Below are 59,780 nucleotides of genomic sequence, written 5' to 3'. Positions count from 1 at the left end.
TGAATCGTGTAAATCTACGTTTTGAGCATTGAATTAGACAATCTACAAGTCTCCAACTTAAACTTTAAAGCCAAACAATATCTACATACTTCTGTCATATCACCTATGTCCATATATTCGATCTCTTTTCACTGTTCTTTTATTTCACCAAGTAATAATTTCCATTTGTTAGCGCTAATGCAATCTTATCTGTCAGTTTTTTAAGACTTTAAAATTTTAGTACTTTCATAATCTCTAACCTGCTCTGCATGTGTATCACGGCAACGTTTTTGAGCTGCTTTTATGTCGTTCTACTTTGTCTTCTTCTACTGTGTCTTTTATTTCCTCCCCTGCTTGGACCTGTTAGGTTTTCAATTCATCCCTTGGCACAAAGTCTTGTCTCGCAGGACTTGAAATGATCTCTCTGAAAATGTCTTGTCTTGTCTCTCTGAAAAAGTCTCGTCTCGTCCCAAGATTTTTTTCATATAATAGAGAGATATAAAACGTAAAGCAATAGATTTCAGTATTTACCCACCTTTAATGATACCCCTAAGCCATCAGTGGTGCAGCCAATTAGTTTTAGAAATCACCTAATTAATTCAATGGAGATCACCTGTCTAGGGTTCAGTTTATTGTGGCATAAATGAGATGTTAAGAGCCAACTTGTGGTGAGTCTGTATTGTGGCCTGAAAAATTTGAAGCAACTCCTTAGAAAGTTGATGCACAAGTCAGGGGATGTATACAAGAACAATCCAAGTCATTGAATTTTCCCTGGAATACAGTTGAATCAAGCTCTAAGGAGTATGGCGCAGTTGTAAGTCTGCCTAAAGCAGGTTGTCCACAGAAACTGAGTGATTGATCAAAGAGATGAGTGTGGGAGGCCATCAAGAGACCTATGATAACTCGGAAGGGGTTGTAAGCTACAATGGAAAACTGGCAAAACTGTGCAAACAAAACAACTGTTGGATGTTTCATCAGTCGCAGCTTTATGAGAGAGTGGCAAAGAGAAAGCCACTGTTATAAGAAAATGTGCCGAGAGTTTGGCAGAAGACATGTGGGAGACTCTGAAGTCAGCTGGAAGAAGGTTCTATGGTCTGATTAGACCAAAATTGAGCTTTTGACCATTGGACTAAATGCCAAACTCTGCACATTATCAAAAACTCGGTGAAGCGTGGTTGTGACAGCATCATGGTATGGGGATACTTCTCTGCATCAAGCCCTAGAAGGCTTGGAAGGATAAAAGGTAAAATAAATGCAGCAAAATATAAGAAAATACTTGAGTTGTCTACAAGAAATCTGCAGTTTGGGAGCTTTCTAGAAAGACAACGACCAGAAGCATAAAGCCAAAGTTACACAGTAATAGCTTAAAAATGGTGATAATGTCCTGAAGTGACAGAGTCAGAGTCCAGATCTCCATCCAGCTGTCAAAAAAAGGGGGAGCTTGCAGTAATTTGGGAATGTGAAACTACTGTCTCACAGTCGGGTAAACACACCCTGCAATTTCTAGTCATGTAAAATGACACGCTGTGACGATGACATCAGCAGCTGCATCGTCATGTCTGACATTTCCTCTGACTAGAAACATCAGATAATGCCTCTACAGGTTATTGACCTAAAATGAGATGAGGAGCAAGACGGGTAGCCAAATCCATTTCATCAAGTGAGCAAAGATTTAATGAGCTCCCCAGTTAATTGTTGTTTTTTTGTCTGGCAGTCCATTTCAATGCATAGAAAGAGGGTTTGCCAAGAAAGGTGCTGTGATCCTTTGGGAAAGTGAGAAGTCTAAAACTGACAAAAAACTGGAGTAAGTGCCACAGACTAAATCAGTTAGATATTCCAATTCCGAGTACAGTCATGCGCCGATTTACGGCCAACCCAGTTGAGGCCATTCGTACTTATAGTCAACGTTCTCTCTTAATTTTGTTTTTTTTTTAACTGACGAGCCAGTGTAAATAATAAAAGAGTTTAGACTTTCCTTTTGTACACTACATGAGTTTCCATCCATGATGTATCGATCGATTACCACAAAGAAATAACAAATGAACGACAAGTAGTACCTGTGATGTATGGAACACTGCAAAGCACTAACACGTGATCGACGAGCGTGGGGTGTTCTCCTTGTATTATCATTTCATCACTGTCATGCACCATCACATGAACAAGGAGCAGTTCCCTGGTGGATTTTCTGGAGCACATTTGCTTGTCACTTCCGAACTGCTGCGCGGGAGGGTGATTGAGCGGCAGTTCAAAAGTGCTGCACATGTGACCTTCCACTTCCTCCTTTGTTCTTCCTGCATCAGGTAATAAAAGAACCATATGCCCATTGCTTTAAAGAATCTCAGCCACGATTATTATTATTATTAGTTATTTACTCCCGCAAGCTAAATACATGCTGAGGAAGCAAAAAAAAAAAAGAAAATATAGCATGCTCATGCACAATTTTCTGGGATGCTTCTATTCAAATTTTTTCTCCCTAGTAAGTCAAATACGTGCCTGATGAAAATCTTAACATAAAACAAATTGGCAAACAGACATTAAAAATGTTTAAGTTCTGCAAAAATAATAAACGGGTGAAAGTTACATAATGTTTTACAAAGGCTGCTAACTTCAGCCAATACACATTATCAGAGTATATGAACAAACAGCAATACCTGAGAGAGCAAAAAAAAAAATAAGGCATTGTAACATAAAATGAGACTCTTGCACAATTTCCTGGGGTGCTTCTATTCAAACCTTTTCTCTAAAAGAGAGGAGACGCAATACAGTGCTAAATAAATATATTAATTTTTAAACAAAAAAATAAATGGACCTCTACAAAGCCCATCCTACCTCTAGCAACCCAAATAAGCACCTGCTGAAATAAGAACATGAGTAAACACAAATGCACCACAACCGAGATCCAGCAACACATGCGTTCCCAGTGATTATGTACACATTATATAAAAGTGGTGTAACAATGTTGGGGAAATACAAAAAAAAAAAAATTGACCTAAGCATCAGTACGCTTTGTGACAAAGGAACCAAGTTACCCGAACTATTCTCTAACATTTCAGTAATTATTTACTGCTCTGATGCTGATCTTTCTGATCATAAAATAGGTCAGTATGATAGGAACTGATGAGAAGAATTCAGTATTAATTGCACAATTGCAGTATTCGAGGGCTCCTCTAGAGTGCCTCTTTTTCTTGCACCATTTCGCTCAAAAACTAATCAGCACATCGTCATCTCATAACAGTCTTAATTTTCGAGTTTGATATTTTTCCGTCCAGCTCTTTTAGCTCTAGACTGTACTCAAGAAACTGACACACACACAGACAGACACACACACATCATCGAGATATTGATGTCTTTGGTATCGGGGACCCTAAAATGTTGAGATATGCTGAAAACCAGAGATGAAAATTTTTGATGAATCTAAAGCTTTCCCTTCTCTCCCATAGACGATAGGTAATTGTGGGCGAGGGCACAAAGCAAAAACAAACCCAAAAGTACAAATATAACACTGAAAACCAGATTAACCCAGTTACACACAGCACACTTTAAAAAGGCCGTCGAGACTCCAATATCGGTTTTGTGGTTCTCTGTACAGGCCCTTAAAATCCGCTGCATACCGGTGACCCACATCAGAGCCACAACTGCAATGACCTGTATACTTTTGTGACTGACATACTGCCAATGTGACATGCAGTGAAATGGCTGTTTTTGTCAAAAATAAAGATGCGACAATTGAGGGATTAATAGGCAGACTGTGCTGTCTTCTTCTCAGGCTTCTGGTTATAAAGATTGTCAATATCAGAAAGAAAGCATATAATCTCTATATATAATCTTCATTTGGATCTTGATCTTTGTTTGTCCATGAATGAATTAGAAGAAGAAGCACTAGATGGCAGTAGAGAGACAGCTAAAACATAGCCATTGCATTAAGAATCTCCCCCAGGCTTATACTACTGAAGACTGTAGTACTCCAGTCACACCTCAAAACACAGACATTCAAACTAAACAAATTGTCGTGCTTTAAATTAACTAATCTCTATATATAATCTTCATTTGGATCTTGATCTTTGTTTGTCCGCGAATTCATGTTCAACCGACACGGTATCCTTCAATAAGGGTGCGCACAAAAAGGTGAGCTTCAAAAGGGCGACCTCAATTGGGCGCATCGAATAAAGGGAAACGCAACAAAATTATTACAGAAAATTTATTACCCAAAGGCAATGATTGAACGTATAAAAAGGCGAAAGCAAGAATATCAAAACATCCAAGTAATTAATGCATGAACTTCTAAGCGAGACGAACATTTTCCAATCCTATATTCAATGCATTTCCAGATGTGTTTCCCATTGATAGTTTTCTCCTTTCTGAATGTGTAGCCTTCGACTATGAGTAGATCTGCACCTTTGTTGCTCTTCACATATTCCAGAGCCATTTGAATTAAATTATCTACGAATGCGTTTATTCGCCGCGCTCAATTGAGATCGTCCTTTTGAAGCTCGCCTTTTTGTGCGCGCCCTTATTAAATAGAACATATAAGTCGGACACACTTCTGTGATTTTCCATCAGTCGGCGTTTGGAGTTCAAGAAAGAAGCATTGGTTCTTCCTTACTCTTTGGACTGCCACAAAGCAACCTGTGAGATTGGAGAAAGGTTGAGAAGAGATCGTGAGAGGAAACGACAGCATCATGAAAACGAGACGGACTGTGAACGGACAGAAGCAGAAATGCTCCTCCACCACCACATAATTACTATTTGGACAGTGATTCCGAGTAGGCCGTTCCTATCGAATCAATGTCCAAGGGTTTTGTTTTGTAATTTTGTTTCCCTTATAAAAAATCATAATGCTGTGCGACGAAGGGCCCAGTTCACGACTGGCAGCCGGGTTTAAACAGGGAGCCCTTCACAGACAACTTTAACACGCACAATGTAGTTGGGCGCACATGACTAGTTTCTAATATTTATTTTATGTTTAAAAAATATAGCAAAAGCCTCACAAGTTTCACTATGGAATGGGGGAATTCAATTGAGTGAGCAGGGTTTATAAGACAATCAACAGCTGAGAATAAAACTCAGATTACCAGCTTTACCATTTATAATTTTAGAGAACAAGGACTGCCACTCAAGGTGTACTGCATTGTTATATTCAATTAGTTGTAGTTATCAGTATTTCTACATTAACTAATATGCAAAAATGGTCTGATATACTGACATCCATGACCTGCCTCAGATTAAATCAGTCCTCAGGTTCTTAAAGGTCTGTGCTGACCAACTTTGTAGTGTCCTCTGTCACCTGTTCACTCTGTCCCTAAGGCTTCAGAAAGTGCCACTGCTGTGGAAAACATCCGGCATTGTTCCTGTTCCAAAGAAGGCAGGTGCCTGTTCACCTAATGACTACAGTGAGTTATGTCTCACATCAAGAAGACCTTTGAGAGACTGGTCCTGGAATGTATGAGTCCTCCTATGGTAAACCACCTGGACCCTCTGCAGTTTGGCAAAAGATTGTAGCGGAAAATGCAATTATATTTTTGTTCCTCAAGGCTTATTCTCACCTGGACAAAGCTGGCAGCTTTATGGTGATTATGAGGATCATGCTGTTGAATCTCTCCATTTCCTTCAACACTATCCAGCCATCTGCTTTTGAAATCACTAAATCCAACTTGTGTCCTCCCTTATGTGTGGGCTGGCAGACATGCTGACTGAGATCAAAGGAGTCCTGTAAGTTCAGGAATTCTCTTGCTTTCGGGTCACACTGGTTGTCCACGTGAAAATTGAAGTCACCTACAAATAGGAACCTCTCGTAGTTAGTTATTGTTATAGATACCAAGTCTGAGAATTCCTCCAAAAAAGACATATTTTGGAGGTCTATACAGTCAATACACTCCTTCAATAACCACGGCAAGATACTGAAAATATGTGAAAGTGCCAAAACCAGCATCTTTACACTTTAATCAGCTTGAGTAAATTCTTGCTAAACCGTCGCCCTTTTTACCTTCACAAACTGAATGAACAAAACTGTAATTCAGAGGTGCTGCTTCAATTAACATCATCAGAACTGAGCCACGTTCCACATAGTGAGAGAAAATTGATTTTCCTGTTATTAATAAGAATGTTAATGTAAAAAGTCTTACTGGTTAACACTTTAATATTTAGTGAAGCCATATTTAAGGTCTTGGAAGAACAGAGCTGAATCGGAGTGACAGCGTGAAATGATAATTAAGTTACTTGTGTTCATGCTGCTTTGTGGGGATTTTTTATTTAATCTATAATCTCTTGTTATAGTTCTAATGCAGTGCACATCTATAGGTGAAATTCAATCAAGTTATTTGCATTTATGCCTCTTTGTCTGGGCTTTTTAATTAGACTATGGTTATTTATAGTGCTAAAACGGTAAACATCTAAAGGAGAACTCATTACAGAATTATCACACCCTAACACCACATTATAAAAAACACTAGGACTAAAATTACATAGTCAAGAAAGATAGATTACCTTTGAGATATTGTTGGAAAGGACCCAGGTGCCAAATCTGGTTGGATGCAGACCATCTCATCTGTAGAAACGCAGTCTCTCCCAGAAATGGTCCCAGTTGTCTACAAAACCAATGTTTTATCTCTTGCTGAAGCCTCTCAACCAGTTGTTCAAGCCCAACAGTCGACTGTAGGATTCATCTGAAATTCTAGCCAAAGGCAAAGGACCTGAAATGATGATTCTCAGAGCCAGGGTCCTCTCATTTATGGCTTGAATTAGTGTTGCGAAGTCTATCTTTAGAACCTCTGACTTTTGATATTGAATGTGGTTTACACTTCTTTGGAGTACAATGGTCCCAACAGCCCTGTCCTTCTACTTCTCAGTGACTGTCTAAGCTCTTTTTGTAATATATCGTACACGTGCACCGGAAAACCAAGAAACAAAAGTTTTATGTTTAGGGCATAAAATACTGAAGTGGCATACAATTGAATCCCCAATAACAAGTACATTACCAAAGTCTGCCAGCGTGGTGGGGAAGTGGAGAGGGTCAAAACAGTTCTGGATGAAGACGCATGCCTGAGATGATAGAAGTGATCTAGCCTTGAGCCCCCGCCTGCGTTGCTGAAACAGACAGATTCCATTGTTGTCATCATCATCATCTTGAGCAGGAGCCAGGGTTAAACACACTTGGCCCAGTGAGCGAGCTTCAGGGCACAGGGTTAATATTGCCAAGTCAAGTAGCGTCAAGCTCATCTGCTGAGGAGGTCTCTTGTAGCAGGTGAGCTTTCTGTGCCCTAAGGTATATCTGTCTAGCAAGGAGGTTCTGAATCTGAACTCAAGGTCATGGAGTTCATTGACAACATGCTGTAGCACACAGTCGGCCATCTTCCACTTCCACTTCATGTTCTAGGTGAGAGACAGAAAGAGAGAGGTTAATTTTATTTGATATATTTTCTCTCCTACTGCCACCTTCTTTCAATGACCAGTCTCCTCAATCCTTCCCTATTAACATCAACAACTCCTACCAAATCAATGGTCAGTGACAGGTCCACCTCGAACCATTAGTGTGGACTGTCCATAACTGAAGACCAAGTAAGAAGACAACAGGATAATCCGTGGGACCAGAGGTAATCAGTCCTCAAGTTCTTAAGGCCTGTGCTGTCCAACTTTGTGGTGTCCTCTGTCACCTGTTCAGTCTATCTCTTAAGGTTTCAGAAAGTGGCTCTGCTGTGGAAAACATTCTGCATTGTTCCTGTTCCAGAGAAGACAGGTGCCTCTTCACCTAACTACTATAGACCAGTAGCGCTTACATCTTACATCATGACCATTGAGAGGGTGGTCCTAAACTATGTGTCCAATTGTGGCAGACCACCTGGAGTCACTGCAGTTTGAGTATCGGACAAAAATTGGAATAGAGGATGCAATTATCTATCTGCTCGACAATGATGTCTCCAGTGCCTTCAGTACCATCCAGTCATCCCTGTTAACGAGGTAAACTCAGAGATGTGAGATTTAATTATGTGTCTCTGATGTGGATGTGAACAACACTGTCTACTTTTGTCTTCTGTACAGGTCATGGCACTTGCAGAAATTCTCAGATGATTCAATAAGGGGGATGGTACAGAGGAGAGGAGACAGGTGGAGAAGTTTATTTCTTGCTGCAAAGAATATTTTCTGCATCTTAACATAAGCAAAACCAAGGAAATAGTTATTGACTTTTGTCGCACCAAAGAGCCTCCTTGTTCAGTCTCTATTCAGGGAGTGGATGTAGAGATGGTGAATTCCTATATGTACTTGACAGGTTGGACTGGTCTTAGAACACAGAAGAACTGTTTAAGAAAAGGCAGTGCAGGCTCTTCTTCCTTAGGAGATTGCACTCCTTTAATATTAGTAGTGACATCTTTCACATCTTCTACAATTCTGTGAAGGTCTATTATCTATCTATCTATCTATCTCTATTATATAGTGCATCTATCTATCTATCTATCTATCTATCTATCTATCTATCTATATAGTGCCTTTCATCTATCTATCTATCTAGTGCCTTTCATCTATCTATCTATCTATCTATCTATCTATCTATCTATCTATCTATCTATCTATCTATCTATCTATCTATCTATCTATCTATCTGTTGTGACTAACGACCGGGGACCTTGTCCCACCAAGATGCCTGAGGATGGGAAGGATTGGTGAAGGGGCAGTATCTTCCCCAGGACGCAAGAGGGCAGCCGCCCTGGATTGCATGGGGGCTACGGAGCTTGGAAGCTCAACCCTGTGGGGGACCGTGGCCACTGCCATGGGGCGCCTGATTGGTTCCAGAGCCATGGAGTGCCGCACTTCTGCCACACCAGGAAGTGCTACCGGAACAGGGACCAGGTACACCAGGTACACTTCTGGGTGCCCATGCAGCACTACCACCACACCAGGAACATACACCTCTGTGTTTTCCACTCCACAGCTTACTTCACTATTACTTTATTTTATAGCACTCTGAGGAGGATTATGTGCTTGAAGAATCAACACAGGGCACAATTCAAAGAAAATAGTGTGTAAAGGAGACAAAACGATGTGAAAGTGTTGGGGCAAAACCCTGGTTCTCCTATATAATTGAAATAAGAAAGCAAGGAAAAACACTCAACAAGTTGTCTTTTCAGATGAGAACTCGGAACTGGACTCAAAATGGCCAAACTTCCGATCATTTGGGTTCAAAGCAGGAAGGGGTGGGTCCAGGAGGGCGAATAACAGACGTAACATCTTCTGTTCTGCAGAGGGAGCAAGAGAGAAGGCATCAGAATACAGCGCTAACCCCTGGATCAGCGGGTAATTACCATTACCAGAGCTGTCTCACATGCACGTGGGTAACAATAGATTAAACATAACATAAATCAATTTACTAGCCATAGCAGCATGTCTTGCTGTCCATGGAAAAAGGCTGGAACATCAGACGGGTGCACAACACTTAAGAGAAGCATGAGATCATGTATAGATACATCCAACATGGCTGCCTCCACTCAAGCATAGACATTCGGTACAGCATAGAAGGTTAAACATCTGTTAACACGGGTTAGAGCACTGGTACACTGATAGCACTTGCTTCTTTGGAATATAACCCACAGATTGGTCTAGAACAGGGGTCACCAACTCCGGTCCTGGAAGACCACTGTGGCTGCAGGTTTTCATTCTAACCCTTTCCTTAATTAGTGACCTGTTTTTGCTGCTAATTAACTTCTTTTGAACTATTTTTACTTGACTTGCTCTTGAAGACTCATACCCCTTAAATGTTTCTTTTTCCTTAATTAGCTGTCAAACAATAATGAGATACTAGCAAATCCTTCATATAATCTATATATATAATTCACTAAGCCACCGCCAGAGCAAGCAAGACACCCATGAAAGCACGCAGGATGGAGCCATGCCCACCAACTCTAAGACCATTGGATACGACAACAACTCGCAGAGCCACGCCCACCAACTCGGACGTGATGACACAGAAAAAACAGCGTCATTTATGTTCGTCTGTGCTAGAGTCCACATGCACCTCTGAGCCATGTTGACCGTTCATAGAGGCATGTTTCTCACGGATGTGAATCGCTATATGCAGCGTGTAAAACAGTTTGCGAGGGGTATCCCAGGGGATCCTTAAAACAATCCTTTAAAACTGAGGTTAAAACACAATGAAGGAAGCAGTCTTTAAAAACCAGTAAGCCCTGTGCCTCTTTTTCATTAGCGTCTCACCTGCTTCAGGCCCTGCAACAGTCGAGACGCTATCTCTGCAGCTGACCTTCTCTGTGCCTGACTCCACTACTGTCAGTCGCCTGATTAAAAATGGCCTTTTGAAGGTGAGCTATGGACCTGCTATACCACAGGAACACATTGCCTTCGAGCCTGCTCTTGCTCACTCTAACGTACCGGCTTTCTCTCTCTCCTCACTCACTCGCACACTGCACAGGGAAGAAACGCCCGCAGCACGACTCCACCCGGAAACCGTTTCAGCCACACTTCCACACCCCTCGCTACGCTGTGAGCGCGATGATTATTTATTTAATAATGGCCTTTTGAAGGGGAGCTGTGGACCCGCTATACCATAGGAACACCTGTGACATTGCCTTCACGTTGTTTTCCTTTTATTTCTGATCCCGTCGAGCAGATCAGACACCCAGGCAAACAACACTGAACAATCAATAGCTGCAACTACTTTGCCCGCCCCAACTCCTCACCTGAGTCAGTTTCGTCTCTGTTCAGCAGTGTTTGCCAAACTCGGTCCTGGTGAACCCCTATGGCTGCAGGGTTTTGTTCCAACCGGATTCCTAATCATTATCTATCTATCTATCTATCTATCTATCTATCTAATGCCGGTGAAACTCATCCGGGATAAGTTGGTTTTTCAAACGCGGCCGTGTAGCAGATAAGTCTACCTGGATGTAATAATCCGAGATGAATGCGCGCAACTGCGCTGAGTGAAAAGCCAATATATATTGAGTCTAGAAAACATGATCAGCAAGTCTTTGATAGGCTGCAACAAAATGATGAAAGAATGGGCGCATTTTTTTCACAGAAGCTGTGTGTGTGGGTGGGTTGGTGTTAAGGTTAGTTAATTAGTTACTTGAAGGATTTCAAGATTTAATATGCACAAGCGGTAACACTGCAAAAGCAGCCCAAACCATAAAAGACGGCTGGCAAAAAGTGGCCGACAAATTACATGCGTGTGCATTGTACTTACTGAAAGCAGCGTTATGGATTTTGCAAATGTTCATTTTTTTCCTCTGCTTAAAAAACATTTAAAAAGCGGCGTGATTATGCGGCGTATACTACGCCGCGGGTTGGAATGCAGTGTGTAAAACAGTTTGTTTGTCGCGGATAATTTGTCTTTTACTATTACATGAAGACAATTTCCTGTTAATACTTTATTACATTGATATAGCAGTGTTCTCAGTATTCAAAGCGCTATCCACACAGGGAGGAACCGGGAAGCAAACCCACAATCTTCCACAGTCTCCTTACTGCAAAGCAGCAGCACTACCATTGCACTACAAGGCAGTTAAAGAATGCACTGGGCTCGATTTTGTTTTCACTTCTGTTTACAGAGATCGGGTCATAGATAGCATTGTTGCAATGTTACTTTTCTTGGTGGCTTATTACATTACAGATGTTTCACATGTTAATTTTTCCCTGTGCTTAAAAGACATTAAAAAAGTGTTTCTCAACTGTGACTCTGGAACATCTCCGTACGCAAGCTATGTTAAGCGCCAACAACGAAGACTCGCTACACCTTAATGAACAAGTACTGACACTTATCCCTACCGATGAAGTAACTTTCACCATCGTGGCCTTCTTCGTCACAGACGATCCCGCTTTCAGTCACGGACAATTATATGTTGCTCTCTCCAGAGGTCTGTCTTTTCATTCACTCACAGTCGTATCCTCAAACCCACGCTATTTGGACAACTGTGTCGTTCAGGAAGTGTTCACCCATCAATACATAATTATGTGGCGTATGCTACGCCGCGGGTTGGTTAGTTGAAGATAAACAGTAACTTCTTTACCTCTAAAACAGAGGGCTGGCATGTTACTGCTGAGCCGAGAAAACACTTATTGTGTAATTATTGCAGGAATTTGACACAAATAAATTATTACCCTCTTAGTTAACTTTGTAGAGGAAATTCTGCCACCAGTTACAATTAATTACAGCCAACAAAGTCAAAACCCAGTGGTTCAAAGTCCCATTATAGAAGACACCTGAAGGCTGTGGTGTTGATGTCATTTGAAAGCATAAAAGACAACCATGGCATCGGACAGTGGTGATTGGTTGTATGTTGTTCAGATGTGCAAATAAGAATTGACTTGCTGCTACTACTACTACTACTGCTACTACTGGATTTATAAGGTGAAATCAAAAGAACATGTCAGGGTGTTGAGGTGCCAAGGCAGAAGCCCCATTTCACTGAGGGAGTAAGTAAAAGTAAAAATAGGTTCAAAAAGAACATGACTGTAGTCTGCAAAATAGCAGCGTCTTACACAGAGCTCTGCCCTCTTCAGGATTCGGGTCCAAAATGAACGCCAACTTCCAGCAGGATGCTGGTATATACAGGGGCTGGACAGGAGGGGGCAGAGCTGCATGCTGAGGGGCAGGAGTGATGTCACAGATCGCCGGAAAGTTCTTCCTCCAGTCTAGGGAGAAGGAAGCAGGTGTTGTTAAAAACTGTGTCACACCATTGTCCTTCCCTGTCATTTCTCACCTGACCAAAGATGTTGACGTGGGTCACCAGGCTGGCATTTGAAGCCATGTTAATGGGAAAATGAGAGAGCAGCACCAAACAGTATTCCGTTGTGCCATACTTGATCAAAAACTTGACATATTACATTTTGCATTTGGGAGAAGAGCAATGTGTTCTCCAGCCTTACTGGATTTTTTTGTTGTTGTTGTTTTTTTCTGTCCTTCTGACCTTTTTCTTTGTGACATACTGTATAATATTATTGCCTAATCTTTTTTATGTGTTGTAAACTTCCTTACATTTAATTTTGTAAAGAACTTTGAGCTACATTGTTTGTATGAAAACAAGCTATATAAATTGTAAAAGGCGCTATATAGCGCCCGACCCAGGACAGACTCAGGCAGAGGCACGTACTTAAATAAAACAGTTTTTATTTCTCTTCAGCCGTGGGGCACGCCTTCCCCGTGTCCCACAGGCCCAACACAGTCCCAAATACACTCACAGCACAACCAACCACACTTCTCTCCACCTCAGCAGCAGCAGCAGCAGCACCACCACTCCTCCTCCTCCTCCTCCTCCTCAGGCTTAGTCCTCCTCCTCCCGACTCTGGCTCTCTCGAGTGGTGGTGGCTGGCCTTTTTTATACCCCACCCGGAAGTGTTCCAGGTGCTTGATTACCTGGCCCTAATTGACCTTCCGGGTGGGGCTGACGAGTCGACCAGCTGGGCTGGAAAGTCCATGCAGCTCCCCCTGGCGGCCATCCAAGCCCCCAACCAGGCTGTGGAGGACTCCATCTTCCATGGAGCCTTGCGCCAGGTTGGGGAATCATCGTCCACCAGGGAGGCTGCCACCAAGCGTCCCAGGGGAGGTACTGAGCTGCCCATGGTGGCTCCCCCGGAACAGATGCAGCAGGGGCGTCCCTGCCGGGCATGGGACCCGGCTGTCCTTCACAAAATAAATGTTGTCGTTTGTTGTATGATCTACACTTGAATGGTAATACTTTACAATCATTTATTTGCATTTGCCAATCAACACGCAGAATGTTGCCACTCTGCAATGCACTGGTGCCCTGCAGCAGCAATTGTTACTGCTTGGTGTCCAATACCCACTAGGAAAGACTCTGGCTTCTTTACAGCCCAGCCCTGGATAAGTGAATTTACAAAGTGAGTGGGAGGAATTGATCACAATTAATGTACTTTTGCTCAGAATTACTTTTGACTGGAAGATTCAGTGAAACTCATCCATTATTTTACGGACAGGAGCTGTGCCTAATAATGGCCCATTCACTGTCTGCCATGGCACTTCATCTCATATCAACATTGCAGAGAGGAAAGAGAAGCGACTGAAGACATTATCAGATGGAACGTATGCTTCATATTTGTGCATCTCCAAGGTGCTTCAACAATCAGAAGGTCCATTCACAAACTGCCATTGAAAAGCACAGAAATACAGTTTACAGGTGGTTTAATGACCAAGGAGTGATGGCAGGTGAAGAATATCATTTCAAAAGCTTGATCTTGTTTGAATGTGCTCCCCAGCTGAAGTGATTTATTTAACAATGTTTTAGCAAATATTTCGTTATTTGAGACATTGTGAGCATACGACTGGATGTTTACAATACAATACAATACAGTTTATTTTTGTATATCCCAAAATCACACAGGAAGTGCCGCAGTGGGCTTTAACAGGCCCTGCCTCTTGACAACCCCCTAGCCTTGACTCTCTAAGAAGACAAGGAAAATCTTCCAAAAAAACCTTGTAGGGAAAAATGGAAGATACCTTGGGAAAGGCAGTTCAAAGAGAGATCCCTTTCCAGGTAGGCTGGGCGTGCAGTGGGTGTCAAAAAGAAGGGGGGTCAATACAATACAATACACAGAACAGAACAAATCCTCAATACAGTATAAAATAAAACATTTTTTAGAAGTAAACAAAAAAATAAAAATTTTAGAAGTACGGAGCAGAATTTAACAGTAGATGATATCACATAATAAGATTTGGAGTCCTGGAGACCTCATCCATCAAGCTGCCTCCCCCATTTGGCCATTCCACGGCTGACACAGTGCTGGGCCAGCCAATCCAATGAAAGGACCCCTCTTTCCCATGATTTCCGCGATCCTCCATCAGGGATGACTTTACCTTAGGCAGGCAAAACAACATGGCAGTTGGGCCGTGGCACCAAGTGCCATATTTGAGTACTGAGAAGAGAAACAGAATAGGTGAGGGTTAGTATCCAATTATAACTATCATGTTCCTTATGTTTTAGTGCTAATGACTAACAACAGAGATGCAGTATGTACAGTTAATCAGCAGCTCTAGTCAGGATATGCTAAACTGAAGTAGTGAGTCTTCAGCTGGGATTTAAAAGCTGAGACCGAAGGGGCATCTCTTATAGTAGCAGGCAGACCATTCCACAGTTTAGGGGCCTTGTAACTAAAAGCTCAACCTTCCATTGTTATTTTATTAATCCTTGGAACCATAAGCAGACCAGCATCTTGAGACCTTAATGTGCGCTCTGGTTTGTAAGTCATGATAAGTTCAGATAAGGAAGCTGGACCTTGACCATTTAATGCTTTATATGTTAAAAGGAAGATTTTCAAATCTGCCTTAAACTTAACCGGGAGCCAGTGTAAGGATTTAAGAACTGGAGTTATGTGTTTGTATTTTCTTGTTCTTGTAATAATTCTTGCAGCCGCATTTTGGATTAACTGGAGGCTGTATAAAGAACAGTTTGAAAATCCAGTGAACACCGCATTGCAGTAGTCAATCCTACTAGAGATAAATGCATGAATTAATTTCTCAGAATCCTGTTTATTTAGAAAGCGCCTTAATTTCCTAACATTTTTAAGATGGAAGAAACATGTTTTGGACAACTTTGCACGCTTTAAATGACATGCTAGAGTCAAAGATAACTCCTAGATTGTGGGCTGATTCAGTAAAATTAATTGCGATTCCAACTGAGTTAAATGATGACAAAATATCGTTGTGATCAGCGTCATTCCCTCCACCAATTAACATCTCTGTTTTATCTGTATTTAAAGACAAGTAGTTCTCATTCATCCACTCCTTTAATTCAATAACACAACTAATTAAAGACAACATCGGAGAAACTTCATTTGATTTAAATGAAAGGTATAACTGGGTGTCATCTGCATACAAGTGAAAATTAACATTATGTTTCCTAATGAGAGATCCCAGTGGAAGCATGTAAAGTGAAAACAGTAAAGGTCCCAGTACTGAGCCCTGCGGGACACCATATTGAACTTCTGTGTATAATGACGGAGTACTGTCAGCACATTTCTGTACATATTGGAATCGATTTGATAAGTAAGAACTAAACCAAGCGAGCACAGTGGCTGTAAGCCAAAAATCATTTTCTAGCCTGTGCAGTAAAATAGAATGGTTGATGGTGTCAAATGCTGCACTTAAGTCCAACAACATAATTACAGTGGAGTGTCCTTCATCAGAGGATATCAGAATGTCGTTTACAACCCACGTTAGTGCCGTTTCTGTACTATGACCAGTGCGAAAACCAGACTGGAATTTCTCAAAAATTGTAATGCGTAAGCTATGTCTGAAGCTGACTGGCGACTACTTTTTCTAGTATTTTAGAGAGAAAGGTAGATTTGAAATAGGCCTATAATTATTTAGTATGTGTGGGTCTAGGTCTGACTTTTTAAGTAATGGTTTAATGACTGACACTTTTAGTGTATCAGGTACTGTGGCATGCAATAATGAACTACTGATAATGTTTAGAACATCCATTGCACTTTTTACTAGTTTTGTTGGCACTGGATCTAGGGAACAAGTAGTGGGCTTCATTTTAGAAATTAAAGTTAAGACTTCCTGCTCAGTTACAGGGTTAAAATTACTAAAGTGCTGAATGCAATGTGAAGCAGGGTCTGCTAAGCTAGTATTTGGTTTGTACTGTGATGCAGAGATCTGGGATCTTATATTTTTAATTTTCTCATTGAAGAAGTTCATAAAGTCTGTACTGCTAATATCTGTTGGTATTTTGCACTGTTGATCTGAATTTCCATTTGTTAATTTAGCCACTGTTCTAAACAGTACCCGAGGATTTTTATTATTGCTATCTATTAATGTAGAATAGTATTCTGAGCGAGCTTTAAAGAGGGCTTTTTTATATTTATTAACACTCTCTGCCCATGCAATTTGGAAGACATGTATCTTTGTTGTTAAACCAGGGAGAGTTTCTGTGTGCTTTGATTACTTTTGTTTTAAGGGGAGCCACTGTGTCCAGAGCATCTCTCAAGGTCACATTATAATGTGATGTTAACTGATCTAAATGGTTTTCCACAATTACACTCGACGTACTCAAAGTATCTATAAATTTTGAAGCAGAATTACAATCTAGATGTCGCACTGTCTTTGTTTTAATCTGGGAGTGTGTTGGCAAGGGCAGGACTAAATCAAATGTAATTTACGGTAGTAGTGATCCGAAATAACTTCATTTAATGGAGTAATATTTAAATTTTGAATTTCAACTTTGTAAATTATAATTAAATCTAATGTGTGGTTATGATTATGAGTTGGACCTTTGACAATCTGACAAAATCTTACTGAATTTAACAAATAAGTAAAACATTTGCTAAAAGTGTCAGTTTCCACATCAATGTGTACATTAAAATCCCCCATCAGTACTACGTGATCATAATTTATAGCCAAATCAGATAGAAGGTTGCTAAATTCAGTCATGAACAATGAATACGGCCCTAGTGGTCTGTAGACTAGCACTATAATTGTGTTGGAATCTGTTTTAATATTTAAAATGAATGCCTCAAAGGATGTAAAGTTGCCTAGATTTTTAGAAGTGATTTGTATTTTGTTACAATTAATTATTCCAAAGCCTCCTCCTCGACCAGAATCTCTAGACTTATGAAGGAACGAGTAGCCATCTGGTGACACCTCAGCTAGGGGAACCCAGGTTTCAGTGAGTAGACACAGATCAGATTTTGTACTTAATATAATATCATTTACCAAAACAGCTTTAGTGCCAAGAGAGCGAATGTTCAATAAGCAGCATTTAAAAATGCATGGTTCTTTCTGAACTGGAGATATATTTTTGGTTTTAATTTGAAGTAAATTTCTATTACAGATGCCCCTGGTGAAGGGTCTGGTTTTATCCCTTGGTCTAATTATACACCTTATTTTTTGGTTATCAATTAATTTAAGGTTTGTATCAAGACGAAATTTACTGGATGCCCCACAACAAGGATTATGGGTAACAGCTTCAGGAAAGTAACAGGTGGGATAAACAACAGCCTGTGATTTAAGATCACATGACTGCGGCCTGGATGGTGCTCTAATCAGTCAACCAGGCAGTTTTTCTGCCATATTTTGGGATAATACATAAGATCCCCTCCAGTTAGGATGAAGACCATCTTTTCTGAAAAATCTAGGCCTTTCCCAAAAATCATCCCAATTGTTCACAAACGCTATGCTTTTATTTGCACACCAGGGGGGTATTTTCCGTATGTCGCTTAAATCATCCGAGATCAGATGTCTCATCTTGGATGAGTTAATGCCAGTGCAACTCATCCAGATACAGTAAGTCGGTTTTTCAAACGCACCCATGTAGGAGATTAGTCTAGCTGGATCTAATCATCCGAGATGAATGCGTGCGCCCACGCTGATTGAAAAGCCCATATATATTGAGTCTAGACAACATGATCAGCAAGTCTTTGATAGGCTGTAACAAAATGACGAAAGAACGGGCCATTTTTTTTTCTCACACAAGCGGAGCAGGACCTTTTATTTGAAGGACATGAAGAATTTTAAGATTTAATATGCACAAGGGGTAACACTGCAAAAGCAGCCCAAACCAGAAAAGACGGCTGGCAAAAAGTGGCTGACAAATTAAACGCTAAGTAGTCTGCATTGTACTTACTGAAAGAAGCGTTTCATTTCCTATGTGTCAGATTAATTATTATTTAATATGTCATAATTCCAGATCAAAGAAAGAACATTAATTTTAAAGCTAATAAGAAGGCAGACAAGCAAAAAACAGGTGGAGGTCCACACGGTCCAGACCTAACCCCTGCAGAATAGTTGGCTCTACAGCAAAATGCCCATCGCCCTGTTTCTGAGAGCATTCCAGGGGAAAGCTCCTCCTCAGAACCAGTGGCAGGATGCAGTGGTCAATTCATTTCAGGTAAAGGATGGTCATTGCATATATTTGTCCTCCATGTGTGCCATAGGTAGGTTCCATATAGCCCTCTTTTTTTGGGTCAGTTACAGGGAATGTCATATCCCTAGAACCTGTGTCTGACCAACGAGATATTGACAAAGGTCAAATATTTGATGAAGACACTGTGTCTGATTATTCATCAGGAGGAGAGGTACATTTTCCAAATAATGTTTGATCAAACTCCACTGTGATCAGTCCCATGTGCCCCAATTACATTTGGAAATCCTGGGTAATGAGAATGTTAGGCTGATTGTGAGATTCTTTATGGAACTGTGGGTGTTTTTGCCTGTGTATTCCCCATACCTGCAATGGCATGAAACACCTCTTTTATTGTCTGCACACGCAGTGTCCAGGAAACACTATGAAAACCTGAAGGAAATATTTCAGAGCCAAACAGACTTTACGAATTGCCTGGCAAACTGCACTTTTAGATAGATTTTCTGCATCGCCTACAGTATATAATAAAGTGCCGCTTGCAAAAAACCTCAAAGCAATGCATACTGTCTGTGTGGTTGTGAGAGCCCGACTTCGCCGAGTTTAACTTTGAATATAAGGTCCTAATACATTTTTGAGGTACAATATTCCCCCTTGGCTAAAGCAGTATCTTTCGAAAAGGATTTCCTCCAGGAGCAATAAAGGATCTTGCCGATCACGCAAACCCCTCTCTACATGAAATTCTCTTCTTATAATTTGCATACCAATATCAATTGGTCGCTCATTCATGAACGGCGAAGGCATGACTAAATGAATTCCATGCACGGACACTGATCAAGTGTGTGAGCTAATCCTTGTTTACGTAGAACAAACCTGCTCGGAGCAGGTTTGAGGATTAGGATGTGTTGCTATGACAACACTTCCAGCAAGAGTTTCGAAAAACCGACAGATCCAGGATCAGGCCAAATCGTCAACAATTACATCCGGCTAAACGACTAATCCACGTACGAAAAATACCCCCCAGGTTTCTAGCCAGCAGTGAAGGGAATGCAATCTGCTATAAATCACATTCCCTCTATGTAATCTTGGTAAGGGGCCAGATACAACTAAATTCAACATTTTCTTTTAGCTTTGATGCATAGAGAGATGAAGTTCCTCTTTAATACCTCAGATTGCTGTAAATAAATATCATTAGTGCCGACATGCAGCAATAAGGTAGATACTTCATTGTCGGCAACATGGTCCAATGCAGCCTCTATGCCAGAAATCCTGGCCCCTGCGAGGTACTTAACATGTACTGCTGGTTTAACACAGTTTGGAATTCTAACATTCCGCACTATGGAATCACCAATTATGAGCACTTTCTTATTCTCAGTTTCCACAGGTGCACTGCAGAGTGCTGAGAATCTGTTCTGGGTCCGAATTGGTGACCTGGGTTCCAGGAGACTACATTTTGGATTCTTAGACCCCCGTCTTACTGTTACCCACTCGTCCTGTGGCTGAATTGGTGCTGCTGACTTCGTCCACGCACTTACTACAGTGGGACCAGGAGAGACTGAAGCCGAATCAGAAGTAGCCAAATTGTCTAAACAAACCGAGTCGATCCAATTTTCGGTTTGCCTAATCGATATCAGATTCCTAACGCGGTCCTCCAATTCACGTATTTTCCCGACCAACTCTAAATTAACTAAACACTTTTGGCAGGTGAAGCTGTCTACACTGTCGGCCGGAAAACCTGAACTGTACATGCTGCAGGACACACAACATATAAACGTGCCTTCAACGGGCAGAGAGCAGATAGAACTTACATTTAGTGTTGATGTCATCTTCTCCGTTTTTTGTAGTTACTTAAATGCTTTCCGCTTCAGCTGAATCACTAAGAGACCGTTGGCTTTAAGTTTCCACCACCCGCTGAGCATGACATATGGATTATGCGAGACGAGTCAACTGACATTTTTTCATGGACATTTTGATATCGTTGGGTGTTTGTTTAGCAATTGTTCCCATAGACCCCATTGCATCAGCAACTTTGTTATATCTTTTCATCATTAAAACGTGACATTAAAAGATTTTGGACCAGTGAGTCTGGGTCATGACTTATGTAAAGCATCCGATCATCAGCTTTGAATCCACAGCCAATAACTCCAGCTCAGCTGCAATGGTGAAAAGAATTTGAGATAAAGGGAGTGCCATCTCCTAGAGGGAAAAACGCGAAGGTCTTTGTTTTAGTGTACATTGCCTGAACTGTTTTTGTTCTAAAGTTATAGAGTGCCCAGGCCTATCTTGGTATAAGTGTGCTCAAGGAAACACCAAAAAAACAAAACAAAATGAAAGCCTTTGTAAAATTTTACTGACAACTCAGACAAGAGCATTTGCAAAATCTCAAAAGTAGGATGATTTAACACTTATCAGTTATTTTTCCTGGCAATGTCTTGATCACATTTTACCTAACAGGTTTATGAACAAACTACAAGTATAAAAGAGGTGTTTACAGAAATAGCTGGTTAATTCTGAGCTGAGAACTTGTCAGTGGATTCCTGGAAATTCAAGTGCCATTCCCCTGGAGTCCCCACAGTGTAAGATGAGCCCACTTAATGGCAGAGAATGGCAGGATGGGCATTGTGGGCACCAGCTGGTTGTCTTCTTGAGGTACCCATTGCCATTCAGAAGTCTTAGAACTCAAACTTGCTGTCTTTGGCTTGGTGTTACCTCAGGCTGCTAAAGGGTTTGCTTTTACGGACACTTTAACATTCCTGAACATCAGCTAATCAGCAGCACTGAGTGGTCGCACTTAACTCTAATTGCCTTTCTAGTTTTTCACACAAGGCTCTTGCATGTTGGCCTGTTTTGTTGCTGAATAAATAATGACAAAATAAAATGTGTCATATGTTGTTTGCTATCTGTGGTTGGTTTTTTTTTAGCACTTTAGTCCATGGTGAGAACGAGATGATTGTTTTACTTTCATACTGAAGTAAGTGGGTGTACTTCCTTTTTACACTTGACTCTGTTTTCGCTCCATCTGTCAGTAAGTGTAAATATAACTTAATAATTTAATAAGTGTGAAATAGAATTTCTGACTGATTAGCACCTAATCTAAGGTTGGTCTACCTCATGGTTGTGATGCCACCAGGACTGCCTGTAGCTCCTGACAAATCTGCATATGGATATGTGAAATCAGAAATCAAATGGATGAATACCATCTACTACATTACAGCTACAAACGCCCAAAATCAATGTAATACCATGGTAAATGCAATTATTTTTAAATACTATAACATTCTTATTAACACGTAATCCAACTGAGATTTGGGAGAGCTTGGGCCTGTTCTGGCTGCATCAGATACTAGGCAGGAACCAACCCTAGACATGGTGCCAGACATACATTGTCAAACTTTAATACTGGACCAAGTAAGAGCTGTCCATGGAAATAGCTATTGAAGGAGGAACAGGATGAGGAGAAGGAGGTGGAGCAGCAGCAGCAGCAGCTGAAGAAGAAGTAGCAGCGGCAGCAGAAGAAGAAGAAGAAGCGGCAGCAGAAGAAGAAGAAGAGGCAGCAGAAGAAGAAGAAGCGGCAGCAGAAGAAGAAGAAGCGGCAGCAGAAGAAGAAGAAGTGGCAGCAGAAGAAGAAGAAGTGGCAGCAGAAAAAGCAGAAGTAGAAAAAAGAAAAAAAAGTAGCAGCAGCGGAAGAAAAAGAGTAGAAGAAGAGGAAGGATCAGAAGAAGAAGATGATGATGATGATGAAGAGGGAGCAGTAGAAGAAGAGGAAGGAGCAGAAGTAGAAGGAGAAGAATATGAAGAACAATGAGCAGCAGCAGAAGAAGAGGAAGGAGCAGAATAAGAAAAAGAAGATGAAGAAGGAGCAGCAGCAGAAGAAGCAGCAAAAGAAGAAGAGGAAGGAGCAGAAGTAGAAGAAGAAGAGGAAGAAAAAGATGAAGAAGATGGGGGAGCAGCAGCAGTAGAAGAAGAAGAAAAAGAAGGACCAGCACCAGCAGAAGAAGAGGAAGAAGAAGGAGCAGCAGCAGAAGAGGAAGAAGAAGAAGCAGCAGCAGAAGAAGGACCAGCAGAAGAAGAAGTCAGCTTGACCTGCATGTCTTTGGGATGTGAGAGGAAACCCCACTAATGCTGAGCAAACAGCAAACAATATCAAAATGTCCATGAAATAATCTAAATTTACTCACATTCCATAATCCATATGTCAGATGTCTTCTTGCATTCTCACAATGTGTTTTGGTTAAAATATTGTTTGATAAATCACTTCAAGAATGTCCTCTTGTGAGGAAGCATGCCCAAATGAGAGCAATCTGGTCAGGAGCCGTGCCTAATAATGGCCCATTCACTGTCTACCATGGCACTTCATCTCATATCAACATTGCAGAGAGGAAAGAGAAGCGACTGAAGACATTATCAGGTGGAACGTATGCCTCATATTTGTGCATCTGCAAGGTGCTTCAAGAATCAGAAGGTCTATTCAACAGTGTAGTTTCACAAACTGCCATTGAAAAACCCAAAAATACAGTTTTGTGGTTTAATGACCAAGGAGTGATGGCAGGTGAGGATCATTAATTCAAAAGCTTGATCCTGTTTGAATGTGCTCCCCAGCTGAAGTGATTTATTTAACAATGTTTTAGCAATAATTTCTGTATGTGAAACATTGTGAACATATGACTCGATATTTGACATATCGATTATGCAAGATGAGTAAACTGACAGTTTTTCATGGACTGTTTGCTGTTTGTTCAGTGTTTGTCCTCATAGAACCTATTGTGTCAGCAACTTTGTTATATCTTTTCATCATTAAAATGTAAGATTAAAATTTTTGTTTGCCCATTAATACAAACAACATGAGGTAAGTTCCAGATAAAAGCTTGCTTTGTTGGGATGGAGTATTCCATTAAAGTGTCTCTGACAACCACAAACAGGAGCCTTGATGGAGTCCAACACCCACAGTAAATTCATTCGACTTAATAGCAAGTATTTGGACCGAGCTCTCACTGTGTGGAGTCCTGCCCAATAATTTTGTGTTATTTGAGATGAAGTGCCATTACCGATTTGGGCAATGAATAGCCCACAAAAGTGACCTCACTACCCCATATTCCTGCAGCACCTCCCACAACACAAACCAAGGGACACAGTCATGTAGTCCGGTCCGTAAGTATTTGGACAGTGACACAGTTTTTGTCATTTTGGCTCTGTACGCCACAACAATGCATTTGAAACAAAGCAATCATTATGTGATTGAAGTGTAGACTTTCATCTTTAATTTAAGGGGTTTACCAAAAATAAATGGAATGACCACCATTTCTCTGCATAGCCTCCCCCATTTGCAGGAGCTCAAATGTATATGGACATTTGACTGACAAGCTGTTCCATAGCCAGGTGGGAGCAGTTCCCTGATTATTTCATTAACTAGTAAGTAGGTAAAAGATCTGGAAATGATTCCAAGTGTGGAATTTGCCTTTGGAAGCTGTCAATGTGAATTCTCAATATGCAGTCCAGAGAGCTGTCCTTGCAATTGAAAACAGTCCATCATTAGGCTGAGGAAACAAGACAAACCCTTTAAAGGGACAGCAGAAACACCAGGAATGGTCAGCTCAACCATTTGGTACATTCTTTAAAATGGAGGAACACGCTGGGGAACTCGGCAAAACCAGAAGGCCTGAACAATCTGGCCTGGATGATTGCAGAATTATGTCCTTGGTGAAGAGGAACCCCATCACGACATGTAGCCAAACCAAGAACACTCTCCGGGAGGTCGGCCTATCATTGCCAAAGTCTACAATCAAGAGAAGACTTCATGAAAGAAAAGACAGAGGGTTTACCACAAGGTGCAAACCACAGGTAAACCTCCAGGATAGGAAGGACAGATTAGACTTTGCTAGAAAACGTTTTTTAAAAGCCTGTCCGGTTCTGGAACAGTTTTCTTTGGACAAAGGAAACTAAGATCAATATGTACTAGAATTTTGGAAAGAGAAGAGCATTGAGAAAAGAAGGAATGGCTCACTATCTTTAGCATACCACATTATCTGTGAAACATGGTGGATGGCCAGGGCATGCGTGACTGCCAATGGAAATTGGTCACTGGAGATTATTGATGATATGACATCTGGGAGAAGTTGCAGGATTATTTCTGAAGTGTACAGGGCTGTACTGTCCACTCTGATTCAGCCAAATGCTGCAAAACTGATAGGATGACTCATCACAGTACAGAAGGACAATGAGCCTAAACATACTGTGAGAGCAAACCAAGTGCAGAGTAGTGGAAACTTCTTCTAAGGCCAAGTCAATCAAATTTCCCTCTGGGATAGTAAAGCTCACCTAACCCTAACCAATGGCAGGATGAGAATCTTGACAATCTAAAAGGTCTAGAGATTGCGGTCGTCACTGCTCCACATGGACCCAGTCGAGGTGGTCTGAGTGCTTATTAGATAAAGTTCTCCAGTCAGAGTTGGATCAGGTGCCGCTCACTGAGGTGATAGTTTCAGCAGGACGCATTCTAAAATAGAAAGGGCGGTCTGCCTTGCCCAAATTCACTCCCTTAGTTTTCACCAGAATATACAAGAATAGTGGATTTATTTGAGTCTTCTCACAAAACTTCTCCAGAAAGAGCAGTTCAAAATGAGATTCTTTATTTCACACCAAACTTTGGCGATTTATTTAGCCAAAAAAAAATGAAAATGGTGTATACATGCGCTAGGCCATCTAATTGTATTACCTCTCTATTATAAAAGAAAATCTTGAGACAAGACGAGTATATTGCCAAGAGATTTTTTCAAGTTGTTAGAGGGGGTCCTGCCCTCCTCTCAACCATTTCTGGTTAACAGCCCACGCCAACAGTCCTCTCACCTCTAATTTGTGTGAATGCTTTTGTGAGACATAGTTCCAGATCTCTCAGCTCTTATAAATTTTTATGTTTTCCTCACTTTAAGTTCCCAATAAAAGAAGACTTATTATGTCCAAATCTTATTGAAGAATTTCATCACGAAGGGTTGTCAACAGAAGAAATGAGTACACGGGCAATCCTAGCACTGAGAAATGATGAAGTCAAATGAATTAACGCAAAAATTGTCGATCAGTTACATGGCAAATTAGTTAAATGCGTATCAACAGGCTGTCCTGAAACAGTTGGTGTTGATCGTGTGGAAGATGAAAACATCAACTTACAATATCATGAAGAATATCTACAACCATTAACACCATCCGGACTTCCACCAGCCGAATTACTGTTGAAAGAAGGATGATGTATTGTAATGTTATTGCGTAATTTATGACTGAGTGATGAGCTATGCAATAGGAGAAGATTAGTTGTATTGAAAATTGGTCAAACAATTCTAACATGTAAAAGTTTAACAGGCGATAAGAAAGGTAACATAGTACATCTTCCGCGGAGAACATGAGACACCAAAGGAGATCTTGATATGTCATTCGTATTAAAACGTTTACAGTTTCCTGTTGGAATAGCTTTTGCTATGACAATTAACAAATCTCAGGGACAAACATTTGAAAAAGTTGGATTATTTATTAGAGAGAAAGAAATGATATTCACTCACGGGCGTTGTCACAATGTAAGTCCAAACACAGAATCAAAATTCAATGCGATATTGATGAAAAGTTCATTCAAAAAATTGTTTTTACTGAAGTTTTACAGTAAAAGCATAAGTTTAAAAGTGTTTGCGTGTTAATTTCAAAGCCAAACAAAACGAAAACGTATAATGCAATGAAAAGATAGATAGATAGATAGATAGATAGATAGATAGATAGATAGATAGATAGATAGATAGATAGATAGATAGATAGATAGATAGATAGATAGATAGATAGATAGATAGATAGATAGATAGATACTTTATTAATCCCAAGGGGAAATTCACATACTCCAGCAGCAACATGCTGATAAAGAAAATATTAAAGTAAAGAGTAATAACAATACAAGTATACAGACAGACAATAACTTTGTATAATGTTAACGTTTACCCCCCTGGGTGGTATTGAAGAGTCGCATAGTGTGGGGGAGGAATGATCTCCTCAGTCTGTCAGTGGAGCAGGATGGTGACAGCAGTCGCTGAAGCTGCTCTTCTGTCTGGAGATGATCCTATTCAGTGGATGCAGTGGATTCTCCATGATTGACAGGAGCCTGCTCAGCGCCCGTCACTCTGCCACAGATGTCAAACTGTCCAGCTCCGTGCCTACAATAGAGCCTGCCTTCCTCACCAGTTTGTCCAGAATATCTCTAGCGCAACATGGAAAATCATTTACTTTCAAATTATTACGTTCTACTCTTTTTTACTATGGTTAATTACTCGCTGTATTGTAAAATAGTTAGCTCTATTACGCATATATAACAATTCCTATGAAAATAACAATCTGTTTAAATTTTACATCCGCTTCCCGATACGCGAGCGGCAGAGCCGTGAAGTGGCTAGCACGTAACACCCACACGGGGAACAGCGAGCGAAGCGAGCAAAAAATATTTCCATGTAGGAATCAGCTATTACTATACACCATTCCACACCTCTGTGTGCTGACTTTTTCAGAGTCTTCTAAGCTAACGTCATTCTCCATTAATTTGTTTCCACTTGACTCCTTTTGTCCAGTCAACATAGGAGGCAAATTTACAGTTCAACCCTAGAGAGATGTGCAACATTCAAGATCAGGTCAGACTGGATATTTTCATGTTTCGTGCGGCATGATACTGCCACGCCTGCTCCGTGCTGCAAGATAGGCTTTCCCCAAGACCCTGAATTGGAATAAGTGGGATTGAGAATGTTGTTATTTATTATTCAACGCTCCATATGTATGAGGCACGTAGCAAATTGTATATCAGTCATTTTATAATGATCCAAGGCTTCAAAGCCATCCCATTTTCTTATCCCTGCAAGACAATGTAGGCTGATATAAAAGCTACACAAGGCTTTGTTGTTCTCTATAGAGTTTTATGATGCATCCTGGATGTTTGAAGCCCCTTGTCTTTGAAACAAATGCTTGAAACAGAAATACTGTATGATATGTAATCTCAGATCAACTCTGCTTTTCTTAAGTAATCTGTAAATTCCATTCGAGATGTCTCTTGTTCTAATATGAAACTGAAAGATCGCACTTGAAAGGTCACAGTTTAAAACAATACTAACAATTTGTTACACTTTTCTGTGTACAACAGGAGCAGTGAGCCAAAGCCACATATGAATGTCCAGTGGGGTGTATAAGTGACCCAGATGTAGATGTAGGGAGAATGGCAATTCCTCTGGTCTTGTCTCTCAATGTCTCTTGACCATTTCTTCATAAACGGTCTCCTTTGGTTGCTTCTTGGAACACATGTTCTTGATCTGAAAAACAAGAGTGAGGCATCAAAAACAGTGATTTGGCTTTAAACCCGTGTATTTTTCTGCCGAACAGAAATTGCCTTTTGTTGTTTAAAATTCCTGCCTTCATGGACTTGGGAAACCAACGAAAGGCCACTCCCCGTAAAGAACAGTAGTTTTGCATCTAAGTTTCAAAGACCTCTGTAGGTGCCCGTGTGAAATTATTTAACCGTGCATCCAATTTTTTGAAAGCCGCTTCACACATGTTGACAGACAAAGCTCGTTATAGCAACAATGTAAGCCAGCGGAAATCAGCCCTGATCAAGATACCAGTCTGTCACTGGGCACAGTCAAACTCCTGCACCCTGTGATATAGCGAGTCAGCGACTCTAAAAGGGATGGCCAGTTTTACGTAAATAATCGGCGCACTCGCGGCTTTGAGGACTGGGTGTGGTAGTGTGGCATGACCTGTTCCCGGGTGCGATGTGGGCATGGGAGTTTCCACACTGACGTACACAGGTGTGGAATCGCCCGTGTCCGTAATTGATGCCGGGAGCTGTTAATCACCACACCTGAGCCACGTCCCTGTCATAAAAAGGAGAAGCGTGAGTGCGGAGAGAAGAAAAATAAAGAAAAGATAAAGAGAACACAGAATGGAGGGCAGAGAGAAGAGAAAAGCTGGAAGCTGTAAAAGCCAGCATAGGAGTGAGTGAGTGAGTGAGTGAGTGAGTGAGTGAGTGAGTGAGTGAGTGAGTGAGTGAGTGAGAGTAGGCTCGCTGGAATCATGCAGGCAGCTGTGAGATGAGTCCCTCAGGAGGAGTGTTTGGCCAACGCTTGGTGGCGGCAGTAGGAAGCAGTCGCTTCAGCTGAGTGATCTCAGGAGCTGGAGTGTCCCAGAAGGTGGTTGGTTGGCTCACCATGGAAGACAGAAGGAGTCAGAGAGGCTCGGGAGTATGAGCCCCATTGTAAGCGCCCTGGTCACTGGGGAACCCGAGTCTTGGTCCGGCAGGAGCTGTACGTAGCCAGGGGACACAAGGCTACCGGACCAGTCAGCTGCAGCTGCAGGTAGGGCGACTCCCCTTTTGCAAAGCCCATTGGGAGAAGCAGGGGAGCTGCCAGTTAGAAGGAAGAAAAGGGACTGTTTCCAGCCTGTTGATTTTAACCTCGTTTTAATTGATTTATTTATTTGGGATTTTTAACTTCCACTTTTTCCACCTCATTTTTATAGGGCTCTGACCCCGGCTCACTTTGCTCGCCAACCTCCAGGCACCTCTGCAACATCTGCCACTCACGTATGGGGAAGCAGATGTACAATTTAAACAGATTGTTATTTTCCTGAGAATTGTTACATATGCATAATAGAACTATTTTACATTACAGCGAGTAATTAACCATAATAAAAGAGTAAAACGTAATAAATTGAAAGAAAATTATGTTTCATGTTGCATTAGAGGTATTCGTTGCGTTATACATTTTCATTCTGTTTGGCTTTGAAATTAACAAGCAAATACTTTTTAAACTTTCTGAAGTTTTACAGTAAAAGTGTAACAACAATATTTGAAATGAACTTTTCGTCAATATTGCACTGAATTTTGGTTCCGTGTTTGGACTTGCATCGTGACAACGCAACATATAACTGCCCATGAGTGAATATCGTTTCTTTCTCTCTAATAAATAAACCGATTTTTTCGAATGTTTGTCCCTGTGATTTGTTAATTGTCATAGCAAAAGCTATTCTAACAAGAAACTGTAAACGTTTTAATACGAATGGCATATGAAGATCTCCTTTGGTGTCTAATGTTGTCCGCGGTATGTATACTACATTACCTTACTTGTCGCCTGTTCAAATTTTACATGTTAGAATTGTTCAACCAATTTTGAATACAACTAATCTTGTCCTATTGCATAGCCCATCACTCAGTCATAAATTACACAATAACATTACGATACATCCTTCTTTCTACAATAATCCGGCCGGAGAAAGACTGCACAGTGTTAATGGTTGTAGATATTCTACAGGATATTGCAAGTTGATGTTTTCATCTTCCGCACCATCACCAACTGTTTCAGCATAGTCTATTGATATGCATTTAACCAATTTGCCGTGTAACCGGTCGACAATTTTTGTGTTAATTCGTTTGACTTCATCGTTTCTCGGTGCTAGGATTGCCCGTGTACTCATTTCTGCTGTTGATAACCCTCGGGATGAAATTCTTCAATAAGATTTGGACATAATAAGACTTCTTTTATTGGGAACTTAAAGTGAGGAAAATGTAAAAATTTATAAGAGCCGAGAGATCAGGAACTGTGTCTGACAAAAGCATTCACACGAATGACAGGTGAGAGGACTGCGGGCGTGGGACGTGAACCAGAAATAGTTGAGAGGAGGGCGGGACTTGACAAAAGCTCTTGCCAATAGTCTCCTCTCGTCTCAAGATTTACTTTTATAATAGAGAGATTTATTTATTAATTTTGGAAGCACTGCACTATGGACACTATTTTGGTTTTATATGGTTTGTTTTTAATAAAAGCACTTGGACACTTTTACACCATCCCCTTGCTCCCAGTGTGATTTGTCCTCATTGCACAGCTCATCCGGTTGCATTACCGACAGTGTTGGGTTCGAGAGGCTCCCAGAAGTAACGTGGGAGCATGGAGCAGGACCCGCATCGTCACACACCCTCATCCAGATAAACCTGCAGCTGACATTGTAAAGTGTGGGATTGAAACGGAAGAAAAACCCAAACAGACTTCAGTAAGTATTAAGACCCCATCTCCTTTACACATTTTCTTATGTTTTAGCCTTCTGTGTAAAAGCATTTAAATGCTGTGTGGTGTAAGGGTTCAAGCTTTGGACTTCAGAGCCCTAGGTTGTGGATTCAGATCTCACTACTGACACAGTGTAACCACGAGCAAGTCACTTCACCTGCCTCTGCTCCAACTGGGAAAACAAAAGAAACGAAAACCAATTGTATTGCAAATGTTTGTAAGTTGCCTTTGATAAAGTTAGCAGGCCAAAATGCAAAATTATTTTTCCCCACCTCAAGCAACACTCGATGCCCCAAAATGACAAAGCGATTAAATGAAAAATCACTTTGGCACAAATGTTCAGACCTTTTAGTCACACTTCATTGAAGCACTTTTGGCAGCCATTCCAGCCTGGCGTTTCCTTGGGTCTGACGGGACAAGCTTTGCACACCTCGATTTGGGGATTTTCTGCCATTCTTCTCAGCGGATCCTTTAATTTTCATTAAATGTGCAAAAATTGCTGACATTCTGTTTTCACTTTGTCATTCAGAGGTATTGAGCGTTGTTTGGAATGGAAGATTAATTCACAATTAAATGCAATAAAACATGTTAACTACATTAAAATGCAATAAATATGCAGGTGGAGCATTTGATTTTGGCTCGGTTTTATCGTGTAATTATTAAAAACAAATCAAGCAAATGATCGATTTCTTTTCAGTAGGGCGCACAAGTTTTGTGTCACTTTAAAATACAATATTTTAAAACTGCATTTTACTTCATGTTCTTAGGTCGCATGACATAACTAAATGAAAAGCAGGCATATTTTCATTTCACTTAGCGGCAGCTCCGTGTGTATTGCATTTCGACTCAAGACCACACTTTAGTAGTGCCAGAAACTAAAAAGTAATCAATTGACCAATCAGCGTCAAAAGGTGGGGCACCAGCTGAGCTAAAGGGCATTCCACTTCTAAACAGTTCTGTATTCTGGCAGACATGTGCAAAGAATGGAGGGGGAACATTTAGCCAAATGGGTAGTGTAGCAGAAAGGGGAAGAGGAGAACCAAGGAAGAGATGAATGGATTCCATTAAGGAAGACAGACGAGAGAGATAGGCCTGCAGCTAACATCAAGCAGAGAGGTGTGGAGAGCAGCAATAAGATGAGCCGACCCCTAACAGGAAAGGGACGACGAGAAAGAAGAAGGGCTCATTCAGCGTGAGGAAGTGGTCTGCCGTAGCAGACAATTACTGAAAAGAGCAGCTTTAGTACCAACCGCAACAGAATCTAATAAAAAGGTAAACCTGCCACGGCCTTGCTGTCACCATCTTAGCATAGCATAGCAAACAGTCCCTTTAAGGACTGCAGACTAACTAAAAGAGCAATAGAAAATACTAAATATTATTTATGGGGTGGAAAAATCACATTAGTGACAGATCACGCTCCACTTCAGTGGTTATACCATCAGAAGGAAACGAACCCTCGTCTTATGAGATGGTTTTTGGGTTTGCAACCTTACAGTTTTACAGTAAGGCATCGACCCGGCTCTGAACACGTTAATACTGATGTCCTGTCACGCTTGTTTGAGCCTGGTTTGGAATGTCGCTTGAAATGTGAATAAAGCTGAGGGAGGGGGTGTGAGCTGGGGGGCGGATCTTACCCCTACAGGTTAAAAATAAAAGACGCTGAAAGACTACCTTCACACTGCTCCATTGCTTGCTGGGCTGACTTGCAGCTGATCTATAATGCGATCCAAGCGGTACTTTGCAGACTTAAAAGTCCAAACAGGACCTGTCAGTTTTTGATTGATTGTTTGCCTTTCTCTCTCTGTCCTTCTCTGCTCCTGACGTGCACTCCTTTGAAGAGGAAGATACTGTATGTTTGCATTCTTCTAATTGTGAGACGGAACTGTCATCTCGGTCTTGTCAAGGAGCACATTTAAACTTTTGAAAAAGAGACATGTTTGTTTGCAGTGTTTGAATAAAGTTCCTGTCTCTACAACCTCCTGTGTTTCTGTGCAAATCTGTAACCCAAGCGTGACCACCGATGCACCACTACATTACACTTCAGGTGTTATTAGGGTTGCCAGATTACAAAATTAGAAATACGGGACACTCTTAAAATCTCTCTCAATATTACCATCCATCCATCCATTTTCCAACCCGCTGAATCCAAACACAGGGTCACGGGGGTCCGCTGGAGCCAATCCCAGCCAACACAGGGCACAAGGCAGGAACCAATCCCGGGCAGGGTGCCAACCCACCGCAGTCTCAATATTACTATATATTTAAATTTATACATGCCCCCTATACACCCAGACCAATATATTATATAAAAGTAGAGACATAAGTTATAAAAACATAAAGCAAGGATTTTAATGGGTTATGAGGAAAACAAAAGTAAAATCATTTGAAAATTAGGGTTAGGGTTAGGGTTAGTACATTTACATACAGCACAGTGTGCTTCAAAACAGCTTCTGCTTTGTTTGATAAATGTCCATTCGCTGGAATATTCATCTCAAAATTTTCCTTTACGTTTTGGCACCTTGGGATGGATGGATTGATTAGTTTTTAAGTTAGAAAAAAAGTGTGCCATGGCAAGTTGTAACAACACACTTTGTTGACACTGTATGTTGCAGTGCTGATACAGAACTGCACAGCAGCATCGCTGGACAGCAAAACGGTAAGAGTGTCGTTGTCCTCAGCCAACCATAGCAACTGAACAAGTTGCAAACAGGCAGCAAACACTAGTGTCCTCGTTACATTTGGGTTATTTTCATCAAGAGAATCTGAGAAAAGAAAGTATAATTACTTATAAAGTTACAACTAAGTACCGTAAGGTAGTAAAAATATATTTTTATTACGAAATTTGAAAATGAACTAAATACGGGACATCTGGATGTCCCTGAAAGGTCAGAACGGGACAGGGGACAAAATTATCAAATATGGGACATGTCCCATATATAAGGGACGTCTGGCAACCCTAGGTGTTATTTTACCAGAGATGGGTTTTGCTGCTTTGGTTCTCCTTGCTAAATAGTAAGTCTGCTCCTGTGTTTTCACCAACAGAAATGTAGCTTTCTAAATTTGTTAAAGCCCCATGCGTCTGTTTGAAAATCAATATTTTTAGTTATACCAATGAAATGACACCCATAGAGGTGTACATAGAGGGTGTCACAGTGGTACAGTAAACAGTAAGTAAGACCAGTAAGGAGACCTGAGTTTGCGTCCCAGATCCTTCCTGCGTGGAGTTTGCATGTTCCCTCCGTGTCTGCGTGGGTTTCCACCGGGTGCCATGCAGATTAGGTGAATTGGCAATTCTAAACTGGCCCGTGTGTGTATTTGGTGTGTGTGGACTGGCGCCCTCTGCAGGGTTTGTTCCCTGCCTTGAACCCTGTACTAGCTGGGAGAGGCTCCAGCAGACCCCCGCGACAAGTGGGTTGGAAAATGAGCAACTGACTGATTTCCTTCATGGAGCGGCCTTTTAAATCTGGTTGCTGTCTGCTTTTGAGCCAATCTGTCAGCCCCTAAGTTAGAAACTCTTGTTTTTAGACCTCCTTTCTTACAGCTCACAGTCCCCAATTGCTTAAAAATGCTGCAACGCAATGAAGTTAATTGACTTGTTTGTTATTTATTGAAAAGTGGTATACTATACACACCCCTAACATCTGATTTGAAATGCCCCTCTTTAAATCAGTGGTTTTAAACTCAGTTGCTATAGAGTTGCCGGGTTTTCATCCCATCAGAATCCTTAACTAGAAGTAAGTTAATCCTGCTATATGAACACAGCTTTCGATTAAATGTTAGTTCAGTCACTCATTATGATTTAGAAAACTTAATTGTCTTTTTACTTCTAAGTCTGTTTTTTTAATTTTTTTTTTACCTTCAAATTAAGGATGCAGCCAATAATAAGAGAATCAAGAGGCAATTTGTTGCCATTTGCACCAGAATATATTTCAAGTGAGAAAAAGAGAGACGAATATGGTCCCATCTATAAAAGATTCTACTGATTTTCTCCCAATAAAGAATTAGTACGTTATTGTAAAGGTCACCTGTGGCAGAATAAAATCAACAGCAAGTGTCCCACATGTGTGCCTGGGAGGCAGCTTACATGCAGTGGCGTAGCCCGAGTTTGTGCTGCTCGGGGTGGGCGCTGCTTCAATTTGCCACCCTCCAATATCTCTGAATATTTAAATAAAAAATTAAAATGACGTATAGAGAAAAAATAAGATACATTTTACACAGATGTATTCATATATAGAGAAACAGCAATAATTTTCACATATAATTATGTATAAGCATCAACTAGACAAGAATATAGTATAGACGCACTGATAAGCCATGTTCTAATTATTTGTTTAATATAATTATGCTGTGAAAACCAGAACCAGTGTAGTGCACAAGTGATAGGTGGGGATGTTTTCTGCACAGAGCAAGAACGCATTCGGATTGATAACGAAACGAAATTATAAATTGTAAATTAGTTGTTTATCTTCCTAGAAATTATTATCAGTGTAATGTTTGTAATGTCTGATGCCGTCACCGAAGAACAGTCTGAAAATTATTTTTGAAGCGTTTGTGGATAAAAATCAGAGAATTTTACTTTTTTCATTCATGAGTGATATTTTTCCAAACCCTGCTGCTTACACATGAATTACACTGAGCCTTTTGGACAATAATGCCGTCCCCAAAAATGTGCCGCCTGAGGTGGTCCGCCCCCTCCAGCTGCCCTTAGCTGCGCCACTGCTTACGGGCTCTGGTGATGGTAATTACCTGCCATGCCAGGGGTTGGCGCTGTGTTCTCAGGCCTTCTCTTTTCCTCCCTCTGCAGAATGGACGACAGAAGTCCATTCCACCGCTGACTTCATTTCCATTATCTGCCTTCCCGGACTTGCTCCTTTCTGCCTGGAACCAATATGACCGGATTTTCGGCCATTTTGAGTTCAGTTAAGATCTGAACTCCCATCTGAAAGGATGTTATTTGCAAGCTGTTGCATGTTTTTCCTTTATTTCAATCATACAGGGTCGTCAGGGCGGTGACGCAACACCTTTAACATTGTCTTGTCTCCCCTTTACACAAGCCATATGAATAAATTATTAACTAACGTCTGATTTACAAATCTGCAGTGGGTTGGCACCCTGCCCGGGATTGGTTCCTGCCTTGTGCCCTGTGTTGGCTGGGATTAGCTCCAGCAGACCCCCGTGACCCTGTGTTCGGATTCAGCGGGTTGGAAAATAGATGGATGGATGATTTACAAATTGGCTGGAACGAAAAACAACAGCCAACTTGGCCTATCAGGGAATTTAATTGACACTCCAGCCTTCTGTCGTTTCCACCTTGCACCTGCAACAATCCGGCCACATAATGGAGTCTGTTTAGTTATTCCATTTAAAAAGGCCGCTCACTAATTTACCCACCAATCAAACCAACTCTGGCAGCATTAGTTGCAGTCCAGTCCATTGCACCGCACAGTCCTTCACTCCCACACATTCACTGTCACCAGGCTAGTGCAGAGGCAACATTTAGTCTGACATGATTGTGTTTGAGCAGTCAGAGGAAAACCGAAGTACCCAAAGAAAAACCATCTTCGGTGACCTTCCACCAGTCTCATGTGAACGTCAAGTCCTGAACTTCAGGTTTCTGTTCAAGTCTTGAGTTATAAACATTACATTCAAGCAAAGTCAAGTCAAGTCGACGGATTTAATCAAGCAAGTCAAGTCAAGTCCTAGCTGATAGGACACGAGTAAAAAAAGTTCTTCACCACTATCTGCAAACACTCAAATGATGATAATGTCTGATGTTATCATATAAGCTGTGAACAGACTTTCTCAGAAAAAATAATTCCTAGCAAGAAGTATTAGCAACTGGTGTATAAATACTTGTTTTACTTTGAACTAATTTGCATATTTCTATCAACTTAACACAGTTTAATCCTAAACACAATTTTTAAAGAATTTAAATTTTGAAAGGCTATGTCACCTGAGAGTAATATAACTACATAACCAACTCTCATATTCAAGTTACTTCTGTGTTTAATTTTGCATATTTATAAATTAAGGAAATAGTTCAACAATACCTCATTTACAAAACTGTGCACTGACAAACTTTAACCCTTATTAATGCACCCCAGACTCCAAATACTTATTGCTGCACTTTTTAAGGAAACGTCACAATTCACCAAGAAAAAGTGAAATTTTAATAGAACACATTTTTTTTAATGCAAAGAGCATCACAATTACTGCAACACTGATCACTTTACACACTACAAATGAACTGTAAAAACTATTAAAAACTACTGCAACAAATATGTACAAGGTGCAACTGACACCATTGATGAAATTCAGTAAATCGCCGAGCCAGCTGCGCTTGAACTGGCTGCACACAGGCACACAGAGGTAAGTGCTGATGCTTGCAGGCCCGTCTCAATCCCAGAGACAGTGATTCTGATTCGCTAGGGGGTTGGCAGTGGTCATGAGCTGGTTGCTCAATGAATGTACTGCACTGACTGATTAGCTCCGGCGTACTGGCAAATTGCACTGGCAACTGACTATAGCCAGTTCCGGTGGTTTAAGGGTTAAATCTGACGGGATTTTAAACCTTATTTTGTGAAGGAGTGTGGTATAGTGAGTCGGCCGATAAACAGCTGGTCCGTTTTTAAATAAATCTCTACATATGAAAGGCAAAGCCCTCACTGACTCATCACTAATTCTCCCACTTTCCATATAGGTGGGAAGCTGAAATTTTGCGTGCTCATTCCTTGCAGTGTACTTACAAAAGTTAGGTATGTTTCATGTCCTATTGCAACACCCAAGGGGGGGAAACGAGTGTACCCCCTAAACTGTATATATAGATAGGGGAAACCCCTCCTCACTATTTCTGTGACTTCCAATATACGTACGAAGCCCAAATTTCCCATGCTCATCCTTTACATTATACCTACAAACATTAAGTATGTTTCATTTCATGGTGTGCCCCGTAATGAACTTTTGAAAATAACATCTTCTTTTTGCCGATTTTCACCATTATGCCGTAAGGAACTTTCGGATCTGACCTGTCCTTTTGGCGGTTTCATTCCTTATTTCCGTTAACAGATGATTTATTTCACGGCAGAGATGCACAAATACCATCCCCAGTCCCTCTTCCTTTTTCCGTACGGTCACTGTCCGCGGACCTACCACGTGGTTGGCTCCCTGCCTATACAGTAATCCCTCGCTGTATCGCGCTTCGCCTTTCGCAGCTTCACTCCATCGCGGATTTTATATGTAAGCATATTTAAATATATATTGCGGATTTTTTGCTGGTTTGCGGATTTCTGCGGACAATGGGTCTTTTAATTTCTGGTACATGCTTCCTCAGTTGGTTTGCCCAGTTGATTTCATACAAGGGACGCTATTGGCAGATGGCTGAGAAGCTACCCAACTTACTTTTCTCTCTCTCTTGCGCTGACTTTCTCTGATCCTGATGTAGGGGGATTGAGCAGGGGGGCTGTTTGCACACCTAGACGATACGGACGCTCGTCTAAAAATGCTGAAAGATTATCTTCACGTTGCTACCTTCTGTGCGGCTGCTTCCTGAAGCGACATGCTGCACGGTGCTTCGCATACTTAAAAGCTCGAAGGGCACGTATTGATTTTTGATTGAAAAACAAACTCTGTCTCTCTCTATCTCTCTCTCTCTCTCTGCTCCTGACGGAGGGGGTGTGAGCTGCCGCCTTCAACAGCTTTGTGCCGCGCGGTGCTCCGCATACTTGAAAGCCAAACAGCCCTATTGATTTTTTTGCTTTTCTCTATCTCTCTGACATGCTCTGCTCCTGACACGCACTCCTTTGAAGAGGAAGATATGTTTGCATTCTTTTAATTGTGAAACGGAACTGTCATCTCTGTCTTGTCATGGAGCACAGTTTAAACTTTTGAAAAAGAGACAAATGTTTGTTTGCTGTGTTTGAATAACGTTCCTGTCTCTCTACAACCTCCTGTGTTTCTGCGCAAATCTGTGACCCAAGCATGACAATATAAAAATAACCATATAAACATATGGTTTCTACTTCGCGGATTTTCTTATTTCACGGGTGGCTCTGGAACGCAACCCCCACGATGGAGGAGGGATTACTGTATACATTAACATTCCACACTCATGTGCCTCCTCACTCGCTTCCTTACTTTCCTCAGCTGTTCGTCGTGCTCACTACTCCCTTCTTCTTTACTCCACCACTTCAAGCCTGTTATTGTTTGCCTTCCTTCACATCTTCCTGCTGGTGACTTTTCGTTACAATCATCAAATTCACTCTCAATACTAAAATAAGCCTACGATGATTACATTGAAAATCATGTTACGTTATTTTTAAAATGTTTCCTTTTCTTTTTCATAACTTCTCCGCTGCGAAGCACGTGTATTTTGCTAGTAAATAAATAAATGTCCGGCTTGATCTCCGTGGGTGTGCGTGCTCACACAGGTGCGGGAGGCTGGTGTGGTGATTGAGATGGCTCACGCTTGCACATGAGGGTGTGTTCTGTCTTAATTGCTTCATTGGCTCTCCGCAGTTCGGAACTGTGGTGCTGTGCATATAAGGGATGGTCGGCACAAGAAAAGGAAAGAGGAAAAAATGAAAGGGGAGGAGGAAAACAGACGAGTGAGAAAAAGAGAGCGAGAGAGAGCAAGGTAAAGCAAGCAAGGCACAGTGCCCATTCAGCAAGGAGGAAAGGGCACTTCTACTGAGTGCTTACCTGGGAGTCGGAGCGGCCCGACATGCAGTGTCTCAGTGCCAGCTCCTTTAGGCAGCACATTATTGTCTCTCACAAATAGGGGAGAGCAAGACTATGATGGAAGGTAACTGTAACATGGGCAGCAATTTTCTTCCTCATAAACTGAGATCGTCTGGTGCAATCAGCAGAACTGACATGCCCCATGACTGGAAGCCACATAATGTGACATTGACTTTAGCCGTCTAATCAATTATCTGATTCAAGTTGTTTGTGACTCGGGCTGCATAACACAAGTAGCTGTTACACTAGGCTCGCTAGCAAGGAGTATTTTATGAAGGTGACCAGAAAAGAAGACACATTCAAAAGCTGAAACACAAGTTTAAACTGGGATATCAATTAGCTACATAACCAAAGATAAAATGAGAGAGAAAAATTATAGTCAAAAACTAACCATTAGTGTAAGCTAGAAACAAATGATGAAAAAGAGTTTTGAAATTGTCAAAAGGACATTCAAAAAAGGCTTTGTATCCTCAAATTTGGATGTGAAATTCTCTGAAAGACAACCTTTCAACCCGTCGCATTGTTACTGGGAGGTCACGGCCTCTGAGGACACGCCCCTAACAACAGGGTTTGCTGTACTAAAAACAGGAGCCACAAAACAGCGACGCCTCTAAATGACCAAAATGGCAGCAAAAAATGACACAGCGAATTGCAGAATCGGATTGCTGGCACTGAAAAACACCCAAAACAAGAATAAGAACACCCAATTTCATCCATCCATCCATCCATCCTCTTCCGCTTATCCAAGGTCGGGTCGCGGGGGCAGCAGCTTGAGCAGAGATGCCCAGACTTCCCTCTCCCCGGCCACTTCTTCTAGCTCTTCCGGGAGAATCCCAAGGCGTTCCCAGGCCAACCGGGAGACATAGTCCCTCCAGCGTGTCCTGGGTCTTCCCCGGGGCCTCCTCCCGGTTGGACGTGCCCGGAACACCTCACCAGGGAGGCGTCCAGGAGGCATCCTGATCAGATGCCCGAGCCACCTCATCTGACTCCTCTCGATGCGGAGGAGCAGCGGCTCTACTCTGAGCTCCCACCAAATGACTGAGCTTCTCACCCTATCTTTAAGGGAGAGCCCAGACACCCTGCGAAGGAAACTCATTTCAGCCGCTTGTATTCGCGATCTTGTTCTTTCAGTCACTACCCATAGCTCATGACCATAGGTGAGGGTAGGAACATAGATCGACTGGTAAACTGAGAGCTTTGCCTTATGGCTCAGCTCCTTTTTCAACACGACACACCGATGCAGAGCCCGCATCACTGTGGACGCCGCACCGATCCACCTGTAGAACACCCAATTTGTGCAAATTAAAAGCACAGGATTTTGTTTTGGAATGCAGATTCCTGTCGGTAGCAAACTGTGATGTCTCATCCCTTCTCGAAAAGTCTGACAGCTACAAGCAACTGCAAGCCACAGAGATGTTGGCTATAACACATTAAGACTCTATGGTGTCCCTAACTGTGGCACCACTGGTAGTGCCCACCCCACTTACACATACACAGAGTGGCACATCAAATACAATATACTATACTACACTACACTATACTGTACTATACTATACTACTGTACACTTCATCTTTCTTAAGAAATAAATCTACCGACGTAACGCACACTTTATAATGTGGCTGCATGTTTAGACTCTTTCGTTCAGCCCACCTGCAAAGCTCAGGTGTCCAGTACACAATTTTTAGAAAGGGTTAGGTTAGGTTACTTTATTTAGTCATGTTTACACAGGAAAACATGAAATTTGCCTTCTCAGTTGCATCTAATAACAGGTAACAGACAGAATGAAATAAAACAGACAAATAGAAATAAGAAAGGTTAAGGTAAGGCAGTTAGATAAAACATATTTATACCAAAAAAAACAAAACATTATCATTAACATTAAACCTTATCTCCGATATTTCTTATTGAAAAGTCGTATGGCACTAGGAAGAAAGGAGTTTCTGGAGCGATTTGTGTGGGTTTTCAAAGCAACTATCCTTCCTGATTTACTGAAGTTTAGTTCTACATGTAATGGATGTCTGGTCTGTCATCAGTTGAGATGATTTCCAGTTTCTTTAGCATTGCCCTCTGACACACACTAGTCAAATCATCTACATCAGCCCCAATAACTTTAGCTGCATACTTCGTAATCTGCTGGAGCTTTTTTGAGTTTTGGTTTGTCAGACTATTAAACCAGGCAATGAAACTGAAAGTAATCACGGACTGGATCATACTACGATAGAAGGACAACATGAGGTCCTTGTCTACTTTAAATAGTTTGAGTTTATGGAGGAGAAATAAGCGCTGGTTGCATAGAAAGACTTTCAAGCTATCAAATGGTTTATCCAAGCAGCAGAAAATCACTAGAAAGTCACTACTTGCAAAGTATGAGATACATTCTGACACACTGTGAATTGAATTGGGGGTCCCGACGGTTTTGTGACGTGGTCAAAAAAAAAAGTGCACTGTCGGTTTGCCGTGCAGGAGAGGTCATACGAGCCAATTCGGGGTTTCATTTCCAGTTGACCATTCAGGAGGCGACTCCGTATTTATGCTTTGGACTATAAACATCTTTAGATTCACAGGAAGGAGGACAGAGTGGTCAAGTTATGGCAAGAAAGCCATCCACCATATGTTGCTTCTTCTGAGAGACGTCATCGAGGGACAATTTCCTGGTAGCATTGCATGCTTGTGTTTTTATTAGATTAGCATAAGTAACTCATTCTGCTATTCATAAAATACGAGCTAATCAAGCAAATGCGGTTTGCGAAATTAGATTCATTTATCAGACTACTGTGTGAAAAGAGAGATACAGTGAAGTATCACCTCATGAAATCTCAGTGTCAGATTACGTTGGCCATAAAGCTCACCTCCCCTAAGTGATATAAAAATGGTTTCCAGTTTTCATCCCAGTCAAAGAGAGGCCATAACGGGAGGACTGAGGTATTCTGGATGTTTGGGACAATTTCACCCCCAACATGAAGGGTGGCAGTGTTCTTCTGGTGTGATCCCATTTTGGACTCCCACAGTTTTGCCTGGGATTTGTAGTTGGACCTGTCAGTGTCCTTGAGTGCCGGCAGAGGGTGCTGCCGAGGGGAAAAGACCTCCCTGTTTTGTGGGACTCCTGCCTGGCCTGGAAGTGCTTCCATCATTCAATATCTATGAATATAAGCCACACCACCTAGGAAAGGCAGTTAGAGACGTGAGGTGGTCTACGAGGTTTGCTAGGAGGAGAGTGGAGAAACGGGATTGTAACTGTGCTGCTGATTGTAATTTACAAGACAAAGCCTGTACAAGGTATTCTGGTAAAGAAAAGGTCTTTTGATCCTGGGACTTGTGCCTGTGTTGTTAGGTTTGGGGTATGGGGTACTGTTACGCCCACTAGTGGTCACAAGATTTTATTAAACAAGCTACAAGTCAGAATAATTACGACTTGAGTCTAATGTGGGTCAAGTCATGTGACTCGCGTCACACAGTTCTGGCTTCCACGTTCAGTTATCGACCTGAGCGACTTATGGGCAGGTTATCGACCCAGCTGTTCTTTATATTTTTTAACTGATGACCTTTTTCTCTAAGGTGACTTACAACATTTGAGATACACCCAGTTCTATTTCTTTTGTTTTTCCAACTGAAGCACAGGCAGGTGAAGTGACTTACTCATGGTCAGACAGTGTCAGTAATGGGATTTGAACCCACAACCTCCAAATCCTCAACCATTACAACCACACTGCCCGGCACCCTTTTTGCTGATGAAACTTTGGACACACAGGACAACAAATATGAAGGTCTAGGATTTGAAGTCCTGCTTTAACACAAATGTTCTCAATGAAGTTATGGAGTGTTGATATTTACTTACCAGATCTGTCTTCCAGAGACACATACCCAAAAACATTATCACCAAAACAAAGATTACAGTAATGGAGGTGGCAATGAGCAGGGTTGATGTGTCCAGCTTCAATTCGTTATTGCACTGATTTCCTTTTAAAGGTGTCTTGACACCTGCAAAAAGTTACAAAACCATCATGTAGTTTCCAGTTTTAACACATGCAAACAGAAGAACAAATGTTTCATCTAAAACCTGCTTGGCACAGAGAAGATGATAATACATTTCCAGAAATTAAAAGAACTTGCACATGGCCATCTCCCTCAAGAAACTTAATTCAGTGACTATGAGCAGAGCGTTTCATCGGTCCAACTTTCATGGAGGTTCAGCGTCAGATTCCTGTCCTATTGTCTGATGTAGCAGTAGGCTAGAGAAATGCGAGCCCAGCACATCTGTCAACCAGAATATCCGAACCTGTCAGTGCTGAAGATTTGAAAAAGCAATAGCCGTGGACTTTCACTTCAGAGTAATGTATCTCAGATACTGCTTTAACAAATATATTTAAAAAAACAGCACAAAGTAACATTTAATAATGCCAGACCCACAATTCCATGCAGTATAGTTATAAAAATACACACACATTAATGTGTCTTCCCCCCCAATTAGGGGAAGTAGTTGGCAGTCATAAACAGGTGGCATTAGATAGGGACACGGTCCTGCAACACCTCAAGGTCAGAGAAAAAAGGTGACCCCCCCCCCCCCCCCAGTGGTGGTGACATGGCAAATCTTAGGGAAGTCACCGTCAGGGGACAGAAGCCCTATCTATCTATCTATCTATCTATCTTTTATATGGTGCCTTTCATCTATCTATCTATCTATCTATCTATCTTTTATATGGTGCCTTTCATCGATTGATCGATCGATCTATCTATCTATCTGTTATATAGTGCCTTTCATATCTATCTATCTATCTATCTATCTATCTATCTATCTATCTATCTATCTATCTATCTATCTATCTATCTATCTATCTATCTGTTATATAGTGCCTTTCATATCTATCTATCTATCTATCTATCTATCTATCTATCTATCTAACTATCTATCTATCTATACTAAAATTAAAATCTATCTATCTATCTATCTATCTATCTATCTATCTATCTATCTATCTGTTATATAGTGCCTTTCATATCTATCTATCTATCTATCTATCTATCTATCTATCTATCTATCTATCTATCTATACTAAAATTAAAATCTATCTATCTATCTATCATGAGGGATGGCCAGGAACCCTGCCCGGCCCAAACACCCTCAGCTTCAAAGGGCATGGTGGGACAGAATACACAGGTCATTGTCGCCCCCAGACCATTAGATGGCAGCCCCCCAGGTTGTAGCAGCACCGCAGATTCCCACAGGGTATCATGGGAAGTGGTGTTTTTTGACTCAGCCCTCTTTTTGCTGCCAGGGGGTGCTGCGGGGACTGGAGAGCCCAATAAAGCAGGCACCTGAAAGCTGAAACTACCAGAAAGGTAAGAGTCACTCAAAGAGCAAAGGAAATATGCATGCTACTAAAAAAAGACAGAATAAGAAATGAATGGATCTGATCCAAAACAAAGGTTGCAAATATTGATGAGAGTGTGAAGAAATGCTGGAAAGAGTAGTAGCTGACCGTGATGTCTGGAGTACTATGGGTGAGGACTTCATCTAGTATTGGATAAATAACGTGTATGTATGTATGTATTGTAAAAGGCGCTATATAGCGCCCGACCCGGCACAGACTCAGGCAGAGGCACGTACTTTTTTATTCTTTCTTCAGCCGTGGGGCACGCCTTCCCCGTGTCCCACAGGCCCAACACAGTCCCAAATACACTCACAAACTCTCTCTATATCCACCTCAGCACCACCACTCCTCCTCCTCAGGCTTAGTCCTCCTCCTCCCGACTCTGGCTCTCTCGAGTGGTGGTGGCTGGCCTTTTTTATACCCCACCCGGAAGCATTCCAGGTGCTTGATTACCTGGCCCTAATTGACCTTCCGGGTGGGGCTGACGAGTCGACCAGCTGGGCTGGAAAGTCCATGTAGCTCCCCCTGGCGGCCATCCAAGCCCCAACCAGGCTGTGGAGGACTCCATCTCCCATGGAGCCTTGCGCCAGGTTGGGGAATCATCGTCCACCAGGGAGGCTGCCATCAAGCGTCCCGGGGGAGGTACTGAGCTGCCCATGGTGGCTCCCCCGGAACAGATGCAGCAGGGGCGTCCCTGCCAGGCATGGGACCCGGCTGTCCTTCACAGTATATATGTAAATACAAACATAATTTGCTTAAAGAGTTAAATATCCATCCTACCATGCATCCTACACAGCAGAAGGTTCAAATTTTTGCTTGTTTGGGGGCTCTGTGGTTAAGGGTCTGTGTTGCTATCTGTAAGGTTGCTGGTTCAAATCCCATTACTGCCAGAAGGATGCTACTCTGTTGCGTCTTTGAGCGAGGCCTTTAAACTAAAAATCGCGCTGGGATGCTGTACAATGGCTGACCCTGTGCTCTGACTCCAAAAGGTCATGCAAAAAAACAATTTCCCCTCGAGGATTAAAAGTATATTACAAACAAAAACTCCTATTTTATATTGAGTCAATTTTAAAAAGAGCAAAGTACCCATTTCCAGATAAATTTATCTGTTTATTACAGTTTTACTCGTGCTGATCGCCAAGGAAAGAGAGGTGGAGGGCTAGCAAACATTTACTCTAGCAGGTTAAAATGTAAAAATATCAGTTTTGGTAAATTCAAGTCTTTTGAGTATCTCGCCATTATTATTCAGGGAGATTCTCACGTTCTAGTATTATCCGTGTATAGACCTCCAAAATTCAACGCGTCTTTTTTTTGAGGAATTCTCTGACTTGATGTCAATCTTAATTACGAACTATGACGCACTCTTAATAGTCGGCGACTTTAATTTTCATGTAGATAATCAATGTGACCAAAAAGTAAAAGAATTTATGAACCTCCTGGACTCTTTTGATTTGAGACAGCTCGTTAATCAGCCTACACATAAAGCAGGTCATACGTTAGACTTAGTAATTACTAAAGGACTAAAAGTTGATATAAAGCAGGTCATTGATACGGGTCTTTCAGACCATTTTCTTCTACTTTTTAATATAGAAATAATGATAGAAAACACTCATGAGAAGCATATTGTTAAAAAACGCTTCTTTGACTCATCAGCAACTTTAAAACTTACAAACATTCTAACCAATCAGTCCGTTTATAGTGCCAACTATAATAGCGAGGAGAATGTAAGGAGAATTCTAATTAAAATTGCAGACTCACCTTTAACCATAAGTAATGTGCCAGTACCGAAGACGGGAGTCGTCATATCTTCATCATTTAAATATTCACACATGTACACATCTGTATCACTTTCTTGTAATTTGCTGATTGTAATTGTTACTTTTGGGAACTCATTTCTGATGAATGTTCGGTTTGTATATGCTGGACTAATGACTTGATAAGATGTTTTATTAATCCTAATGACTGGGCCTGGGTTGGAGTAAAGTCTTTGTAGATTCAGGAATTTGAAGTTCCCCCCGTTGGTATGACAGAGGATGTTGATTCTCTCGCCTGTTTTAAGGTCATTTACTTTTAGAGTCTGTTGTCCTGCAAACATACAAAAATACAAGCATGAGACTTGCTAATGTAAAGTGTGTATCCATTATACTCTAAATCTTTATTACTGTACACTATATGCACATCTGCATTTTCCAAGTTACAGTCTCATACACACACCTGCCCACCCTCACTCAGTCACTCACTCACACAGGGCCACTTTTGAGTCACCAGTCAACCTAACGTGTATTTGTTTGGGATGGGAGTGTGCCAGTGTTCTTTCCAAGTAGGTTTAGATTTTCCAAAAGTAGGAAGAAATATCAACCTTTACCTTCTTTTTACAACAGTGAACAAATGTTACTAAAATGGAATCATCTGAGCACATCTTACCAGTCTAAAAGGGATACTCCATCTAAAAATTATATTTCTTTTAATATGCTACTTACCTGATATAGTTTGTAGTGGTGGCCGAGAAAAATTTTTAATCTCATATTTTAGTGGAGAAACTACATGACAAAGATTCTGATTGAAGAGGACCTAATAGTGACAAATGCTGGATAATGGCGAATAATGTGAGAAACATCCATGAAAAAAAAAGTAAAAAAAAAATATTCACGGAACTCATGTCACATAATCGACATGTCTGTTATCCATTAATACGCTCAAAATATACAAAGTGCAAGAAAACTCAGCATACAAGATCAACAGGAGAGATGCTTTCCCATAATACTGTGCCTTGAAGATCTGCCTGCCCCTCTCATTCATTGGTCAAGAATCCTGTCTTCAGTTAAAAATATATATATATATATACATACTAGGGGGCTCTCCCCCCTGCTCGCTTTGCTCGCCAACCCCCAGGCAGGTGCTACACGCTAGCCACTACGTGGCTCTGCCGCTCGTGTAAGGGGAAGCAGTTGTACAATTTAAACAGATTGTTATTTTCATGGGAATTGTTGCATATGCATAATAGAACTAACTATTTTACATTACAGAGAGTAATTAACCATATTAAAAAATAGTAAAATGTAATAAATTGAAAGAAAATGATGTTTAATGTTGCGTTAGAGATATTCGCTGCGATATACATTTTCATTCTGTTTAACTTTGAAATAAACACACAAATACTTTTTAATCTTACACTTTTACTGTAAAACTTCAGTAAAATCATTTTTTTTAATTAACTTTTCATCAATATCACATTGAATTTTGATCCCGTGTTTGGAGTTACATCGTGAAAACGCAATGTATAAATGCCCGTGAGTGAATATCGTTTCTTTCTCTCCAATAAATAAGCCAACTTTTTCAAATGTTTGTCTCTGAGATTTGTTAATTGTCATAGCAAAAGCTATTCTAACGGGAAACTGTAAACGTTTTAATATGAATGACATATCAAGATCTCCTTTGGTGTCTAATGTTGTCTGCGGAAGATGTACTACATTAACCTTTCTTGTCACCTGTTAAACTTTTACATGTCAGAATTGTTGGACCAATTTTGAATGCAACTAATCATGTCCTATTGCATAGCCCATCACTCAGTTATAAATTATGCAATAACATTACGACACATTCTTCTTTCAACAGTAACTCGTGCGGTGGAATACCAGATGGTGTTAACGGTTGTAAACATTCTACTGGATATTGTAAGTTGATTATTTCATCTTCCGCACCTTTACCACCAACTGTTTCAGCATAGCCTATTGATACGCATTTAACCAATTTGCCGTGTAACCGATGAACAATTTTCGTGTTAATTCGTTTGACTTCATCGTTACTCGATGCTAGGATTGCCTGTGTACTCATTTCTTCAGTTGATAACCCTTCAGGATGAAATTCTTCAAAAAGATTTGGATATAATAAGTCTTCTTTTATTGGGAACTTAAAGTGAGGAAAACTTAAAAATTTGTAAGAGCTGAGAGCGCAGGAACTGTGTCTGACAAAAGCATTCACACGAATGAGAGGTGAGAGGACCGCGGGCGTGGGCCGTTAACCCGAAATGGTTGAGAGGAGGGCGGGACTTGAAAAAATCTCTTGGCAATAGTCTCGTCTCAAGATATTCTTTTATAGAGAGATGTGTGTGTGTGTGTGTGTATGTGTGTGTCTGTGTGTTATTATGCATCACAATAGGAAAAGAAAACAGAATGAATGGAAGTGACCAGAAGACAAACCATTAAGCAAACCAGAAGTCAAAACCAAAAATCAAACTAATCTATCTGATTAGAAATTGTAAGCCAAGAATCAAAGTAAAAACAGAAGCTAAAAGTCAGGAACCAGGAAATCTAAATAGCACATGATGGGTTTTTATTTAGTTATCTGCAAAACTTGGATGCTGATGGATCTAACACACCATTCAATAACATTCATTTTACTAACTCATAGCAACAGACATCACGTCTTGATGACAGCAATGCAAAATGGTGACACCCTGGATGAAACAATAAGTCAAATGAAAATGATGCAAAATCATTCTTAAACTACCCAAAGCGTTTGACTTGGATGGAGATATGTGGGTTATAATGAGAAGCTTTGAGCTGCCACCAAAAAAAATGACCAACCTATGTAAAGGGACTAACAAGTTATACACATAGGAAAAGTAACTAGGGGTGTGAGGCTGGGGTGTACGCTGTCACCCTTTGGTTTTCCTTATGGCACTGGAAACAACAGGAAACAACATCAACATTTAATAATATATGTATGTCTCCGGGGTAAGAGTATCGGATGTTGAAAGACCAGAAACACCCAATGAAACCTGGGTACATCACTGGTGGTTCATCCCAGCTCATCCCATTACTATACAATGATAAAACAAAACAAAGTAGAATCTAAAGAACAGTTATTTATAAAAGTAGAGAATCATGATGTCCAGTTTAATGACAAAGCTCAAGGTCAGACGTCCAGGAAGGACAGGAAATAAAAATTCCTCGAGATATGATGTTGGAGAAAGCAAAACTGTGGGCATTCCAAAAGCATAATAAGAACATAAAAATTTGAGAAATGGGTGGAGACCATACACTCCATCAAGATCATTTGTTAAGCATCTCCTCCAGATTCTTCTTAAAGGTTGTCGACATTTGTGGTTCAACTCCTTGTCTTGGTAGTTTGTTCCAGATTCCTACAACTCCTCAATTTCTACCGGTGTCCTTAAGTAGGTGATTCAACATTGAGTTGGAAGGCCAAAAGACTGCCTAGCAGCTCTCTGGATATTCTACAGTCCATGAATGTGCCACCATTAGCGGTAGGAAAGGAACAATGTGGGGCCTCAATGAAAGACTTGAGGACCTTGATTTTGCTGATGACGTTTGTTGGTTCTCCCACACTCTTTATGAAATGAAAGGCAAACTGGCAGACTTTGTAAAGGGAATCACGAAAGTCTCAGCTAAAAGTGAATGTGCAAAAGACCACAACAGTGCATCTTAATGCACGTTTAAGAGAAGAGCTTGAAATCGATGGATATAATGTTGATGAGTTTCTTGGCGGTACAGTAACAAAAACAGATGGAGCACGAGAAGATGTACAGAACCAAATCAGAAAACAGAAATCTGGATTTACCCAACCGTATAGCATATAGAAGACCGATAAAAATATCAAGGAGGACCAAGTGGGAAGTTTTTAGCTCAAATGTTAGGACAGCATTACTGTGCAGTTGTGAAGCACAACATATCACAAGTCAAATTATCCTAAATCTGCAAGTGCTCATTAATAGATGTCTAAGAAGAATGTTAAGTATAAGGTGGCCAAAGACAATAAACAACAAGAACCCTTTCTTGTGGTCAAAAGAACAAAGTATAGAAGTGCAAGCTAGGAGAAGGAGATGGAGCGGAAACTGCAGAAGGGTACAGTTGCTAGGAATGTCTTGGACTGAACCTTGTAAGGATCAAAGTGTGGTGGATGACTGAAGACGAGTTGAAGGAGAACAGAGGACAAGGGGGCAGCACAATAAGGAAAGACATGGGGTGAAGTCAAGACACTGACCAGAAACAGGACAAGGTAGTGTTGCACCGTAGAGTCACTTTGCTCCATCTAGGAAAGGAAGTGTGTGTGTGTGGGCCTGGTCGCCATGTCCAGGGTTGTCTCCTGCCTTGAGCCCAGTGTTGCTGTGATAAACTCACAACCCTCATTTGGATTAAGCTGGTTTGAGAACGTTAAAGCAGTAAACACCACACAGTATGTGAAGAGCACGGCTCAGTAAACCTGGATGTGGTTAACCAAAATGTCAAAACGAGGAAATAACATAAAATATCACTCAGAAAGGTGTCTGCGCTTGTGCTGCATGGCCCCAAATTATCAGTGGTCTACCTTAACTGATAAAACCGAATTGTCAAAATGCATTCTCATTACTTTGATAATATTTTATATCTATGTGGACGTGAATCGTGACTGGTTTAACAATGCACAGCAACTGTCAACAGTCATTCTTCTATCCATTACTTACGGGATATTAAAATGTCGCCCTTCAGCATCTTCACTTAACTAAGCATTTGACATTTCTCACAGCATCACTTCTTTCCTGCTAGTATTCTACATGAACTGATGACACTTATGTCTTGTTTACCAAAGTTGATTTCTCATTTCTGCTTCCTGCCATACTCATAAAATATAAAAAGAGCTGCCAGACGTGTTTCTTTCTTTTTTGGTGCCATCCTTTTTCTACTTTGACAAATAACTTAATTTCACAAAATGTTAACACAGTTTTAGAAAATGATTTGTTATGTTCATCAACAAATTACTCTTCAGTTCTATTGATGGTTTTCTTCATGTCTAGGAAGGCAATCCTCCACCTTAAAGATCTGGCAGCTGTTGGTTTTCAGTCCAGACCTTCTTTTAAGCAGATGCTTCTTCTTGGTGTTAATTGGAAGTTGTCTTCTAAGAGATGGCCTGTTTCTGATTTCGATAGAAAATTCATTTAACAAGTACATCTGACTGCTCAAAGGTGGATCTTTGATGGCACCTGAGGCTTAAGAGAGATTCTCATTTATGTTTCATTTAAGAACCAACTTTGTCGCAGATGTTTCTCCTAAAATTCTTATTTTTTATTGGACTGATGCCTTTATCTATGGTGACTTACAACGTATGAGATCCGATCAGTTCCATCTCTTTTGTTTTTCCAAGTGGAATACAGGCATGTGAAGTGACTCGCTTGTGGTCACACTGGTGTCAGTAGTGGGATTTGAGGTTTGAAGGCCAAAGTCTTAACCCCCCAGCCTTTTCTCCTATAAGAAGTAAGTGTTCTAATTGGAACAGCAATATAAATTAGAGCAACTAATAGTATTCTGAAGCAAGGACTACAGCTTTCTAATCATAGTAAAGTGCATTATTACCACAAACAGCTGTCCATACGTTTCACCAGATATTACCGACCACACTGTGTTGCAAAAAGAAAATCATCAAGACACTACTTGGAAAACCTGAGCCCATTGTATGACTAAAGATCTGCACAGGTATCTAGAAGGTTGCCAGTTTAAATCTCATTAGTGCCAGAAGGGCTCTTAACCTGAAGATTGCTCCAGGAATGAGGTACTTTGCTGAGATCTCCACTGAAACTCAGGAGGAGACACTGGTGAGGACCGCTGGGTATTTCATCTCAGTAGAAAAAGCCGAGAAGCAGGAGACAAATGACAACGTCTCCATTTTATATTCTTTCTGATCGCATTGATGTCGAGGAGAAAGCAAAAAGAATGTTAAGGAGAATCTCGTTGTTGATGTTTCGATTCCTATGGGAAGTGTGCTTTGTATTTTTCTTATAAAATCCGCAATAAGCTTTGTGAACTGCAGTGCAGTAGCCCCCCTTGACTCATCTGTTTTTTTCACTTTACAACTAAATATTTTAATAAAAATCTGTAAGATTAACTCACCTACACTCTGAAAACTACTGTCTCTTTTATGGCACTTCAGGGTTCTTTATTGGGTTGTGGGGTTCCACAGAGAACCCTTGCTTGACAGAGCACCATTTCATGCTGTGGTGGGTTCTTTGCATATGTAGTTGGTTCTTTGTGCTCTGAAGAACTTTGTAATATGTACAAAATAACTGAAATCTTTAACGTATGGTAGGCTAGCAGGGGGCGGCACGGTGGCTCAGTGGGTAGCGCTGCTGCCTCACAGTTAGGAGACCTGGGTTCGCTTCCCGGGTCCTCCCTGCGTGGAGTTTGCATGTTCTCCCTGTGTCTGCGTGGGTTTCCTCCGGGCGCTCCGGTTTCCTCCCACAGTCCAAAGACATGCAGGTTAGGTGGATTGGCGATTCTAAATTGGCCCTAGTGTGTGCTTGGTGTGTGGGTGTGTTTGTGTGTGTCCTGCGGTGGGTTGGCACCCTGCCCGGGATTGGTTCCTGCCTTGTGCCCTGTGTTGGCTGGGATTGGCTCCAGCAGACCCCTGTGACCCTGTGTTCGGATTCAGCGTGTTGGAAGATGGATGGATGGATAGGCTAGCAGGACACAAACAGGTTAAGAAAACCTAAACTTGGCCTGTGTTATTGTATGCAGCGAGGATTCTTTTAAAAACCCTCAGCCATTGGTATTTCACAAATCTGTTAGCATCTGGGTTATTTACTGTACGGAACCTGCTACTGATCTAAATAAATAAAAGTTCTTTCCGGAACCTCCATGTGGATGAGTCTTTCTGGAGTCAAAAATGGTTCCCCTATGGAATCGCTCTGAAGAACCGCACTTACACCCTGATTTTTAAGAGTGTAGGTTGGTACTAACTGAGCTGTAAACTTCTACTTGTTAGCCCTGTAAAGCATCTTGTGACAAACCAAACTGTTAATACAGCTATATAAAGCAAAGACTTACTGATATATATATATATATATATATATATTTTGCACCTTATTGCACATGGCTTCTAAAATGAAAAGAATAAAAGAATTCAGAAGGGAGATAAGATAAAGATTAAAAATAAAAAATAGTGAAGAACAGGTCTGACCCCAGCATGATGTGTGCTGAGTTTCATGGAGCAGCCGAGTGAGCTATGCAAATAAAAAGGAGCACTTGGATGCCGGTGAAGGAAAAGTTTAAATTATTAATAAAACTTTTCATTCAGGAGAAGTTGTGACTCGTTTCACGCAGTACAGTACATGCGTATTTTGAAATTTTGAAGCGTTCGTGCTGTAATATTTTGTCTTTCTGGAGTTTCAAAAGCAAAAGAAATGGGACGCCCAATATATAAATCCAGTAAAATTTTGCAATATTTTTTTAAATATAAAAATGCTTTTTTCAATAAAATTTGTAAGTATATGGCCAGTAAAATACTCATACCAACCTACAATTAACACTCAAACTGCCTTAAGGAAGAGGTCCAAACATAAAAAGCCTGGGAAAGGCACCATATCAATTAAATGTATCATTATTAATATAGTTTATTTTTATGCCCCTTTATTAATAATATATATATATATATATATATATATATATATATATATATATATACATACACAATAAAATAAATATCCTTCACGAGCACTATGCAGATATGGTCGGATTTAAAATGTTAATACATCTGTCTGCTTTATTTGCGACACGCTCGCCCCATCGTCAACCCTTTATAGTCACAATTCCTGTCAATGCAGCTTCTTGTCAAACACGGCCATACTTGTCGAAGCAAACACATTCATCATCCTGATGGTCCTCGGAAAGTATAACACTGAAATAGCAGGCAGCTCTTAAAGAAGGAGACTTCTGTCCGGTGCCCCATTTGCCACTTACCGGTCGTCGTGCCCCCGGAGCCTGACATCCAGAGAATTGCGAGCAGGTGCAGCCACACGACCGCGTGCATTGTTCGCTGCCTCATCTGACTAACACAGATGCGGTAACCAAACGGAGGAAATAAATGTCAAGCAGCTGCTGACATCGCAAACAAAAAGCCAAACGGGACATAGCACGTCATGTGTTTTTGTGGGTAGCCTGTATGTTTACCAGTTCACACTGTTGGTTTTTGACTAGTTCATACTGCGTACTTTATTGGTTTGTGTGTGTGTATTTTTATTTTGCATATGAACCTAATGTATTTGCATTTTTATAGAAATGGTTCAGGTAGGGGCAGATCTACATTTTCGGGGCCGTGAAGCTTGAACAGTTATGGGGGGCTCCTTCACAACCAGCAAGAGGTCTGGGTAACCATCGTTATCTTCTTCAATGGGGTTTTTCCATGATAGATCACTACAACGATTTTGTGATATTTTATTGACCTTTTAAGTGTTATTTAAATTATTATTTTGTGTTGAAATACTAGGAATTGAGTTAATTTTAAGTTGGTTAATTAATCATTAGTTTTCTTTTCAGTGATGCCGATAATTACTATTTATTTAACTTACTATCCTGTATCGTAGGAGAGGGGCCTTTAGACTTATATCAGGCTAACTGAAGCACACTCAGTTTAAGGAACAGAATAATGTGATTTATTGATAAACACAAGGATTATAGATGTATGATAAATGTACTGAAATATAAGACTGGACGCAGACAGTCTAGACAGACAAGTATATAACATATAGGCTGGCTGTTTACTGTGCCATGCTTGGGCACCAGAAGGTCACCTTCCAGGTTCGCCTAAAGTAAGTAATACCACCCCAGTATGAGAGGGGGCTCTGTCACTGATAGTTTTGTCTCCTTCTTCTCTCACAGCTTCAAGAAAGCACCCCGTGAGGGCACTGAAGCGAAGGAAGCTCTGCCCCTTGCAGTCCTCACAATATAAAAGGAGATCGCTCCCGGAAAGTGGCGTCTCATTTCTACGCTGACCCTGCTTCCGTGTTGATTAAAACCAGAAACGTTAGTGTGATGTCCCAGACAGAGGACTACCTTACTGATAAAAAAGGTGCATTGAGGCGCATATTTTTCATTTATTTTCTGCTTTTTGTTTGAATTAAATGGGAGGTTTGCCCAGTTGGCACCCCAAGCATTCAACTTTGTCCTGCACCCTCATTCTGCCTGGCTGCTATTAGTATTTAGAGTTGCCATGGCATGCATAGTTTCACGATACCAAGCCTTTAGGGATGATGTCCGATGTTGTGCGGAGGTGTTGCTTTGTTGCTGCTCCCGGGTTCAAGTGGAGGATTCGTCTGCAGTTGGGAGTGCACTCTTTCTCCCTGCTGTGTGATCCTTTGTGGTGTTCTGTGCTCCTGCTTTTTCAGTTTGCTTTCTGCTGTCAGGCCCTTTGCTTTGCCGTATGAAACTTCGAGGAAAAGTGCTACTGTTTTTAGCACAAGAAGTTCCCATCTTGAAGTGATGACTGCTTCTCAGCCTTCAGACTGGCAAACTGGATCTCAGGTCACAGGTTCACAAAGAGAAGAATTTGCCAGGCTCAGCACTCCAAGGGAGAGTGGCTCATATCTTTTTAGGTTTCAGAAGGTCACGTTGCATATTTCCACCTCACTGAGGGAATCCCCAGGGAGTTCAGTGAGGTTCCAGTGAATATCCCAGAGTTTCTCTCCTTAAGAGATGGGGTGCATGTGGTTTTTTAAGGAAGGCTGAACCTTCTCCTGATTGGATTAAAGTCACTTCCAGTTACAAAATCAGTCTTCTTATAGACGAGTTATTCTGTCCATCAGAGTTGTCATTCCTTGAATGGTCTCTGTCCATTTCACGCCTTCTGGTGTTAGAGGTCTGCAGTGGGGCCTCTGGAGAAATATCAGTGCAACTTTGGCTGACATCTTTGTTATCAGATGAAGTCCTGGCAGATCCTGGTACAAGCTGGAGTTCAGTCACTTAGTCTGGAATGGATGCCTGCATCCCTGTTAAACCTGCTTTCTTAACGGGCCTGGTGTGCCACTAAAGCCTAGCAGAATCGGCAATGACTACTTTGTCCCACAGTAGACACCCAAACGTTGTAAGCATTGTGGACTAAAGTTGCTTCTGGAGCCCCCTAGGATTAGCGGCCTTGAAACTTAGGTTTCATTTGTTTCATAGTAGATCCACCCCTGGGTCCAGGTATCTTTGTGGTTAGTTTGTGAGTGAACTGAATTGTTTTGTGCTCATATGCAATCACTTAGCATCTGAACTATACTGGCCTGCATACATTGTGTTAACCATATGGGCAAGCAAGCAGGTGCCCATGGGGTGATCAGGATTAGTGAGGGCAACCGTACCAAAAACACCTAAACATAAAACATATAAGAAATTTGACAAACGGAAGGAGACCTTTTAATCTATCCGTCACGTTTATTCAACTAATAGCTACAGTAAGATGTCCCAACATCTTATCCCCATACGTCTTAAAGGTTGCCAAGGTTTCTGCTTTAACTCCAAGTCTCAGTCCCAGATCTCCTTGTGTAAAGAAGCGCTTCCTGGTTTCAGTCCTAAATACACGTCCCCTTAATTTCCACCGATTTCCTTGAGTCCTTGACTCACCATTAAAGTGAAAGAATTCAGCTAGATGTACTTTATCAATGCCTTCAAGACTTCTGAAGACCTGGATTAGATCACTATGCAGTCCCCTCTGCTCAAGATTAAGAAGGTGTAACCCTCAGAGTTTTTCACAGTCCAACATGTCCTTAAGTCCTGGGATGCACCTGGTTGCTCTCTTCTGTCTTTCTTGAAGCGTCGGTGACCAGAAGTGCACACGATACTCCAGATGTAGTCTCAGCAGTGCTTTACATAGTCTGAGCATAATGTCCCTCGATTTGCATTCAACAGATTTTACGATATAACCTTCTCGAGTATGGCTGCATGGTTTTAGAAAACTCAGGCTGGTGAGGTGGGAGACAAGTCCTCCTTGTCATTTTAAGCAGCACATGTGAAGAGTGGGGAACAGTCACCATTTGACATCTGAGCGACACAAAATGTGAATGGGGGACACAAAGTTAATAATGCAGTTAACAACACAATCTAAGAGCAGGGGATGTTTCCATCAGCAGGATCAAAGAGTAGGGGGGGGTTCCCCTTTGCACTTCCCATGGCACAATTATGAGGTTGCAGTGTGATTTTACGGTTGAGGCAAAGTTGTGTTGTGGTCGAAGCTCGGCTGTGTTTGTTTCTGCCAACCACACTTCCTCAAGCACCTGAAGAAGTGAAGGCCTTGCTGTGCTTTATGAAATGATGGCAGTGGAGTTTTATGACCTGCTCAGTTTCTAGGAGATGTGCGGACGGAGAAATCTGAAACTGCCCACTCTCTCCATCAGGGAGAGGTCATGGTTCAACCGGCATTGTCCCCCTGGCTAGTCTTCAAAGTTTTGTCTCTTGTTTGTTTTGTTTAATTTTATATCACTTATTTATACTAATGTTTATTTTATTTATTATATTGTGGCGAACGGCCGGGGACCATGCCCGGCTGGGACGCCCCTTCAGTATATGTTCAAGGGGAGAGGATTATTCAATACCCCCCCCCTGGACGCTAGGTGGCAACCCCCCTGGGTTGGAGTGGTGCCTCGGTCTCCCGCAGGGCTCCATGGGAATTGGAGTTGGGTGCAGCCCTGTTGGGTCCCACAGGCGCTGGGCAGTGTATTCGCCACACCCGGAAGTGCAGCCGGAACTTGGCAATCAAGCTCCTGGAGCACTTACAGTGGAACCTCGGTTCATGACCATAATTCGTTCCAAACCTCTGGTCGTAAACCGAATTGGGCGTGAACAGAAGCAATTTTCCCCATAGGATTGTATGTAAATACAGTGGTGTGAAAAACTATTTGCCCCCTTCCTGATTTCTTATTCTTTTGCATGTTTGTCACACAAAATGTTTCTGATCATCAAACACATTTAACCATTAGTCAAATATAACACAAGTAAACACAAAATGCAGTTTGTAAATGGTGGTTTTTATTATTTAGGGAGAAAAAAAAATCCAAACCTACATGGCCCTGTGTGAAAAAGTAATTGCCCCCTGAACCTAATAACTGGTTGGGCCACCCTTAGCAGCAATAACTGCAATCAAGCGTTTGCGATAACTTGCAATGAGTCTTTTACAGCGCTCTGGAGGAATTTTGGCTAACTCATCTTTGCAAAATTGTTGTAATTCAGCTTTATTTGAGGGTTTTCTAGCATGAACCGCCTTTTTAAGGTCATGCCATAGCATCTCAATTGGATTCAGGTCAGGACTTTGACTAGGCCACTCCAAAGTCTTCATTTTGTTTTTCTTCAGCCATTCAGAGGTGGATTTGCTGGTGTGTTTTGGGTCATTGTCCTGTTGCAGCACCCAAGATCGCTTCAGCTTGAGTTGACGAACAGATGGCCGGACATTCTCCTTCAGGATTTTTTGGTAGACAGTAGAATTCATGGTTCCATCTATCACAGCAAGCCTTCCAGGTCCTGAAGCAGCAAAACAACCCCAGACCATCACACTACCACCACCATATTTTACTGTTGGTATGATGTTCTTTTTCTGAAATGCTGTGTTCCTTTTACGCCAGATGTAACGGGACATTTGCCTTCCAAAAAGTTCAACTTTTGACTCATCAGTCCACAAGGTATTTTCCCAAAAGTCTTGGCAATCATTGAGATGTTTCTTAGCAAAATTGAGACGAGCCCTAATGTTCTTTTTGCTTAACAGTGGTTTGTGTCTTGGAAATCTGCCATGCAGGCAGTTTTTGCCCAGTCTCTTTCTTATGGTGGAGTCGTGAACACTGACCTTAATTGAGGCAAGTGAGGCCTGCAGTTCTTTAGACGTTGTCCTGGGGTCTTTTGTGACCTCTCGGATGAGTCGTCTCTGCGCTCTTGGGGTAATTTTGGTCGGCCGGCCACTCCTGGGAAGGTTCACCACTGTTCCATGTTTTTGCCATTTGTGGATAATGGCTCTCACTGTGGTTCGCTGGAGTCCCAAAGCTTTAGAAATGGCTTTATAACCTTTACCAGACTGATAGATCTCA

At 41.3% G+C, this 59,780-nt stretch overlaps 1 protein-coding gene across 1 annotated transcript; it reads right to left on the bottom strand.

The window, feature by feature from the left end:
* Positions 1-27,340: 27,340 nt before the first annotated feature.
* Positions 27,341-54,792, bottom strand: LOC127530152 (uncharacterized). Its single transcript, XM_051936308.1, has 4 exons — positions 54,694-54,792; positions 46,724-47,050; positions 43,432-43,574; positions 27,341-28,114 (listed from the first exon to the last, which is right to left on the bottom strand). The coding sequence occupies exons 1-4, from the start codon at positions 54,776-54,778 to the stop codon at positions 28,046-28,048; spliced, it is 624 nt and encodes a 207-aa protein (XP_051792268.1). The 5' UTR covers positions 54,779-54,792; the 3' UTR covers positions 27,341-28,045.
* Positions 54,793-59,780: the final 4,988 nt, after the last annotated feature.

This window comes from Erpetoichthys calabaricus, chromosome 14 (genome assembly GCF_900747795.2).
Source record: "Erpetoichthys calabaricus chromosome 14, fErpCal1.3, whole genome shotgun sequence".
In the NCBI taxonomy this organism is placed as follows: domain Eukaryota; kingdom Metazoa; phylum Chordata; class Cladistia; order Polypteriformes; family Polypteridae; genus Erpetoichthys; species Erpetoichthys calabaricus.
This window is presented reverse-complemented; position numbering and strand designations above follow the sequence as displayed.

Excerpts from the sequence above, each read along its gene's own strand:
- LOC127530152 (XM_051936308.1), bottom strand. The coding sequence starts at position 54,778 with ATGAGGCAGCGAACAATGCACGCGGTCGTGTGGCTGCACCTGCTCGCA. Across the intron at positions 47,051-54,693 it reads CTCCGGGGGCACGACGACCG|GACAACAGACTCTAAAAGTA; the intron begins GTAAGTGGCAAA and ends GTATGTTTGCAG. Across the intron at positions 43,575-46,723 it reads CACATTACTTATGGTTAAAG|GTGTCAAGACACCTTTAAAA; the intron begins GTGAGTCTGCAA and ends AACTTTTTGCAG.